Source organism: Melanotaenia boesemani, chromosome 2 (assembly GCF_017639745.1).
Source record: "Melanotaenia boesemani isolate fMelBoe1 chromosome 2, fMelBoe1.pri, whole genome shotgun sequence".
NCBI classification, from domain to species: domain Eukaryota; kingdom Metazoa; phylum Chordata; class Actinopteri; order Atheriniformes; family Melanotaeniidae; genus Melanotaenia; species Melanotaenia boesemani.
In genome coordinates, this window is record NC_055683.1 from 30,369,700 (window position 1) to 30,421,479 (window position 51,780).

Genomic DNA, 51,780 nt, shown 5'->3' on the forward strand with positions numbered 1-51,780 from the left:
TGGAGTTTTATGTGTGGATACATCCTAAAAGGATATCAGTAAGGTGGTAACTTACCTTTGGTACCATAATGCCCACTACATGCTTCCAACTAGAAAACATTTCCTTACTCACTGAGTGTTCACTGAAAACATATTTAGGCTGATTCCTAATTGTAAAATTTCTTATCCTGATCATCAAGAAGTTGTTATTATGATTATAATAATAATAATAATAATAATAATAATAATAATAATAATAATAATAATATATATATATATATATATATATATATATATATATATATATATATATATATATATATATATATATATATATATAACATATCTACTGCTGATAATAATACTCCCAAGCCTCACCATCAGCTGGGCCCTAACTCACCCTGTATTCACCGTTTCCCCTGTTTACTATATCTTTAATCCAGCTACTATATATTGGAGATTTGTTGTATATTGAGAAATAAATTTGACTTGGTATAAAATATTTCATAAATGGTATTAATGTTGCTGCTGTGATAGAAGGTGAATAAATTGTGTATTCTTATTTAGGTAATGAAATTCCAAAAATGCTTAGCCCAGACACTGGAAAATGTGTAATCAGTTTAAGATTACAGATAGGAGTTTATAGCCAGACCCTTACATGGTCTTTGATTAAAAGCTGAGGCAATGCAAACCAACAGAGAAGAAAAAGTTAATCATTCCCAATGTAAAATCTGAAAATGCAAAATGCATTTTCTTCCTAGAAACTTCTTTTGTTTAGATGTTTTAAGAAAATAACTTTCACATGTATAATTCTACAGGATTTCTTCTGATTTTGCAGTAAAATGTACAGTATTCCCAATATTTGAGTTTAACATATTCAGACTAGATTACCTTTATTAAATCTAAAAATAATCTGACCCAACCTTTTAAATAATGTAAATGAAATAAATAGTCTGCAATGTTACTATAAACTTGGTACACACTTGTATTATTGCGTTGTGGGAATCTGTTAAAACACAGTTTTACTTGGATAAGTCTGACAACTGAACATAATACAAAGCCAAGAGCTTCATTGCTGATATTATATATCTGCGTATTTTCACACAATCTTTATTTAGAAAAAAAAAAAAAAAAAAAAAAAAGCGCACCCAGCTGATGGGGACAGGGGCCCCAGGGTTCCTGGCAGATTTTTATCCAGTTTGTAAAATACAATTCTGCATCCATTTTTAAAAACTGTATTAAATGTATTTATTTGTTTCCTGTATAAACACGTTAGTAATAGACTTTTAACTGCGTTTGCATGAATTAACTAAATTCCCATGTGTAGCATTGTTTTGTTGAGTGAAATGTAAACCCACCGCATACTGATCGTTGGCGAAGCGCATAGCCACCACCGCGCACTTCTGTCGGAGTCGAACACAGTCGAGGCGAGAGGAGAAGCTGCTGTGCACAGAAAATGGCCGACAGATTTTCTAGGTTTAACGAAGATCGTGATTTCCAGGTAATGCATGTCGAAAAACTGACCATTTGCACGGCTTCCTGCATGTTTAGATGTTTCAGAACAGTGGCGCGACCTTAAACGCCACGAAAACGGAAACATTCTACAAACAGCTGCCTATATTTCGGTCTACATGTCGCTTGCTAGCACTGCAAGCTAGCTTAGCTAATGCTAGCACACTGCGGCTCTTTTGATATTAACTCAACTAACGTCATCGTTTAGTGCTTGTCACGGGTTTTCAGCTTCATTATCAACTCTTCCTAACTGTTTCAACTATCGTAACTATGCAATGACAGAAAAACCTACTGAAGACCAACTCGCTTGTTAGTGACCTTGGGTATGCTGGATATTTATCGACATATGCTAACGATGTGTAGCTGATTAGCAAATGGCTAGCTTGTAAACGCATTGGGCTGCTGCAAAACATAAATTGCTGTATCATTTTGACAAATGAAATAAAACAGCAGTTTATTGACATGTTCACATTTACCCTTAAATAATATTCTTTCTGACACTATTTAATATTTCTTCCAGTATTTACATGAAAGCGAGCAAAGTGTAAGTTTTGGGTATGGATAACAATGGATTAAAACAACTTGCCTTCAGTGAATCGTATTCTAACTTCAGTGCAGCAGTGGCAAATGTGTTTTTCTTTTTGTAAATTGTTGTAACCTTTTTTCGTAATGACGTTGTTAGGCTGTTTTCCTTTAAGAAAATCTTAATAACTGTTCGTTTCTATAGTGAGATGTGCTTTTCTCCAAAAATCGGATCCACTCTGAAGACACGTTGAGTCTTACAATTTTGTCACAGTGTGAGTTCCTTTTTGAAATGTGTTAAGTTGGCTTTTAATGTCTCTTAATGTCATCTAAACATCACTTTTTCACCTTGCTTGAGCCAAATAAGTGGAAGCATAGTGAAGTTGGTGAATTTTACTACATATGTTTGAGCAGTTTGTCTTTCATAAGGTCTGTGACCACACCCTGGGAAAGCCAAACTCAACATTGACTACAAAATAATCTTGATAATCATGTGCCTTTTTTTTCCTTCAAAGTGCTATGGGCCAGATAAAACCACCAAACTGTTAGTTGACACAGGATGAGTCGCTGCTCATCCTTGCCTGTTATTGTAATTTAGTGTCTAGTTTAGGGATCAGTGAATTGATAGTAGTGTGGTAATTTGAACCCCTGATTTGCTTTGCTATATGCCTTATCCTACATATGATAAAAAATTACATTATTCCAATCAGTAATTTTCACATTTTACATTGTTTTGTTAGAAAACAATGTAAACGTATTAATGTGCAGCTGGTTGTATTGAAGTAATTGAGGAGTTTTGGAGCACAGATATACGTCAGTGACCTCACATGCAACAAATTTTTTTATGATTGGGTGCATATAAGCTTTAACTTGTAAAACTGCTGTCCCCTTTTTTTTTTTTTTTTTTTTTTTTTAAACTGCATTTGCTGTTGTTCTGTGTTTTCAGCTGTTTTGTTAGTAAGAGGTGAATAGCTATGTGGTCTGAATGAGTCTGTTGAGAGTAGCTCTAGCTCAGCACAGTGGAGCTCTGTGTGTGAGATCTGCTGTGAAGGCATTCATATGCTCAGTATTCAGAAAGTTTCTCTGTGACTTCATGGATTAAAGCTTGCTGCCAAGGAACACGGTCTAGGAGACACTAACAGATAGTCTAATATCTCCTGCACAACCAGTCAAGCAGCTTTCTCTTTTTTTTTTTTTTACTGATCTACATTATTATTGGAGTGTTAGCATGCATTACAGGAAATCTTTACTTGCAGAAAAAATGCAAGGCAGTTGATGAGCACCTGCTGACATAGCCAGCAGTAGCCCTCTTGCCTCTTAATGTTTAGCGGTACAGAGAAGCCACAAAACTAATGTCACAAATGGGACTATACTTTTTAGTGCACATTTAAGGTCAGAACAAAGATTATTTCTGCAGTGTTTTTGTTGGAATTTGTGTATCAGAGTCAGGTTGATGAGAAAGCAAGCAGCAATGAGAATAAGAAGTCATCGTGGATAATGTAAGGTGGTACTGATGGTACATTAAGAGGTCTCAGTAGAAAGACAGGAGGAGGCTAAAGCAGGGAGCCATTGATTTGTTCATAAATAAATCCTTTGCTTCTCTCCTGCATCTCCTCTTTTTAATAATCCCTGGTTTCACTCATGCTGATGCAGGGTTCTGTTTCATTGGAATTAATGGCTTCCGGTGTGGCATCCAGTCATCTCTTTATGGTGTGCTCATTCTGCAGATTCCCTAGAGAATGTTCTGGGTAAAGCCTTTGCACAGCCGTGCTCCTTGAGTATTTGAGGACATGTTTTCATCAGTTTCATTGAGTACTATGAAGATTTGCAGTCATCTCCAGTGTGGGAAGCCATTATTTATAAAGTACCTATCCCAATGTGAATGGATAGTATTTCAAGTAGACTTGCTAAGAAATAAAAAATCTAAATGTTGTATACTTTGTGTGAAATTGCATTACACGTATTCATCTACACACATCCTGTTGTTTGTGCAAGTAGCTCATACATCATAAATCACCATGGAATATTTTTGGATTCGCTACATATTCTGCTTTTGCTAAGGTCAAGAAATGAAAAGGAAAAAAAAAGAAGAAGAAAAGAAACACTCTCACAAACATGACCTTCTGCTCTCCTCTGCTGCTAAAGATGAGGAAGGCAGCCATCTGTCTAAGAGCAGAAACTGCTCTATAAACTCTCTCCTTTGGTTTTGGATGGTAAGCCTGTTCCTCATTCACTGTCACAGGCCATGAGCTTAAATATGAACATACAGTTTGTGTATGTAAAGCAGTGCTTCAGTCTCTGGCAACAAGATATCCAGAAGAGGTCTTCCTTCCCTGTTTGTGCTCTAATATATTTACCAAGAAAAAGACACACATTAGCTCTGCCAAGTGAATGTTCTCTTATGGCTTTGGACAAATTAAAACATCTTTGCTTTCCTTAATATTTAGTCATAAAAGATGAATTTCTGGGTACTGTATGTATTAGTTCAAAATGAAATGGAACAACATGTTGTGATAGACCATGGCGTGATCACACATACAAGTAGATACTGCCTTGATTCTGTGTGAATATATTTCTGAATATTAATTTTTATGAGATTGACTCATTCAGGCCAAATGCAGCTTTTCATGCTTTGAAAGTTTCTTCAATTCTTGATTGCTCTCAAGTGGTATGATAGTTATGATTATATTTGTTATACATTGAGCAGCCAGTTGCCAGTTATCTTCTGATTTCACAGATGTTTCAACTTTGTTTTTTAAAATCTGTCTGTTTGTCAGGGTGGAAATCACTTTGACCAGTATGAGGAGGGCCAGTTGGAGCTGGAGCAGGCATCCCTGGACAAGCCCATCGAATCGGTAAGGTTGCATCTATCATCCTGCACCATTGGACCAGCTGTGAGAGTGGATATGATTGGTCCAGAGAGAAATAAGAACCACACCTTTTAGCTCCATACTGTCCGTGTAGATGCATCCAGTTTTTTCCTGAACACATTCGCCACCTAACCTGTAGAATTTGTCTCATGTCCATTGATAATTTTTAAATCCCTCCCACTTCCCTTGTCCTCTACCTACCCCATATTCTGTGTGACAGATAAAATGATAATACATTTCCTAGATGTTCTTGTTTTTATATAGAGCTTACAGATAAATGTTATATTCTTTTGTAACATTCTCACATTAGTTCATTGTTAGCCATCTTAGCACTGTGAGATGAGATGATTCTGTCAGCATGGAGTGGATGAAGCACTGTCATTAATGGTTCTTATCTCAACAATATAGCTTCTCATCAAATTTAAACCAATGCAGGCTTAAAACAGTCCATACTAGCTAATGACCAGATTTTATCCTGTGTACTAGATGGAGCTGTTTTGCGCGAGGTGGATACAGAGGGCTGTACAATTTTAAAATATTTCTATGATACATTAGTGATCAACTGAACAGCACTTTGATAGAAAATTAGACTGATAGTTGTAATTATAGAATTAATTGATTAAATGCATTTTACAAGATTAGATGTTAAATATCTGATTGTTTAGCATCAGATCAAATTTCTGTTGATAACATTATGCAGTGCTTATTCCACCCCATTTAGTGAACAAGAGAGTGATCATTAGATGGTGTGAATGGTTACATTTGTGTTTGAGTGAGTGTGTATCTATGTAGCTTTAGAATTTATGTGTTAGTGTATAGTGTTTTTGTCTATAGGACAGTTATCTTATTGTACACAACTTGGGGTGTTCGACATTTCTCTCCTGCAGCGAATTGGCCCCTATTAGCTAAGCAGCAATGACCCGGTTTGTATTTGCACGCTCTGCTTCCTTACTCCTATCTTTAGGGTCCTTGTAACGCTTCTCTGACTATCTTTCCCTCTCCCTACCTTTCTCTCTCTGTTTCACAACTGTCACACTTTACATCTATTCTCTCTTTCTATCTCTTTCTCTCTCGCTCCCTTCCTACTACACAGTGATTCGGTGTACAGTACCCTCTGTCATTCTGTGCTGGCATGGTGCTTGTGCAACTGGGACTGCATTTTTCGCTGAAGAGGCACATCGATAATAGCGCAGGCAGCTCTATTCTGTCTGTCTTTCTCACTCTCCATCCCCCTTCTGTCTCTGAAGCATTGTGGTGAGCAGGCCCAAACTCCTCTGTCCTTAACAGCATCAGGCAAGCTCTTCTCAGCATTCTGAATGTGCTTTGTGAACCAGGCAAATAGGATTGGTAACTGCTAGTAAACCAGCAAAGTAGTGACTGATTAAATCCTAAATTCTTTGGTTTGTAATACAACAACAATCAGCCAAAAGATAGCACCCTCAAAACATGCAGCTTTTATTGCATTTCACTGTACATGATTTTCTGGAAGTCATAAGTTACAAAGCTTCTTGTATTACTTGATAAAGAGCTGTAGGCAGCAAATAACAGTTGCAGTTGTTTTATCGGCTGTAGCAAGTGTAAGGGCTCGCATACACCAAACCTGTCAACAAAAGGGTCTCCTGGCATATTGAGCATATGGGCAAAAAAGAATTCAGACAGAACACCAAGACCACATTCAGCTGTGCGGTTGCAGACCTGCCATCTACAACTGCTCAGAGCAGAATGGTTTTGAACAAATGAAATCAGACAACCAGATAGGCAACATTCGCTTATTATCACACCAATGAATTTAGTGTTGTTTGAGGATTTCCTTCCTGTTAAAAGGGATTTCATATGAGCAAACTTCCTTTGGATTAGACAAATGCAGGTCTTGTAATGGATTTGTTTTAATTCAATAATAAATGGAGTACAATGAATTGGATTGCTGTGAGATGACTTTGTCGTGACTTGTACAAATTGAATTGAGTGCTGTTCACTTAAGTTTCAGACAATCCTGACAGCCCATTGTTTGTTTGATGTATAAGGGCCCTTTAATCCTTTAAAATATGAAATTAGCATATTTATTAAATAAATTTTGTATAAATTATATGTGTTTATAATTAGAGCCCCGTTAACCTGGAACATCAAAATTATTCTCTTCTATTCTAGCTTTGCTATACCATGCACTTTCCTACAGTTGTACAAAATGCTCATCCACCATGTGTGGGTGGTAGAAAGGGTTAAAATGAAGGAAGAGAGGTGGCCTGCTCACTTGGCTTGAGTGGCTGTTTATCTCCTGCGCTATTATTTGTGGAGAGGGGATGAGGGCTGCGCTGCAGCATCACACAGTTCTTCATACATCTGTGGACACACTACTGTGTTGTATGAGCCACTGATAGTAATATTTACTCTTGACATGCTGTTTTTTATGTATATTTTTTTAGGTTTCAGCTATAAAAAAGAGGCAGTAAAAGAAGAAAGAAAATCCTTTTCAAATAATCCCAAATATCTTGACTGCACTGAAATGCTAGTGTTTTATATTGGAAATGGCAAAGTTTTAGTGTTTATGTAAAATATTACAAAAAAGTGATAACACAATGTCTTGCAGCATCTTAAAATATCACGAAAGAAAGAGAAATTTGTTTACATCTGTCTCACGAGGACTTCCAGGTATGTTTTATGGTTCATCTGAATAGTTATATCATTTAGTTCACAGGTTTATTCCTGCCTCTTTATTGCATAGTATCTGTGGCTGTTGTCCACTAATGTTGCATCTTGGAGCTGTAAGTGAATGCTTCAGCCCAGCTTCTCGGAGCCCCTCCTCTGCCATTTATTGTGTGTGATTTATAGGCAGCTAGAGGTCTGTGGTACTTTATTGGGATCTCTTTTCTCTTCCTGTCTTTCCCCTTTGGTCTTTGATATTTTTCTCTAACACTGTTTTTGCATTGCATGTGTTAACTTGGTAGCATCAGTACTATTTCTTCTCAACACACTGTCTTCACTACTATAATTTTTGTTTTCTCCCCAACTCATCCCTCCCACGTCTCTTGCCCCTCCCAGTCTTTTAAACCTACCATCTTCCTTCCTTCCCTTATTTGACCCAGTACTACAGTGATATGCAGCGGGCAGCCTCAGAGCCACAGAAACCACACATACATAAACTGGAAATGTACGAAACACATGTAGGCTGGAAGAAGATTCTGTTTTCTTTTTCTTTGTAAAAAATCTTCCTGTAACTGTTTCATGCAACTAATTATTCTCATCTCTAAGTAATACAGTTGCTATGGCCCAAAAGTACTTTTGAGCTATAATTTCATCAGCTATTACTGAAATATGGAGCATATGGTTTGTAGGAAATATCTTACACTGTTGTTTGCCTCTGTTAATAGTTAGATATCTTTCACCTAACACAAATGAAAAGCACCACATAAAAAGGTCAAGGCCAACCCTTTTGACCTTTTTTTTACACCGCCACAGGTTGTACATTTAGTGCCAGTTTTAATCCAGTGATCAAAATGGGTGACAGATACTGGGTCTTGGCTGAGTCTGTTTTCCCCCTCACAAAGTGCAAGAGCAAAAATTACAGAAACTAATTAATGAAAAAAAACAAAAGTCTGACCACTGATGTATTGGAGTACATTTTGCTAAATTTCCAGTTTTTGAATTGGAACTTCAGAAAAATGAGGTAAGTGTTATATTTAAAATTATTTAATTAGACATTGCTTTTTCTTTAAATCCTTCACAAATGACACATGTTCACTCTCCTCCATTCATTGTCAATATGAGACTTCTGTTTTAGTCATTTGCTTTTTGGTCCACCTCAGCACTTGTTCTCATTTAGTCACACCTGCCAAAGCCGACAGCAGGAATGTAGAATCCCAAAAACAGAAAAGCTGCAACAGACAGCAGAGCCTGTTCACCAGCAGCTCCTTTTTATGAAACGGATCCACAGTCTGTTTCAGTCTTGTTTCACTATACGTGAAATGCTGTTGAAGAAAACCGAAAATTTAGTTGATTCAGGCTGAAACCCATGTATGTCTGTCCTTATAAAAATATAAGTCAGAATGTTTTTTTTTATTCTCAGACAGTGATGTACAAATACAGGCACACAGACATAAACAATAAGACTAATATTCTGAGGTCTCTAGGTCGGGTCCCCTGCATATCACTTCCCTTTTTCATATCTTTTCCCATGCAGTGTGCAAATGAAAGCACATTGCACACTTTTTAGACCACCCCCCCTTCTTGTAGCTCTCTTTTGTTTAGATAACATTTTCTATTTTTTTCCTTTGTCTTGTATTAACAATCAGTTGGTGGATTTATTGAAATGCCTACCTTTTCTGTTTGTATGCAGTATTATGTCTAAAGGCAGAGAGACATTTGTATTTTTAAGAACTAGAGAAGCTAGCTGAATTGCAGTTGAAAGCGTTTGGCCGGTTTCTTACGTTGTGTCACGTGTGACTGTTTTTTTGACAGCCCAGTATTTTAAAGCCAGGTTCGTATGGAAATGCCTTCACTCCACTTGCACTGCTGTTGGACTCGCCGTCGTTGCTTTCATCCGTCTGTCTGTCTATTCTTTTGGTGCACTCATCTGTTGTCCAACACTCAGTCTGCACCTCATCTCTGCCCTTTAACCTCTGCAGAGTCATTTTAACCCAATCTTCTTATTGTCTGTAATTGCAAACTGTTGTCTCATACGATCAGATTTTTTTTTTTTATATATATCTTTGACAAGAAATGGAAGATTTATAAGTAGAAATTAACTTCAGACAGAATTTGCTAAATTTTACAGTTCATTTTGTGGTCTGCTTTAAAAAGGAACAAATTGTATGAGTACAGGAAAAGCAGCAGGCGAGTAATTCTCAGCTGCTGAATTTTTTCCCCCCTCTCCTCAAAGCCCTTATACTTAAGCTATTTCCCCAACATGCTACCTAGTCAGTGTTGTTGCAGCATTTCTGTGGTAAAAGACATAAGCAGATTAAGTGTTAGAGACAGGACTTCTTTCATTACAGCAAATTGTACAGCTATTCCGTGTGTAGGTCATAGCAAGAAACTGCTAAACGGCACCAAGTCAAACCCAGTCATATGCTCAGTTTAGACGTCAATCTTCTCATTTATGAGATTTGGGCTGGCTGCTCCTAGTTTCCCTAGCATGTGTGGCCCACTAGATTCCTCTCTTATCTTATCCCAGAGTGGAAAGAATCCAGCAGTCACACAGAGTCTGCATGGCTCCTAAATGCATATGACGGGCAAAATAACTAAACTCCCCTATAAACGGGAAGTGAAAAATATCAACATCTCTCTAGAGCATGCAAAAATCAGCCAGATAATTTAGGTACATTTATTGTGATAGTCCTGATAGTAAAGTGCAATTTCCGAGGGTTTATACCCAAACTTTGTTTTTCTTCCCTGCATATATGAAATTATGCAAAGACAGGCAACACTTTGCTCATGAATAAAAAGTGGTTGAAACAGGAAAAAAAGGAATAAATCACATGTATTCTCGTTGAAACCTTGTGGGCAGAGATGCAGTGTGTGTGCTTTGTGTTTGAGACTATCCACTCCCTTCACATGCTCTAACCCATAAAAGCCCAGCCCACCTCCAACACCCTAAAACTCACCCTCATCATGGCTCAGCCTGCTCTGTTCTGCCCATTTTCCTGATCTCTCTTTTCAAAGAGAACTAATTGAGCCCCGTTGAGCCATCACCTTCCTCACTGTGCCTGATCCACCTGAAACTAACACAGTTGGAGTTTTGTTTACCTGCCCTCCATCCCCCGCCCGCCCCTCTGTATGTGTACCACTCACAGTGCTCTACTAACACCGACGACCCTTTTTGTTAAAACACTTTAACAAAAAGCTGCATGCTGTTTTGTTTTTTTGTTTTTTTTTTTGTTTGTTTTTGTTTTTGTTTTTTTTCCAACCCCCTCACTTTCTGTTTGTGAAAGTTGATGTCAGTCTCTTTGTGATTATAAATATCCTTTTTGTTTGGTTTGTATGGTTTTTGATAGAATGCAGCACTCTGGTGAATGATAGACAAGCTTGGAATAGTTATAATCACAACAGAAAACACTGCTTATAAAGAAATCTCATTGTTATTTATTTGTGCTTGAGGATGTACTGTAGTGTGTAGTGGTGGGACGGTCTTGCATTTCACTTAATGTTGTTATCTTGCTGACCCATACTACTGATATAACGGACTTCAGCCTGCACTTTTGGCCCCACTGTGTGCTAGGAATTTCTGATGTCTATGTTCTTGCACACCTCTGTTGCCTCTTTAGTTTACTATTAGTTGTGTGATGTTGCCCACATTGTTGGTTGTGCAGCGTTTCTCATAGGAGTCATTGGTATCAAGAGGAAAAAGTAATACTTGAAACTAGATGACCTCAAAGCAGTTGCACATTTCTGGGTGCTCCACTTTGAAAAATGTTTCCAGGAATTTGTAAAGCCGTCAGTGCATTTTATGCTAACTATAAAAAAAGGTCATCTAGTTTGTGAAGTTATTCAGAATACTAATGATCCCAATGAGAATATCAACATTTGTTCTGACAACGATAACAGATTAAAGATGCCGGAGGTCTTCAAAAACATGCACAACAGCCGTTTTTAGTATAACTGATGGGGCTATATGCACACAGTGTGTCCCTCTCTTCACCTGCACACCCACATATTCCTTCACATGTGCATAGTCTATCCACCCTGGGCCTTGTAATGGTAATCCAAGGCCCACTAGCTTCACTTCTGTCTCTTCCTCTTGCTATATTTTTTTGTGACAGCTGCATATGTTTTCATGGTGCTCCCCTTGTCATGGTTACGGAATCACAGCAAGCTTGGAGTTTCTGGTCTTCATTTTGTTGTTATTGCTAGATTTCCATACCTGTTCTGTGTCACTTTTCTTTGTGTACTAAGATCTTATTCTGTAGTGGATCATATATGTATGCGTGTGATACATATATTGCCCTCTCCTTCCTCCTCTTCCTCCTAACTTTTCACTTAGTGAATGTAACTTATTTTAATCATTACAAATAGAATTGCTCTTGCCCAATTTTTTTGGCCTATGCAAGGTTTTTAAATTGCACTCTTAATGTAGGAGGATATCTTGTAATGTACAGGCTACATATAGCCTCATGTATTTGTCATAGAGAAAAATCTAAACTCTCCCAGCCTTTATCCCTCTTCCCCAATTCCCCTTGCACCTTGTGCTGGAAGACACTGATTGTTACACGCTGTAGGTGATGACAATAATGACAATGGTGATGGTGGTGGTGGTTGTGCTGATGATGATAGTGATTTGAGTGTTTTTATTTTGTTTGTCTGTTTTTTTTTTCACCCATGCCCACAGGGTATAGCTCTTCTTATTATTGGAATATTTTTGGTTTTTTTCTCCTCTTTTTCTCTGCTAGGATAACATTGGGCACCGGCTGCTTCAGAAACATGGCTGGAAGTTGGGGCAAGGCCTTGGCAAAACCATGCAGGGTAAGGACACACTCTGCAGCACACTGATATTCAATACATGCAAGTGGCACTGAGCCAGTACCTCTTGTAATTTTCTTTCCCCTCAAACTTTCAGGCTTTCTTCGTTTTTTATTATTTTGTTTGTTTTCTTTTGTTTGAACTCGCAGATTTTCTTTCCTCTTGACATCCTTTCTCTGACCTTCCTGTCTGAGTAATTATGTAAACAAACATCATTCCAGCTGTTTTTAACGCTGTCGTTCTGCAGTTCCATCGAACTTGAAGAGGGTAGAAAATGTTCCTGTCTTGTTTAGACTGAAGGAGGAAATCCTGTTAGTTGGTAGATGGTATATTTATATGGTGTCCATTTAGTTTACCCCTTTGTTGACATTCAGCTCAGTGGGGATACAAGCTTGATCTAGACACTTCAGTGGGTATGATATGCTTTCTGATAATGTCACTTTGTTTGGCTTTCTTTAGATCTTGTCCTGAGCCATTTGTCAAAAGCATTGATCAACTTACATGTTTGTATTTTTATCTTTGTTACAGGCATTAAAATGTTGATGCTGTTTACATTTAGCCAACTGCTTTCCTTAATGGCCCTTAATGAATCTGCAGCATCTTTACTGGAATGTAAAGCACTCAAAACAGTGAATTGCTCTAAGGTCTTGACTGGTTGGAATGATTGGGATTGTTCCCGAAGGCTCTACCTCACTAGCAGTAGCAGTTTGAGTTTGTGACAGATATATTTTTGCTTTTCTTGAGAATTTAGAAAGTAGCCGTTCTGGTGGTGTTGTCAAAAATAATAATAAAAAAAGGTTGTCTTATTCTTACTGCAGTACAATGTAATATAATCTGGCCTTTGCTAGATAATCACATATCAGTTGCTGTAGATTGTTTTGTTACAAAAACTATATTAGTGAATTCCCACCACTGTAAAAAATCAGCTTGGGAGTAGCTGACTACATTTGAATGTTTTATAAACTTGCATATTGAACAACATATCACATTGATGCTTAAACAGCACACACCAGATGTTTGGTGTTAATACTTTTTAAATCTTGTAAGTAAATTATATCCATTGACAAAACTGACAAAATCTGCAGTAATGAAGTCAGCTTTCTCTGGGCTGTTCTGTGCAGTTCAGTGGCCTAGCTGATACTGACTTGCTGTCAGAGGTAGAGGCCTAAACATAGCTGAGTGTGTGGGTTGCCTTGGTTGACGTTGGCGCCTCATTAGCTAAAACCTGCTGTGCTGATTGGCTTTGAGGAAGTGGTGCAGAGCACTGGCATGTTTTCACAGAGCACTTCCCTGTTTCTTCACTGGCTGTCCTGCTCTTAGTGTCTTTACGTTTTTATTCATGACTTCTTTTTAATCTTTCCTCTTATCCTCACCCATCTCTAATTGCTGCCATTGAGTGATGTTGTCAGCATTGTTCATAAACATCTATGGCAAGCTAAGTTGGTAGTAAGCTAATTGTCCTTGATTTTCAAAAGAATTTCTGGCCTTGAGTCTCATTTCACCATGTATTGTCAATATCATTTCATTAACTTCTGCCTTATTTGTTTCTTTTTGGTGTGAAATTACAGCTCAGGCTCAAGTGCATTGCCTTCCCGTAAACCCACCCCAGTTACTTCTCTTCTCAGTAGAGAACGTGAACTTGCACCACAACAGGGAGTCCGCTCACATTATCTGTGCTTGCCACTGTTGCCTAGTTTACTTCGGTTCATTATGGCCATAAATTTGGTCTAAAAGGTTAAATTTGATTGAACAGCAGAGAGATGGAGACTGGAATGAGGACAAAGGTTATTATCGGGAGAAATTGCACTGCCAAAGAACTAAATGAACAATATAGATTTATGTGCCCGGCTGAATTACAGATCCCAAAGCGCAACCTCTATTGAGATTCCTGAACATTGCAAACTGTGTTTATGGACTGAATCTATGCAGTTTTTGTGCATTTAAGTTACAAATTCAAGGAAGTTCACAAAGGTTTTCTAGTGACTCTGAAATATTCTAATGAAAAAGTACATTAATTACTAAACAACTAATTAAACAGTCAGAGGATAGTTGATATATTGTTAATCAATATGTTTTCTTTTTTGTTTTTTTAGTGTACCAATTATTTGAACAAGCTAAATGAACAAGCTTTTAGAGGCTAGTCTTGGAGTACATGTATGAAAACATGATCCTAGAGTCCTAGTAGTAATAGGACAAATACTACCACATTATTTTATATATTAATCAATCTTAATCATGATGTAGTTTGTATATGCTGTCACTTTAAAAGTAGATTAATAATGGCTGCAACATAAAACCGTGACAATATATAGGTAAACTTTAAAGCAGTTTAGTGCTGTTGTAAGTCTGCTTCATTTTGAACGCGTTTCATATGGAGTGGCAGCTACAAATGGTGAAATAAAGCTTTTCTGTTTGGCTTTGTGTTGCAAAACAGCTCCTGCACCAAGTTGCTCAGGCCTGTTGCCCATTTTCATGCTTTCTTTGTTATTACTGAGACCATTCCTTTTCGAGTGATTAAATAAATTATCTCTGTTTCCCATTTTGCCATTCACCAAAATTTGCACATGGCCCTAATCTATTCTTAATTATTTTTCTGAATCCAAACAAACATATTACTGATTTTAGCTTGAGCTTTTTTGTAAAGTACTTCAACAATTTGGAAAGATAATGTAAGTTCATTTACCGCCTCAACCCCCACTTTTGCGGCTGTCTTTGGCTGTGCTCATCCTCTCCTACATTTCTGCTCAGTGTCCTTCCTCAGCCTGCTGGCAGGTCATTGATTTTCTTCTTTTTTTTATGTCCCTCTACTTGGAGTTTGCTTGAAGTTTAGTAGCCAGTTTAGAGGCGCATTACAATCGGCTACTAGACTTAAGTGTGCTGAGGAATACACAGCTGGCTCCTTGTATTAGGACTTTAAAAAGTGCCTTTTTGTCAGGCATAAAAATATGTCTTTGACTGTATACTTTGTCATATTGTAACCCAAGTGTTTTATCTACTGATTCTTTAAGTAGAGTGTCCATTACTTCAAAGACGGTAAATGTTGTTTTCTCACTAAGGGAGAAAAAGAAGAAAATTAGCCTTGTTTCTACTAATGATAAACATCGGGGCACTGTGATGTCTTCCAGGCATGTGTGTGAGTCATTGTTTCAGATGTGGTATGAACTGGTGATCTTCCGGAGACTTGCAGTTAGAGTGTCTGGTTGAGTGGATGTTGAGCTGCGTTGTTGCTACCCTAGCACCTCTCTTTCATGTACATATATGGCCTTGGTTCCATGTGTCATCTTGAAGGTATTCTCGTCCTGGCCATGGCCACGCAGAGTAAAGTAGACCAGGAAGCTCCTTCATTCCAGGCAAGCTGACAAGTGCATGGAGGCCAACGCCACAGCAGAAACTTCAGAGCTTAGCATGCGCTGTCCATAGTTGTTCATTTCCATCTGGCATTGACAGTTGAATAGCAATCTATTTGATGTGATAAGGATGTGTGCTTTGTGTGGAGGAGAGAACACGTTGCAGGGGCTGACTGTGCTCTTGTTTTTGCCGCTGGCACTACTCATGTAGTTATATAAGCATCCTGTTTTGTGGGCAGATGAGACTGCAGCAAATTCTGTCCAGTTGTTATGCAGAAATTAATGGCCCAGTGTGGCCCACTATTTCTGTTCAGAGGCTCGCAAAATAATTGCACCATCACATCTCATTGCAGTCTGCTGGATAATCATTGTAATCTTCCTCTCCTTTCCTGTCCTCCTTGCCAGAAGAGACGGTTGTTGAAATTTGAAGTTAAAGCATTGTCCCCTCTTAATTTTTTCACTGTATTGACTTTGTTCTTATTCTTCTTTTGTCCCTTTTGCCCCTTTTTAGGTAAGGTTTGTTGGACCCCCTCTGTATGTCAGTATGCTTGTGTGGGTGTGTTTTCTTTCTCCCACTCTGCAGTTGACCTCAGTGTAACACCCCTTTTTACAGTGTATTATAGGCTAATGGCCTCTGTCAGCTTCCTCCTCTTTGCTTCATAATCACTAAACCTTTATGTCAATCTGCTTAAGAGCAAAGTGCTTCGATTTGAACCAAGAATAAAGATCCATTTGAAATCAAGGTAGATCTAGGAAGCCATGATTCATCACATCCCCTAGAATCATCACCTCCACATATTTTAGATTATTTTTCCTCTTTGACTTTCCGTGGCTGCTGTTGGGTAATCTGATTGGCTGTAACCACGGCTCAGACTTTGAATGGCTTGCAGAGTAGACAAGTTTTCTCCCCTCTGCTTGTTTTGCCTGTTTCTACCTCTAAACTTGTGAAACTTGTGTATGTATGGTCATTAAGTGGGACTGAGATGTATGTGTGTGTCTGCTACTTACCGGGCCATAGAGTCAACTTACAGGGAAAACCTCTCCACACTTCTACACCCCAAATATCTCTGTCCCCATGGTTACAGGCTTCCATCCTCCCCCTGTTTCTTTGCCCCTCCTGCACAGCATGTTTGTCCCAGAAGTGCATTCCTGCCTGCCTCAAACTGTCTCTCACCTGGGGCTTTAAGCAGTGTTGGAGGTAGCACTCTGAACAGGCACTTTCATGGGATAAAGTTAATGCACTACTACAGATGGGATGCACAGTGCTCTTTATTTTATGTTTTTAAATGGCTGCTTATTAGCAAGGCAGACCCCACTCACTCACAAGCACTGCTCAAAGCCTTGCTGGCTCTTACCTCAGGTGCATCTTTATGTGTGTCATGTGTTTACTTGTTGTGGGGTTAAGGACATCCCAAACTGAGCTTGCTGGCTCTAGTCTAGCAAGTAAATGAGAGAATCTCGGGGAGATTTGCTAACTGGGCTGACAAGTGTCTGTGAGGCAAAAGGCTCCAAGGGGGAAAATGGTGGTCGTCCCTACAAGCATTAATCATCTCACATTTGATATTTTACAGCATTTTCAAAAAAGAGGCCAACATATACTTTTGATTCAAAACAATTGTAGACAAAAACATCTTGGTTTCCTGTCACTTGTCAGAGTCAATTCAGATGTAGCTGTTACTTTTATCTTTTTGTTTCTTTGGTTGTTTTTATCATTCCCTCTACCAGTATTCTCCCCAGGTTTACAGGTTTAAAGGAGTACATTATGTTTGCTGTACTGTAGCTCCTTTTCAACTACAGGGACTGAACACTTGTAACTCATGAACTGACCCTGATGAAAACTTCTTTTCAATATGCTTTTTTTGTTTACTTTGACAAACTCTGAAGGATCAAATGCAGCAGTAGGTTAGACCTGGATAACACAAATACTTTCCATTGTACTTCAGTGGCAGAAGTCTAAGAGGTTGTTTGTCTTTATGCAAAAAATAATATTGCACTTAATTATTTTAGTTTCTGTTTGAAAAATGTTACACAGCTGACCTCTACCATTATTTACCACCCCCTAAAAATAAACTCTCAGAATTTATTTTTACTATGTTGGGAGACAACCATTATAAAGAGGCAGAAACTGTGAAGGTGGCTATAAAGTTACTGGTTGGAGGACTCTGTAGTGGGAAAAAAATTGTTTTGAGGGATCTGCTTTTTTTATTTATTTATTTTTTAAGGTTGGGGGGGGGGGGCATTCTTGTTCAGAAAGCATGACAACATGGGGACTGGGGCAAGTGGTTTGGAGAGAGTGATGAGAGGAACTCCCTGTAAGCACCTAGCCCTGAATGAAGGGATGGGGTGGGTGGGGGTAGGGGAGGGTGATACTACAGAAGCCTGTCTGGTAATGAACACCCCTAAACCTGACAACCACACTCCCAACCCCACCCTCCCTTCTCTATGTGCCTCAATCTTCCTGCTTAACCAATTGGTGTTTCTTTTTTACAGCGATTTGATCCTGCCCATGTTGTGCTGATGGTAAACTTAGTGGTAAATGTTATTTTATCCCCCAATTGAATTGTTTTGTTTGTTTTAATTTTTCCCATTATTTTTGTTTTCCTCTCATCAGAGCACAAATGCTACATAGGCTTTCAATTCTCTCTGTATTAGTCCTCATTCTGCTGCTTGTATATTACCATGCATCTGTATTACTCTTAGAACATTGTCATTTTGTTTGTTTTCAGTTTTTTTTTTCTTAAACCTTGTGATTCACACCTTGTGATTTAGATGCACATTGTTTTTGTCTGGTTTCTTTGTTCTCCACTGGAATGGGTAATGTGGAAGTATTGTCACTGTGTTTAAAGATTGGTGATAGTTTGGGATGATTGTAATTGTTCATGAATCTTTAATTCTGGGCCTTGCTTGTGACTTCACTCAGACAGATCACTGCAGTGGCTGGCTAACACACTAAACTCTTGTTTTTGGTTTCACTTCTCTTTTAATGTTTGTGAAAGAGTGTGAACCCGTCATCTATGAGTAGACTAGTCTTGTGATCTTGATAGCACACAAACAGTCCTTCCCTCTCACTTCATCGTTTAAATGAGGCCTTTATAGTTATGTGATAATTAGGCTGAAAACTCGCCCAGCTGACAGACACTGCAGTGGGACTGAAAGTCCAGGCAGGCCATTACATGTTACAATGCCCATGGATTAATGATTTCAGAATTAATATGTCATTGGGCTGTGATGAATAAATTACTCAAGCAAAGCACAGGAATGACACAGATACTTGCATCAAATTGTTGCCTTCCTCTGTCCAGGAGAGGAAGACCATTTGAGAAAGCAGCTGCATAAAGTTTAAGTAGGGATGCACCGATACCACGTTTTTTCCAACCGAATACAAGTACTTGTATTTGAGTACTTGTCCATGCTGAGTATACCAGTATAAGTACTAATAAATCTCATTACAGTTTGCTGGTAAGAAGTCTGGACCGGAATGCCAGATGCAGCATCTGCGTGGTTAATTGTGTGATATATTAAATAGGTCATCCTGTGGCCATCCTCTAAATGTAAGGCTTGAAAACTGTCAGAATTGTCATTAAAAAGGGAAGATAAAATTGTTTTTGATTCCCAAATCAGCCCAAAATCAGCTTCTCTCACTGAGATAATGTCAAATTCGGATTTGTAAGACAGTAGGACACAATGATAAAAATGATTAATTAATTTCTTCGCATTAACATGTTAGTTTTGTCAGCCCTATTTTTTCATATTGGCATTGGATTGTGTAGCATTGGAACACTTTATGAATACCAAGTATGAGTACATGTCGAGACCAATGCCTGATACTGGTATCAGTGCTTCCCTAGTTTTAAGCCAAACTAAAAGCCTTTAAAGGCATTTGTGTTTAGTATTTCACATTACACATGCAATTTCTTCTCGATTAAGAGTATATCTTTTTCCAGTTTGAATCTCGTTTAGGCTTTTTATAATGAGAGACAACAGAATGTGTAAATTGGTAAAGAAGGGTATTCCAACATTGGAATTACAGTTAAACATTTCCATTCCCAGTGCTATAGTTTTTCCATATGCCCAATGATGTAAGTAGATTTAAAGTAAAAAAAAAAGTATGTGGGAGGAAAAAAAAAAAAAAAACTGAAACCAAACTGAATTGATAATCACTATCAGTAAGGTCGGTTGTTGTATTTGGCTGGCATCAGGAGCAGCAGACTAGTCCAAATTATTATTCTTTTGTGCCTTTTGTGTTGAGATTCCCCTGTCTGTCTATCTGTCTGTCTGTCCTCCCCTCCCTTCTCCTCCTACTCATACCCATGTTTTACCAGGTAAGTATTCCCATCCCTTGCACTGTCACCATGGCGACACCTGGCCTGTGACATCACTCTGCTGTAGTTCAGTGCTTGTGTCCTTTTTATTTGTTTATTTTCCCATTTAATTTTACTCTATCTATGCTTTGTTTGGCTGATTATGAGTGGATTAAGCAATTCTGTGTCAATCTCCAAAGTAGTTTTGATTTGATATATTTTATATCTTTAATGTTTCTTTCTGTTTTTTGGTCGTCTTTTGGTTTTATTTTTCTACAGTTAATTTTCTTCTGATCCAGCTCTTTTCACAGCTTACATAATACAAAGCTTATCTAGACAGGAAAATGATCTTTAACCTCCAGTCACGATGAGGAAGGGGGCCTGGGACAAGTGAACAGTTCTGGTTTAGGACAGTGAAATGGATTTGCAAGGGTCAGCAAGAAATTATGCAGTAGGCAGTTTAGGTCATTTCTGCTCACTTCATAGAGGATATAGCAGCTTCACAGGCCTGTGGCAGTTCCCCATATACACACAACATATATACACTTTACATAATTCTTGTAGCTGTTGTGTCCTTGATAAACTTGGCATTCTGGTTTAACAGGACTGCAACAATGAATGAAAGGTGTGGGTGGGACAGGTACACTGTGAAGACACAGAAACAAACTGACTCAAACTCTTTTGTTATCACGCTTTTCTCATCTACTTAAAAGTAGCTCAACAATCCTGAAGCCCTCTTCTCCATCTAATCCACTGAGGCAAAAAAAAACAAAACAAAAAAATCTGCAGTTGATGTCATTCAAATTGCAAACTAGCAGCCAGATGAAATGTAACATGAAGGCTAAATTTGTTCTGTTTTTGGTGGCTGCAGTAAGCTGTGAGAATGGCTGGTGTTTGGTTCACTGTAGCTTTCTGGTCTCTTTGCAATTCAAGGCAAAAAAATTCTCTAACCCCAGCACCCTATGCTCTAAAAGCAGGCTGTCTCCGAGTTGGTCCTCTGTCCTAGTGTCAAAAACTCAACTAGTCCTCTCTCTGTCTCTTTTCCCACAGGACGTACAGACCCTGTGCCCATTATCCTTAAATATGATGTCATGGGAATGGGACGGATGGAGATGGAGGTAAAATGATTATTTTATTCCTTCGTTCTGCTGTGTGATTGTTGTTACTGTTCAGTGAAGACAACATCAGCAGCCGCATTATGGGTCACTTGATCAAACTAGGTCACACCCCCCCACCCCCCCCTCTCTCTCTCTTTAATTTTTTTCTTTTAATCTGCCCTCTTTTGTAAAGCTCATTTGCAGACCACCAGAATCATTTGGAGTATTGAAATCCATTTACATTGCAGAGAAAAAACATGCTAAAGCTCCTCAGGTACAATGACAAGTTTCAGCTTGTGTGAAACTCTGCAGCATGGAGTCATGCTGCGGTACAACGTACTGTGATAACATCTGTCAATTAATCACCAACTGGTCGCTGTTTGAAACAGGCACCAGTAGAACACTACCTGAAGAAATGATTTAAACCAAATGTGTACTTTGCCATTGCTGGAAGATTTGAAGTAGGGGTTCATTCCCACTGAAGGCTACATGCTGCAGTGATGCAATACAGGATCTTGTGTGATCTTGAGAACAAAGCAGAATTTATACAAAGAAGGGGAATATTCAGTGTCCAGGACCTGGCCCCTTAATATCTCAAGGAGATGGATTTAAATGCAGTGTATTAGACGGGTGTAGCACTATCTGTCCTTGCTGCAGCTGTTCAAGTAAAATAAAAAACATCAAATTTAGTCCCTCAAAATGTAATCTGACACAGGCACCTCCATAAGATTCAAACGCTTACAATCATTTGCAGCTGTTTTTGGAATCAGTTTTTATCTCCAGTAATGTTTAATCTTTTCTATTTGTTCATCATTCACTCCTAATGTATGATTCACTGTATGCACATTTTTATGTCTTGTCTTAGCACATCCTTTAACTTCTACATGATGCATATTATTATTTTGGACTGCTGTTGTTGACTGAGCGTTTTGTTTTCTGCAAGTGCTGGAACTGCTGTGTTTGTCCTTTTCAGCTGGACTATGCAGAAGATGCCACAGAGAAGAGGAGAGTGCTCGAGGTGGAGAAAGAAGATACAGAGGAACTGCGGCAAAAGTACAAGGTGGGCTCCTTCAGCACAGAAGTAGTGGGTGTGCAGTAGTAGATTTATCAAAAGGTAGAAGATGACATATTACGAGCACTTTTGTTACAGAACAGTTTTTTTTCTCTGTGCATTTTGAACATATTAATGAAGTCATTTCTTCCTGTCTTTTACAAAAAATAGGACCAGATGGAAAAGGAAAAAGCCATTGCAAAGGCTCTGGAAGACCTGAGAGCCAATTTCTACTGCGAGCTTTGTGACAAGCAGTACACTAAACACCAGGAATTTGACAACCACATTAATTCTTATGACCACGCACATAAGCAGGTATTTCTGATTGTCAGCTCCCACATTTGAGGAAATTTTTTTATGAGATCCTGTCCTGTCTTTACCGATCTGTGTTGTGTTTGTCATACAGAGGCTGAAAGAACTGAAGCAAAGAGAATTTGCTCGGAACGTGTCATCTCGTTCTCGGAAGGATGGCAAGAAGCAAGAAAAGATGCTGCGCCGACTGCATGAACTGGCTGAGCAGAGGAAGCAAGACAAACAAGACCGGTAAGAGTTTATTACTGGGGTGCCCTCTGCTGGCTGAATGGGACATGGCGATGGCACAGTGTGATCATATGACCCACGCATTCATTTGTTTTCTTAATCATCTGTAACCATGTCTAATATTGAAGCTGTAAGGGACAATTAGGTGCCAGAATAAGCAATTATCTTGTCATTGTCATCATTTCTGTCATTTACCTCATTAAATTAGTATCCTGTTTTTGTGTTTTAGTACTCCTGGAAGTGGACCCATGTTCAAAACAACCACAGTGGCTGTTGATGGAGAGAAATCAGAAGATGGTGAAAACATGACACTTGAGAACCCTGCTTTGTTAGATGCTACACGAGCAGAATCACCAGCAGAACAAATGGACCAGTCCTCCCCAAAGTCTGGCCCAACTATTAGTTTTTCTCTTGGAAAGAGCACTTCCTCATCCCCGACCCCTAGTAGTGGATCCAAAGTCAGTGTCTCATTCTCTTTTGCTAAGAAAGCCCCAGTAAAGCTAGAGACAGCAGCTGCTGTGTTTGCTGATCATGGTGAGGAGGCTATGGAGGAGGAGGAGGAAAGCCAGGAGGGAGAAAAAGCTGGAGGACAAGAGGAGACATCAGGGTGCAGCTCAGACAGCCCTCAGGCGGGATTTGGAGGAGCAGAGGGAGGTGTTGCAGCTGTGACGGAGGATGTGCAGCAGCCTGATGATGGAGGGTCACTAGCCTCCACTCTCAACAAACTGAAGATGATGATGAAAAAGGAGGAAGGATATGCTGGACAGGAGCCACAATACTACCATTATGTACCCCCAGCTCACTGTCGGGTAAAGCCAAACTTCCAGTTTTTGCTGTTTATGAAGGCTTCTGAACAGGGTCAGAGCAAAGAAGAGGAGGATGAGGAAGAGGGGGAAGACGAGAAAAAGGCTGAAGAAGGTCCAGATCAGACTGAGTCCAATAATCCAGAGTGTAAAACTGAAAAAGAACACGATAATGATAATTCAACTACTGAGCCAGAGCCAACTCCTTCATCACCTAAAGTCAAGACAGAGGAGGAACCTTCTTTATGTGTGATGGACACAGCTTCAACAACTTCCACTGTGCCCACTTCTCCTAATCAGAGAGCAGAGAGCACACCAGAGACTCTGGATTCAAACACTGGACCTAAAATCCCTACCGGTCCGTTTTTCCCAGTTCTAAGCAAAGATGAGAGTACTACCCTACAGTGGCCGACAGAGCTCCTTGAATTTACAAAAGCTCAGCCCTCCCTGTCCTACAGCTGTAATCCACTCTACTTTGACTTCAAGCTGTCTAGAAACAAAGGAGTGCGTGGAGCAAAAGCTGCAAAGTCCCCTAAACCTGGTGAAGAGACCAATGAAAAGGGACAAGAGGTAACTGCATTGACAACTGATGCAGTTGCAGCAACAGAACCTGAAACAAGCACTGACAAAAACAAGCCGGCCATGAAGGGCGGTCATGAGCAGTCAGAAAGTGATGAGCAGAAGCCCTCAACTGGCAGTGGCAGTGCAAAGAAGAAAAAGAAAAAGAAGAAGCATAAGAAGTCTTCAAAGCATTCAAAACGCAAAGGAAAAGAAAAGGGTGAAGCAGAGGATGCAGAGGGAGAGATGGGAGAGGTCACGCAAGAAAAGCCCAAAAAGAAGAAGAAGCACAAACGGAAGAAGAGCAAAAACAAGGCTGCAGATCAGAATGAGGCAAAAGATGAAAAGGAAAAAGTTAAACCAAAGTCAGAAGATAAAGCTGTTGCCTCTTCTGTTCAGGTAACATCTGCAGGGGGAGCATCTACAGGAGCAGAACTGGGAAAGAGGAAACGTGCTGCTAAGGAGGTGCCTTCCAAGTCCAGAGCAGAGGAAGGAGGAACCGGAAAAAGTAATGACAAGGCCAATTCCTCAGAGGATCACAGTGGCAGCAAGAGACCAAAGACTGACTCCAGTGCATCTCAAAGTGCCTCCTGCTCCACCTCCGCCCAAAAGAGTCCTGGTCATGGTAGACCCCCCAGCAGTGAGAGTGAAGAAGAAGGCGGCTCTAGTACTCAGCGCTCACGTCATCACAGGTCAAGCCCACGGGAACAGCGGCGCCACCACAGCGAAGAATCAGGGCGGTCCTGCAGCCACTCATCGAGACGGGGAGAAAGACGAGGCAGCAGTCGCCGCCGTCATCATCGTGGCCAGACGTCCCGTAGTCGCTCTTACTCCAGCAGCTCTGAGCGTTCCTCAGCAGGAAGCAGTGCCTACAGCCACCGCAGTCGCAGCTACTCGGATAGCTACAGTGACTACAGCACAGAAGGTCGGAGACGAAGGCACTCCAAACGTTCGTCCGACTCAGAGTACGAGCGAAGGGGTAGCCGAGGACGCAGACGTTCCAGAAGACATCAGTACTCCTCTTCATCTTCAGAAGAGTCACGCTCACGGTCACGCAGCTACAGTCGAAGGAAGCGGCACCGGCGGCACCACCGGAGCAGTTCAAGAAGCTCCAGCAGCTGGAGCCGCAGCACAAGCGCAAGATCCTGGAGGCGAAGCTACAGTCGAAGCCACAGCTCTGCTAGCCGCTCCTCCAGCTCAAACAAAGGCTCTCCTCACAGACGAAGCACCAGAGGTCGAGGGGACAATGACACACATCGCAGAGACTTCAACCGCTCTCGCATCTACCGCTCTCAGTCTCCACGGTCGTCATCTTCACGAGGCCTTAACCGCAACACCCATTCTTCAAGCTTGCAGACTCTGAGGCCAGGGGGGTCCCGAGATGCAGGGGAGCAGAAAAACACACTTACTGCACGCCAGCTGCTCGAGAAGGTTCAGTCTAAAAGAAGCTCAGATGATTCTGCCACAGGAACAAAAGCTGGGATTAAAATTAAAGATCCACCACTGGGTTATTTTGGTCCTAAACTACCCCCAACCCTGGGAAGCAAAGCCATGTTGCCACTTTTCGGTAAGCTGCAGGCAGGGAAGAAACCTCTGATTCCCCTAACCAGACCTGATGACGGAGAGAAATCAGGAACAGGGAAAGGCTCTGAGGCTGAGCGAGAGATTATCCTGGTAGAGCCCATCAGGGAGTTCCCTCCTCCTCCTCCACCCCCTCCAGCTCCACCAGTCCAGAAGATTGAGGAGGCTCCACAGACCACAGTGATTCAAGAGGAGACACAGCAGCACCCTACTACAGAAGAACAGGTCAATCAAGAGCCCCGACCATTGTTTGAACAGGAACCTTCGATGATGATGCCCCAGTATCAAGGAGAAGCAGCACAGGACCCTTCACAGAACCCCATGATGGAGTCGCTTATGCCTGAAATGCAACAGCAGCCCCCAATTCATGCATACCCTGCTTACCCACCTCCCAACATGGAAGAAGAAGGCATGGAGGCAGAGGAGGATGGCCTGGCCCCTTTAGAGAGTCAGCCAATTACATTCACGCCAGAGGAGATGGAAAAATACAGCAAGCTGCAACAGGCTGCACAACAACACATTCAGCAGCAGCTTTTGGCCAAGCAGGTGAAAGCGTTTCCCTCAGCTGCTGCTGCAGCAGCAGCCGCCGCTGCAGCAGCAGCCGCCAACCTGGCCCCAGCTCCCCCTCCACCTACCCTGCAGCAGATCCACATTCAGCAACCAGCTGTGTCCGTAGCTTCCGGCACATCTATCGCCACAGTGCAGCACGCCATCCTGCAACACCACGCAGCTACTGCTGCAGCAATGGGCATCCACCCAGCACATCCCCATCACCCTCATCCCGCACATGCTCAGTTGGCCCAGGTACATCACATTCCCCAGCACCACCTTACCCCCATCTCCTTGTCTCCTTTAGGCCCTTCTCTTGGTCATTCTTTGGGGCACTCACTGGGACATGCAGGGCTAATTCCTGCCCACCCGACAGCCTTCCTTTCTGGTCAGCCCATACATATTATCCCTGCTTCTGCTCTTCATCACACCCCATTAGCTCTCCACCATGTACCCCATACAGCCCTCTACCCCACACTATTCACGCCTCGGCCCTCTCAAGCTGCTGCTGCAGCAGCTCTCCAGCTCCACCCACTACTGCACCCAATCTTCTCAGGACAGGATCTTCAGCATCCACCTAACCATGGCTCTTGAGCGAGGATGGAAGTAAAATGGGGTATTGACAGCACTCTACCACTGGCAGAAAGACTTCCTATGAGCTGCCGTAGAATAAGGATAAAGTCAACATGATGGCAGTGATAGGGGAAGCTTGTCTGTAAAACCAGTTTTTCTGACCAACACAGATGACAAGTTGTTGCCACAACATGACGCAGACTGTGTTGGGTCCAAAATCGAACACTAACGTTTCCTTGGGGTTGTAAGTTTTTTCTGAATTTTTAAAATCTTTGAGGAAATGTTCTCTTGAAATTGGCATATATTCAAATATAGGGTGTATTAAGAACCTGATAACCCACTGGAGTTTTTCTGTTCTCCACATATTGATCTTTTTGGCTGCCAAAGAGAAAAAATGTCTAAAGCTAAAAACATTCATGTTTGGAAAGTACAAAGAAGCAAACGGCTTCGACTTTGTAAAGCGAGGTGCTCAGAGATGGAGCGTTTAGTTTCTCACACTGTTTATGTTCTAATGTAACTACCTGCTCTTTATTGGAAACTTAGTCTCATAATCATTTGTAATGCAGTAACTTGTACATATATCAGTGTGTAATGTGAATAATCCCACCAGTAATGACCATATGAAATTATGGCTGTGGTGTCTAAAACTATATGACACTGTCACATGGAGGGTCCTCTCTGAATGAGGCAAAATGTGATGTAGGGGTTTTAACATCCCTAATTCTCTGAGGCAAATCTCATGTTCCCTGTTTGAGGGTATGTGTGAATAAATTGCACTGAAATCTGTACATCAAGATGGTGCTTTTTGCATCATTTAACAAGATTGTAGAATACTGCAATAATTGTATTTTTGTTTTTAAATTATTTTCCAAAATGCTCTTCAAAAGAAGGGCTTTGTTTGGCTTTTTTGTGTAATTTTGTAAATAAAAAAGCGCTGTAGATTAACCTATTAACATACTAAAGGTTTGAGGCTGCTATTGGGAAAAAAAAGCAGACAAATAAAAAGTTGGACAGAGGATGGATATGTGCATTTATCAAGGTTGTTTCTAAATCATCCCAGCTCGTCTAAGCTGGGATGGCAAACAAAAATGATCTGTCGAAAAGTAGCAATTCTGTATTTTTTAAAAACATAACTCTGTTTCAGCAAATAAAATTTTGAGTTCATGTGTTTTTTGTTTTTATTTTATTCTCCCCACAGTGATGTTCATGTTAAGGTCTCAAACACAGAAAGCCAAATAATCACAACAGATAGCAGCAGCAAACAGTAGATGGTGCCAGAGTTACACCAAAGAGTTTGTAGTAAGTCAAACCACCTACTCATGGGGACTGTCGCCCTTTCTGGATGCATTTAAGCTAGTTATATTCAGCTAATCCAGATCTGCAGAACCGCTGAATAAAGATGTACAAATGTAATATTGCATGTTTTTCTTTTATTGAAATTAAATCACTCACATAGTGAGACTAAAGTGATGCAGAAAGAAAGCATTTAATAATCAGAAAAGGGCTGCTGCTTTCAAATTCTTCAAAATCAAAACTTGACCAGATTTTGTATTTAGCCTTGTTTTCATAAATACTTTACAGATTATGGTATGCTGTACTCAAACTAACACAGCTGAAGACAACCTGAAACAAATCTCACATGATGTTTTTAATTGAAACAGGAAATGTTCATCTTTGGGATTAATTTTGAAGATGTAGGCTTTGGTTCTGCTAAACTGTTTATTATGCATGTACAAGCTTACATTTGACTGCAAAGTTTGGTTGGCTGTTAGTCTCAAGGTGTACAGAAGATTACATAAAACATCCTCTTCTAGAAATGCCTACATGTCAATTCTATGTGTTCAAAAAAGGCAGTAAACATCAGTGAAAACCTAAAGAACAAGATGGGCTTTTTATTGAAGAAAAAAAAGACAAGTTAGAAGAATAATTTAGTTTTGACAGTGGTTTTGAGAAGAGTGGATGGGAGTAAATCTGTGAAAGCAGCAGACAGGAGTAAAATACTGTCCTCTATTTAAGGTCTCATTCAACCTTAACATTTAGCAAACATCCACAATATAATGGTGGAAACCTGTTTCAGGAAAACAAATGATAATGGCACCATTTATAAAAAATACTTAAATGTTAATAATTCATATCATGTGGGATGATGTCCTCTAGAAATGTCCAAGACTGATAGGTTGTGGGTGGATGGTGGTCAGCCGAGGTATCTGATCACCAGGAACATGAAGATGCAAGTCAACAACATGCCTCCAATCATGATGAATTTATCTTGGGTGGCTCGCCTTTCTATAAGTCTCATTACTGTGTTAGAAAGCCCCAGCATGTTAGCCACATCCAGCATCTTCTTATGGGTTCCCTATGCAGAGATAAAAACACACTCATGTCAACAGTAATGACCACAGCAGCCAGAAATACAACAAATGGTGGCATTACAGGACCTCGTTGTTAATTATCAATACTATATTTAGTATATTTTAGGGAAGTGCCATAATCCTTCCTAGCACTCTGCTGTGCCAAGAGAAGTTTCTCATGGCTGGACAACCATGCAGTGAGTGCTGATCAGCAGTCACACCCTGATAAGAGGAGGCTTTAAGCCAAACCAGGAAGGCCATCTCCTCCCTGGAAACAAGGACTCACCCACTGGCTGAGAATATGCTCACTAACAAAGAGACTATTGTGATTGATGTGAACACCAGAAACTGGGTCAGAAGATAGAATGAAATTTACTCTCATATATCCATCCTTTTCTTTAGAAAGCAACTGTTTAACTGAAAAATCTGTAACTCTTTCACCTATGTCATCCTATGGACAAACCTTCAGAGTAGATCTCTGATCTCTGAGGCCGTTGAGGATGCTGGAGCCGCTGCCCAGCAGGTCATCCATGCCTCTGTGTGCATTGTGCAAGCTGGAGTTTAACTGCAGGGTCTCATCTATGGGAATGGAGGTATCTGCGTCCTTTTGAACAAAATCAACATTTTTTTTTAAATTCACATTTTTCATCTTAGGACAGAAATCTGTAAACTACAATACAACCAGCTGTTAACTGGACACAATTTGCAAATACTAGATTTTTAGACAACTCGTATAGAGGTAGTTACACGTTACAAGACAGCCTGAGTTTGCTTTGAGTCCTTTGCACCATGCGACTTACATTTGTTGTGAAGGTGCGGCTCAGGAGGTCCTCCCTTTCTCTCTCCTGAGCCTCTCTGGCATAGCGTCTGTGTTGGAAGTTTTGTAGGGCAGTTCGCAGGTGTTGAACATCATACTTCAGCTGGTCCACTCGCCTGGGGGGAAGCAAAGAACATAATAATACGTCGTTTTTACACAAAAGTTGGGGTTATATACAGGTCTTACTTTTACAGTGACACAGTGGTATCAATTCTGATATTTTAGTAAGTTCAAGTGTTCATTTAAATCATATAGTGAATTGTGTAGCTTGACGTAAACAGAATTCTTGACATTCATAGCTGTTCTTGCCTATAAGGGAGCTTGACCTTAAATTTTGTGCAGTAGGAATGACTAGTCCTCTCCTTAGCTCCACTCTGGCCCCCCTGGAGACTTGTTAACATCACAGGAAAGCTGTGGGATGGGGTGAACACTGCCTGCCTGAGGCCTGTTTACCCAGCTCAGAAATGAATCTACCCAATGCAGCAGGAATGCTGGTGATGACGGTGCTTCAGATGAAATGTTTTCACAGAGCCACGTCGCCACAGGGCAGGACAGAGTGGCCTGTCTCGTCTTCTAGACCCTCCCTGGCTGTGTATTATGAGATATTGATAGCCCTGCCAGTTCTGGGGTTTTATGATCACCATAATTGACTAAGTCAAAAACGTACAATTTGGCATTCTGGCGGCGGTTTGGTGGTTCCTTGCTGGCCAGGATCTCAAGGCGTTCTAAGTGATTGAAGATCTGGTCGATTCTAGCCTGCAGTTCGTTCTCCAACACTTGTGATGAAAAAGAGTATACATCATTAGAGGAAAATAAAGTGACAGTTAAGTAAATATAATGAGAAGAAACTTACTTTATTCGAACTAATGACTAAAACATTAAATCCTTGCATTATGAAGTTGAAACAAAACATTTTTGGCACCTTTGGGTCCATTACACAGATCCATATTTCATACTCTTAATATTGTGCGCTAATTTATACATGGCCTAAATTACTAACTGTATAGGCTTGGGTGAAAATACAAGATGATGTCATAATTTGTAAAGGGGTAAGGAGGAGAATTGCCTGGCTCCCACCATTATCTGAAAGTAGCCCTCCCAACTTCTGTCACTGTACCCACCCTGCAGCTTCCTGTCCAGGCACCAGCCTGGCCCAGAGCTGAATGGTCAGGCACCATCCACAAAAAAAAACCCCAACCAGTCAGAGAGACACCAGCCCCCTCCTGTCTGTTCATCCGAAAGAGTAACACGCAGCCACAACAAGAAAGAAGTACTGAGTAGGAATTAGATAAACATTTGGTGGGAAATAAGGGGTGGCGATACCTACACTGACAGTTTGTACCATAGTAACTCTCATTCCCAGAGTCAGTGAGGGGCCTTGCATAACTTTCACAGCAATCATGGCAGTTCAGTACTCACAGTGAACTGATTGACGGTCTGTCCTCTCCAGGTTTCCCATTAAGGATTGAACCTCTTGGATTTGTCTAACACGGGATAATAAAATTAGAATGAACAGAAGCCGAAAACAACAACAAAAAAACAACTTAAACATTTAACGTAAATGAAACAGAGAAATAAAATTAATGACCCATTAAGTTATCAATTCATGTTGAAATTCAGTATACTTTCATTTAAAATGCTAGTAATTAGCTGTTTTGTGTAGCAACACTCTTAAGCTAAGGTGGCTAATAAGGTCTGAAAATTTCCACAGAGGACTGATGTACTCACTTGTTTGTTTGGTGGTAAAGCGTCTCCATTTTTATCGATATAGTGATACACTTTGCTTTCCTTTTACCTATATCACCACTTTCCCGAACCACCTTTGATCTGACAGGTGGCTAAGCTAGTTTACTAGCTAACGGTGGAGGAGTGTACACGTCATCAGCCGAGTTTTTTGTGTACGGAAGTGTGAAAGCGGAAGCTGCTTGGCGCTACCCAAGATAGGGAAAATTAAAAGAAGAGTGCTCACTCCATCCGGAATTTTGGACACCGAGGATGTCGTTTTACACATGTGCACTGCACAGCGTCTTGCTTTGGTCACGACTGTTTCTAATTTTTGTGTGACAAAGGTCATAATGTTTGTTACTTATTGCTGATAACATGTTATTTTAATTCATGTTAAAAAAACAAACAACAACAAAAAAAAAACAGTCAATATACTATCTTTATATTGAGTGATTTTGCTGTGTGTCATTCAGACAAAAAAAAAACACACACACAAAAAAAATAAGCCTCCTGAAATGTCTGTCACGTGAATCACTTGATGCATCACTTTCCGATTTTAAATAGTCTATTTTTTCCATTACACTTTATATCCTCCTAAAAGTGTCTGACAGAGACCCCTTTGACCCACAAGCTTTGAGTGCAAATGCATAATCTGTTGACATGTAGACATGTGACAGGAAAGACTCTAAGAAGCATGTCCTGAGGCTAGCTTTTGTCAGCCCTCCCTGACTGGGTCTAATTAGGCTATTCTGTTTTTCCACAGATAGATGTCAGAATGTTCCTGTTTGTCCACTCAGAGACCTCCATCTTGCCTGAAGTCAGAGACACTAAAGCTTACAATATCAAACTTTTCATTCTTAGGTAAGAGTCACAGATCATGGCAGAGAAGATGTCAGAGAAAGAAGACCAGGTGTTTGTGAATTTGCCTGTCACAGTCTGATTCTGATACAGATCACTGTGTGAAAGTGGCAGGATTATTTTCCCAGCACAAGCTGTGAAAATTTCACAATAGTTCTTTGCTGATTTAATGGGAGGAAAATCATCCTCGGGCGCTGCCTGGCACTTGAACAAAACCACATTTCAATCACCTTTCCCCGGACCTCCATCACTGTGGTGTCTGGTGCGAAAGGGAAGAACCAATGAATGCATGGGGAGCAAGTAAAGTCAGTTCAAGCATCCTTTAACGTAATTATCTGCATGAGTTGATACAAGCTCCCATTTGCAAGTGATAGCTGTATTTGTTTTCCTCATTTGGTACAGCAAACATCAGTTGGCCCAGACAGTTTTCCTTGGCGGCCTGGTGGTACATGAGTTGATAGTTGTATCTTCAGGCTAGACACTTCTCAACAGAGGTCCTTTTCACCCACCCACACCCACCCATCAGAAACCCTGAGATCTGTTCATGCCACTTCTTGCTCATGCTGTTCACCGTTTTCAGTTGTCATAACATATCCCAGAGGCAGCGGTGGGATGTGCACAGCTTTAACCTGCTCCTCAGAACAGAGAGGAAGCAAAGAAATCAAACCTTTTCCAAGCTATACATGAGGTGCATTTAGGTCGTGGGGTTCTCTCTGTCTATCCTTTATGTTTCTGCCCTGAGGAAAGGATGAGATAAGCTTACTGGTTTTCTTACACACCTGAGCACCACGGGCTCAAACTGGAATCCAGATTCCAGGTGTGGAGCTCGATCACGCCCCTTTGACTGACACATGTCACATGTGCTTAAAGCAAATAAATGTTGCTATCACAGCTAAACATACGTTAAAACTAAAAATCACAGTTCAGTCAAATCTTTAGGATTCATAATTTTATATGCTGGTTTCTTTCTTCTGTAGTGTTTACCAGTTAAATGTTAGAAAACAAGGCATGTAAAAAAAAATTCCATAACAGCTAACAAAATACAACATAGCAGCAAAATTATTGTTCAGTAGAAGAAAGCACTCAGTGTACTTGAAGACTCAAACCCTCAATAAAACTGTTTTGTTCACTGAGGGAAAATGATATGTTATTGAATCACTTCTACACAACATACTTAATGATGTTTTCCAGGCAGTATAATGCATCATAACTCTGCAATGATTGCCCAAGACAGACAGAGTGGGGAAGCCAATTATCAGGAGCAAAATTGCCTTGGGTTAACAATTTTTGGATACCAGTCATTTTTTGAAGGCAGACTGATCTTCTCACTCCCCCCCCCAAGGGAGATGAGCCACTCGTCTTTGAAGCCATGATGAGATGCTGAATGAAAGCAAATGAGAGCCTGTCAGAGATGACAGGAGAAACTCATAAGCTCCCAACATCCTAGTGGGTTTTGGTGGGAACAGGTATTCAGGAATGAGCTCCTCCAGGAATCTGATTGACCACCCCTGTTGCCAGGTCAGACGGTGATGGATAATTGGATTTATTATGCCAGCAATGCAGTGACCATAAAGTGAAGCAAAATGGACACAAAGAGGAACAAAACTAGGAACATATTATAATCTTTCTATTACTTCATCAACCAACCACGCACTGAGTTACCACAGTGCATTTAGCATCCATTAAAATGTTAGCTTATTTTTCCAGGGCTTTTAAATTTTAACACATTTTAATTTAATTCCAGATGTACCCCACTTATGGCTTCCAATTAAAAATATCAAAGCCTGCTCCCGATGAGGTTCTCAGACCCTCATTTGCTTCTCTCTGAAGTAAGAAATCGGTGCTTTCCCACTTGCCGAAGGTGATCAGCGATTACCTTGCCACCTGTGACACCCAAACCTCTGGATGAGAGATGCTTTTCACCTTCATTGTTGGATGACAGCTGAGCAGAGATGGGAACATAAGCAGCAACGGTACGAAATGCTGTGTCGGGCTTCCCCTCCCTGCAGCTTCCTACTCATCGTCATGCTCTAAACCACACACTAATGAATAAGTCATATGTCTTACATAACTTAGTGTTTGTTTAGCAAAACTTAAAAGAGTTTGATTTACCTTATTGTGTGCTTAAACTGTAATGGCAGTGATGATTTAATTGTGAACTCTCTGTGAAATCTTCTCAGACAACATACCAGACTTATTTTTCAGAGATGTTGCTGGTTGAGAGGAACACATAGCTCTGGCCTTTATCTGTGTTTTTCTTTCTTGGACATTGTTGATGTGGGAAAGTTTTGTTTTTCCTCATGATGGAGGTCAGAGTGTGTGTTTTTGTGCATGGTTGTGTGTGTTTGTGAGAGAAAAGTAAGAGGAGTGGCATACATTTAGCAGGGGAGAGGGGGTGTCAGTTATGAACTTGCATGAGGTCTTATCATGTCCTATCACAGTGGCTGCCTTGTAAACTAGACAGTTAGAGCTGCAGGTGTTTCTGTTGAGCAGCATGGGAAAAGCCTCCCCCAGAAGCTTCCCAACCAATGAAGGAGGTTTGGATGGGTGAGGGGGTGAACTGTTCAATCATAATCCAGTAAACATTTGCAGGTGTTTTTGCTGTGTGGAGCTACTTCGCTACTGTATGTATATTTTATTAAAATAATCTCTTTGATATAAAGATAATCGGATCAGATCATTCTATTAATTGATGGACTAGTTATTTCAACTCAAAAACATCCTTACTTCTCCTGGTTCGGTGTTTATTCTCTTGAAAACCCTATATTAAGGCTCATTGAGCCTGTAGACACTGGACTTTAATCTCCAATCAATCTTTCGTTTGCATTCAGTTTTGATCTCTCCTCCAGATGAGGATCCATTAGTTTATTTGTGTCATTTGCTAAATTAAATATACATGCATGCATCTTAGTACCCACTGCAGGTAGCTTAGCCACTATTCCATCCCCCATAAACTCTGAATTAGCCCCCCCATCCACCTTATACAGGTATGCACTCAGCCTTGTCGTAGCTCTAGGCAGTGTGTGTTCTTGTTGTGGGTTGAGCAATTGCATTAGTCATTTCACATTCCAAATTCCTACCCCATGCCATATTAACAACTCTCTGTCTCTTTCTCTCTCATTTATGTTTTTTTTTGACCAAATCACTCTTTCTCCTTTTCATCTTTATCATTTATTATTCTCCTTGTGATATTGGGGTGCAGGGATGAGGGGCAGCACTGATGCTATCTAAGTGCCGTCTCCTTAGAGGTGGAAGTCTTGCAGGTTTTAGATGTTTAACCTCAGGCTCATAGGTTCCTATTACAGGACAGGATTTTGTTTTGTGTCCTTGAGCAAAGCATCTACCAAACCTTCCACGGTCCAGTTAATGTCTACTGTTCTTACACAAATGAGTGATGTATAAACCTGAAAGCTATGTAAGTTGCTATGGATAATATCTTTCCGCTGAGCACCTCATATATGTATATCTGAAAAAAAATCCCAAGCGCTGAATGGCCAATTCATCTTCATCCATCAGAGGTGGATGCACGGCTGCAGCCCAGCACACCATGGTAACCTTTACCTGAACCAAGCCAATGCAGACACAAGAGATAGTATTACCCCTAGTGCAACCTACATAATCTATGTTGGAGAGAAGTTCCAATGTACAGCAGCCCACACCCGCACAGGAAAACCTCACTACAAACACACACTCCCTTATCAGCCCTGCTGAAGTGACCACAGGTGTGCACATGGCAGGAATGCTCACACTCATATGCAAAAACCTCTCTCCCCTCACCTGTCTCCTGTCAGGACTGTTTCAAACACAGACACAGGAGCTTGCATATTGCGCCCCTGCTTGGTCCAACCCCCCACCTCGCTCAAAAGCAGCCACCCTCGGGGCTTGTGCGTGCAAATCTGGCTTTGGACTCAGCAGGCCCCATCGCTGCACCCCCTCCACTGAGGGTAGTGAGGGAAATGAAGGCTTTAAGAGTTCATTATAAAACAACAACAGAAGCAGCAGGGGATAGGCCTCCTGGGGCCACAAAGTATCCCCTCTCATCCATCCATCCATCCTCATCTCTTTCCTTTATGTCTTTCAATATCTCAACCCCAGTCCTCCCTGCTGTCCGTGACACACTTCTCTGTCTCATTTTTTATCCCACAGCTCTGCTGGGAAGATTGTGGCTTTTTATATGGCATTCATACTAGATAGAGTTAAATATCCATCCACAATATTATATTATGATGAGATATCATGGTGTACTGTTGTGCGAGTATGAATTTGTTTGACTTCAGCCATTGAACAGAGGCTGACGCATTTCATAACTTACTGAACTGAAGTTCTCAACTTTATTGCCTGAGAGGGGAAATTAGTTTTGTAGTGAATAATACAATGCTGTTATTAGATGGACCAAAATCTATTGTTGCGCTGAAAGCCATTTCATTGCTTCATGAAAGAAAAAAAAAAAAAAAGAATGATTTTCATTCAAATCAGGTAGGTATAAAATGTTGAATTCAGCTTCAAAAAGTAAAAGAAAAAGAAGTGCGAATGTGAAGCTTTTATAATTTCTGCAGCAGAGCATCATCCAGCTAGAGTGAGTAAGGCTGTAGCATCGACACCTAAGGTCCCCCCAATTGGGCGCCATTGGGAATAAATGATGCCAAAATGTCCAGTTTGGAGACTTTGCCTAAATTGTCTGTAATAAAACTTCTTTATTTTTTGTTCTGCTTCACTTTATCAGAGTTTGTGTTTGCAGAGATAATGCTCACATGTTGTGCTGTGATTTGATTCAGGTCCAGAACTACAGCTGTATCAATTCAAAAGGATGTTTACATTTAACCTGAGTGTTTTTTTCTTTTTGTAAGCAAGCCTGAAACTTTTTTCATTTGTGCTTTGTGCCATTTTCTTTTATTCCTCACCAGTAACACCCAAAAACTGATATTTACAAATCTTAACAAACAAATAATTTTTATGACTCCAAATAGACTTTGTAGTTACAGAAATATATGATTTCATTATGGCTGTGCAGCAGTGGCCCAACAATTTGACACAGGGTTCTAAGAGTTAATGTGCATTCTGTTGCTTTTGAAATTAAGCATCTTTAAAAGTTACATATTTTCAAATGAAGCTTCAAAAGAAAGATATTTGAAGGTATTCGGGTTGGGTTTCCAATGCAAGACAAGTGTACTTATTGAATGGAGAGATAATTTGCTCTAACAATGCCTCGTTGCACGTCTATGATGAGATTCTTTAAGGTGATTAAACTTGTGAAATTGTTTTATAATTAACTCCAATATTTTGGGTCTCAAGTTGATGTTCTAATAAGGAATAATAATGTGTAATCATGGTAATAAGAGGGCAACATCAAAGCAGCTGAGTACACTGTAAATACCTCATACAAAAGCCCTTTGTGGGTTCACTGATGCCTTGCAAATGGGTGGAAAGTTATGATTCAGGGATAATGGCACGTAAACTGCTCTCATCATGGTTCTGGGTTGGCTCATTGTAAAATTCTAACAGTGATTTGGAGGTCAGATTTTCTGCAAGGGCGGCACTCCACTGAGTCATCACCTTTGTCATCATCTTCGTCATTATAATTGTCATCGTAGTTGGTGTGCTGGCCAGAGGCACAACACCTGTACGCATGTCCTCCACCTACCCCACCCCCTTCACCTCGCCGTTTTACTGGGCGGTTGACGGTGATGCATTGAGACCGCAGTATTTTCAGATGAAAAGAAGGGCAGGGCGTCATCATCAGGAAGTGGTTTTCAGTAGATGCAGGGTTTCAGGCAGGTGGACTGCTCTTGCTTCTCTGTTGCGTGTGGATTATGTGTGTGTGTGTATATGCATAAGTGATGGCTTTGTAAAATGTGAGCACCTGCAGCAACTGAGCAAGACACAACAAACACATAGTTCTAAGAAATGTTTGTCTATTTATTCATCTTATTTGTTTTAAATAAAATGTGAAGCAACAAGATAAAAAAAAAACATTTTGTTTTGATTAATGATTATAACTATTACCACATTTAAACTACCTTTACAGATATCTAAAATATGATATTTCAAATGCAGAGGGAAAGACGTGTATCTATAGAGAGGCTCTGCATAGCTCATAAATCTTACTGATATTTGCCAAAAGTTAAAGTGAGGTAGAAATAATGATTCCACATTGTTAGACGCCTGCAGCCCCGATGTGAGTTATTATCATGTCACATGTACGGGTCAGAGTCATTGAAATAAAACATAAACTGCCCAATAAAAACAGATGTTTTGGGTCCTGCATGCACTTTCGACCTGCACACATGGATTTAAGAGTTGGATGTAAGGGGAGTAAACATGGTGATTTTCTTTGATTAGCAATTAGGGAAAATAGGGAGCATGACTGACCTACTTCAAAGGCACAGAGAACAAATATGTGGCTAATTTAGACTATGAAGACCAAATAATTCAGTCTGGCAATTTTACACTTGGTAATAAAAAAAGGGGAATGTGTGGGCTTCTATTAATGGAAATAGAAGAAGAGGGCTGGTATGTTCCCAGATTTTCAGTGTTTCCCTCACTGTTATTCTCGCCCTTTGTTCTGCTCTGCACACATTACTCAACATGTAGAGATTTCCATAGACATTTCCATAAGAGCAACTGAAACCCGGCTTCTTTCTTTCCATGATGACCCTGTCAATGCATGTACTTGCAATGTATATCAGTGGTGCCAGCCGCTCCTTAAAGCTTCCAGTGATTCTATCTAAGCATATATTTAGACCTTAACGGTTACAATACACTTTGTAAAATATGTAGCAAGAGCAACTTAAGTGCTTTCACTCAGAAAAGAACTTTAAAAGTTCTCCACAGCAGAAAATACCAACACAGCAATCAGAAAGACAGACAGGTAGATTCCTCTGAAGTCCATTTCAGCCTTATTGGCAACACTTAATTAGAAGATTTAAAGTACAAAGCAGCAGTTTATCAGACATAAAAGACTGGCACAATAAATAGTCAAATGTAGGAGGACACTTATGAAACAACAAAGTCACTGTCAGAGCTCCCGTGCAGTAGTACTGCTGGTTTTTCTTCCAGTCCAGCACCTGTTTTAAGAGCTTGTTTCCCTCCTTCCCAGAAAAGTGGGATTTCAGTGCATCCAGCGAGAGAAAAGCAGGGTAGTTTAAAAACATCCTCACCTACAGTAAGCTGCTGCATATCAAATCAGTGGTGATTAGTAAGTAATCAGCAATATCATAACATTACATTAGTATTTTCCTCCCAAAATAACATGCAAGTCAGGAAAGAGCTCTTTAAACACACTTAGATGAGATCCCTCAGTGGTTTGTCTGTAAGAGTTTACAGTTCAGTCTTGTAGAAGATCAATCTTTGTCACATTTTTTCACTGTTTCATCCATCATCCTCTCTTCTGTTTCAAGTCTTTTCAAACTGCCTTTATGTATATTTTTCTCATTGTTTATGCATTTTTGCAGGTGTACACCTCCTCCTCCCTCACACATGTCTGACACTCCACATGGCAGCACCAGCGTACCTGGCAGTGGCAGGACAGGCTGGTGAGGCGCATGGCTGTGTTATAACCTCGTCCACAGCATAGACTCTGACAGCTGGTGTCTTTGGCGCATGACCGGCCACCCGTGCCTGGTGAGTAACGGGAAGGCCTGCAGAAGCTGGGGGAGTCTTCCAGGTAGACCAGGTCGGTGGTGCGGAGGCTCTGGCCATGGCGACGGGGGCCTGCGAGCTCAGTCTCCCCTGTGGCCGCATTGGTGACGCTCTGCACTCTCACTGCAGTGTCGTACCGATACTTCAGCAGCCGCCCGGTGTCGTGAAAAGGTGACAGCTGCTTCCAGCAAGTCCGTACGGCACAAGAGCCGGAGACACCATGACACTTGCAGGTTGTTTTCAGTCCACTCTTTACTGCCTAAGATTGGAGAGGTAAAACAAAAAGGAGGGAAAAAAGAAATGTCAGATATTTCAGTTTGATTCATTACCTGGCCTCTTATCTGTGGGGTCTATCTGGACAGAGTGAGACAGTTTCCTGCAGGGTGGGTACAAGCTTAGGGATGGTGGTCTGCAGATATGTGCCTGTAGCTCACTCCAGTCAAAATTTTTTGACATAATGGATTGAGGGGCACTGCTCACCTTGTCGTATTTCATCCACTTCACATTTCTCATTTGGACAGCTCTTGCTATTTTACCCGTAAATGTGTTGAAACTAGCTCTGTCTGCCTCTCTTCTATCTGTTTTTTCCTAAAGCCTCAGGCAGAGGTGACAAGCAGCGTAGAAGGAATCTCTCCACCCAGTTTCTAGTGCATGCCTGCTCATGGAAAACATTGATAAGAATATCTGTTTAAGGAAAGAAACAACGTATATAGCCACTGTTTGTGATGTTGCCTCTCGGTTAGGTTAATAGTTCACTGAGCTTGATGGTCAGTGATGAGAGCACAATCAGTCAGGCTGAGAGCTGCTGTCTTGGCAGGGGCCAGAGACAGGTCAAACAGAGAGAGCCAGAGGGGATTGCTGGGTTGAAAAGTTCTGCTCAGTTCCTCCCTGTGCAGGTATGAACCCCTCAGGTGTCTACAGAGGACCATTACTGCAAGCTGAGGGGAACTCAACCACTTCATTTTTTTTAACACCACTCCTGGTTTCTTTTCAGCCACATTGGTGTAAAACTTTTAACTCAATGGAGATGAGATAAGATAGAGTTCTTCCTGTTGTGTTTTTCCTTTTCGTCCCCACCAGGCCCGTTTAGGTGTGAGCTACCGGAGCTGCACCCTGGGGCTTGCTATTTTAGAGCTCGAGAGTGGTGGTTATGAACATTAGGTGGATTTATGAAGCGCACAGTGATCCAGTAAGTGGAAAAAAATGCTTGCTCGTATATTAAAAAGAGGCCACAGTTATAATCGTTCCCTCCAACATGAGACCTTTAATTTTCTGTTGGCCCGCACAGCAAGCTTTATCATGCCTGAGAACACCTGGCTCTGAAGATCCAACAGCCAACTTGTCTCCTTGCTGCACTGCTACTATATTGGCAACACAGGCCAAACACGGCAGCAAACAGGAGACAGGGAGGGGGTGTTTGTCTAAATGCCACCCTGAAAATATTCTGCATCTTTATCCTCTCATGAACTGTTTTGTGACTGAAGTGCAAATGCAGAAAGAAAAAGTAATGCAGCCCTGCTAACTGAGTAAATTATGGCTTATTTTAAGGTGTTTTGTTGCCTTTGGCATCATAAAAGATTGAAAGGCATGTTGTTTTGGCTGAAAAACATTTGATGTCATATTGCTGCACTCACTCGAATTCCAACATTAATGTTGTGTGCGTCGATCTGAGCCCTCAGGTCCTTGCTGACCCTCTTTTGGCCGAGGAATTTCTTGAGAAACTTGGTGCTGTATTTCAGGTTGTCACCGCAGACCCCCCACTGCCACGCTTCTCGATGTTGAATACCAGGGGAGTCATCACACGTACACCTCTCCATTCGTCCGGAGCTGCATGCTTTAGCTAGCGCATGGGTCAGTGCTGCAGAGGACACTGCCAGCAGGAAGGCGGTCTCCTTGAATGCTGGAATGGAAGGAAAAGTCATCAACAGAGGAGAAATAACTTTATATATAAAAAAAAAAAAAAATGCAATCAGCAATTTTTTTATCTGAGTCGAATTGTTAAATATGATGGATCTCAGAGCAAACTGTGTAATTTATAATGTCTTTTTATACCAGTAACTAAGCCTTAGAGCTAAGATGTTTACAAATGGTGCACTATGTTGTCATGGTTTGCAACAACCTCAGCAATTCTGCAAGTTTTCTTGTGTCATAACTCTGCTTCTGACATTTCTTTGTGGTTGAACTCTGTTATTTGCTTCACCCAAAGTCATCACCAGGGTATATTTTGATCCAATTAATTATTATTTTGACTAGGAAGGATTTTCCCAGATGAAAGTGGGTAATCACGCCACCCTTTTCCTCTGGGAATGGGCACTTTCCCGAGATAAAAATAACCACAGGGCTCGAGCGTTTTCCACAACACCACATTTTCTTGGCTTTCTACTCCCTCATTACCTCTGTGCTGACCTGTTCATGTTCTCCCACACGCTGATATCCATATGCATAAAGCCTGGATGATCCTACAGCATTTTGTGTGCCTGGCAGACCTGCTGGAATTTTGATTTGTATCCAATATGGAGATCCAAGTATATCTAATCAATTTTTTTGCATCAAACCATACAAAGGCTACTAAAGCAAATTCAGACAACTTTTAAAGTAAAGAGATTTAAAGGAGTCTGCTATTTTCACATAATAGTTGGTTTTTAGTTGGTTTTACAGATGTTAGAAGAGTGTTAGTGAAAAAAAAACCCACACCATTCCATCTTCTAAATAAAAACGAGGCCATGAGTTAAATAAAACTGCAGCTGCAGTAACAGTAACTGTAAGAGTTTGAACTCATTTGTGTTGCAGTGCCAGCTAGACAGTAAGGTCTTATCCTCATAAAAGAGAGAAAAGCAAATATAAATAAAACAGCCCTTTATATTTGATACAGTTTTTTAAAGATACCATGGAATTAAAGAATTAATATATTTTAAAAAAAGACTTGTGTGGCATGTGAACGAATTTATAAATATATATTATAAGTTTGTGTAATGGTTCAGCCGGTGGTAAACGGTTTTCTCATTGTAGTTTTTTTTTACACGAATATTTTTCTAGATTACTTCTTGTATAGACAAATTAGCCAATTTCACGAACATCACAGCCTTAAGCGCTTGACTTTGCGTCTTTTTTTTTAAAACAGACGTCTTTAATGTTATTAATTTTAAAAAATATATGTTATTTTAGTGCATGATAATAAATAATAATAAAAAAATATATAGCAGGTACGTGTCTCACTTTGGGTAAGAGACATAAATATTACATTTCGCATATAGGCCAGATCACGGCAGCAACAACCCACACCTGCCCACTGTGGTCAAATTAAATGAAACCATGTGGGTGAAGATTAAAGGCTGAGAAAGATGGCTAACCTCTTTTCAGGAGGCTTCCCCGGCCATCCAGACTGCAGTTCCAGCGCTCGTTCCTAAACTGATAGCGACACTCCAGCAGGCTGAGGCGCACCGACTCCCGAAGCGTCTCGGCCAAACCAGGCTCCCTGCGGCACAATCTCTTCTGCCGCCTGGTCAGAGTCATCTGCTCGCACTGCTTCAGGTGGGCCTTTCCTGTTGGAGCGTCATTGGAAAACGGCCCTGGTAAGAACACCAAGGGCTCCCGACCTGTCAGCCTGTACGAATGAAAATGGGGAAAAACGCACACTCTAAATTGTAAAATCTGGAACAATATCGCCCACAATAATTTAACATTTCTGAATACTTCTCTCTCTTTTTTTAAATAGCCATAATCATTTGCATACATAAATGATTGAAAATATGCTACAAATGTGGACATTTAAAGTAACTTCCAAACAACAACAGTTTTTTTCTGATAGAAATAAAAAACAGCATACCAACAAATCCAATAAAATACATAAGAATTACCGGATAATGAATGTTTATTTGGTAGAGATGCAAACTAAAAGTGCTGATACATTACATTTCAGCACACATTTAAAAACTAGATTTTATTTAAAATATAAATTATACAATTTGAAAATGTTTGCGCACAATTGCGCGTGCGTAATTTGGTTAAAGCTCCTGCCCAAGGACAAAAACAACAATGTTTGTCAATAAAAGTGATGTGCTGTAGAAAAAAAAAAGGTTAAAAGTCTGACCCAAAATAAGCTGCAGTGTGCGACAGAAGGATGCAGAGTGCAATGATTCGCAATAGGCAGGCGGTCCTTGGGAGCCTGGAGCGCATGGTGCCGGGTTGGCGCTGTTCCTCATTTCGCTGATTCTTCAATGGAGAAAGTCTGTGCCGTCTGTTCGGCGCTTCTCTTTAAGGGGCCCCACATGCACACACAGAACTTCCAGCCCGATGCGCATGGCTCTGTGGTCCGCGGGGAGGCAGGGCTTTTTGGAGGAGGAAGCAGCATCCCGCCGCGCCCTCATTGGATTAAGTAGGATTGTTACTGTATATTGTATCCCTCCTACTGCAACCCCACTCAAGTGAGGGAGCTAAAACTACTGCAGCCTATTTGCTGTGACATAGCAACCTGAAATGCACCTGAGTGCCGCAAACGCGTCTCCTTCCATTAACATGCGTAAAAGAAACAACCTCAAACAATTAAGTGAGAAGACACTTCGCACCAAGAATTTACGTTTATTCCAATGAAAATCTACACGTTAACATTTCAAATGTATATTGAATTCCTAAACTCATATCTTAATTTCTGTTTGTTAAGATTGTTTGGTATTTATTGAATGTTCTGTGTCTGAAACGTCTCTATGAAAGCTAAACAAAGTTTACCACCTTTTACTGCATTAGAATAAAGTAACAACCTGCATGACAATAATTATAATTAAAAGGAGGTAAACAAAACAAACAACAACAACAAAAGGAAGAAGTATTGATTTAGAATCTTGTGAACAAATAAAAAGAATGGCAGACAAAGAAGTATCCATGACATGAAATTAAGACACTGCTTAAGGCTTGTTCCTCCAATCAAACTCTCCCGGTCATGGATAGACCCCCATCTAGTGGGGAGAAAATGTATAGAAACGAGAAAGATCCTACAGATACTCAGCTCTATAAAAGAGCATGATGCAACATCACGGTTTTATAATTTCATTAGAAAGTACAAATAAATAAATTTTTAGCTTCTTCCCAACTTAAACATTTGTTTCACATTGTAAAAGATTGAAAAAAAAATCATTGGTTTACTGTTATGTGTCCTCACTTGAAAATGGCAACATTGCTACACTATTTATTTGCTAATAAACCAGGTTAAAGCTTGTTTCTGGTGAAAGTGTTTAATTTTCTCCATTATCATTTACAACACAGTTAAAAAGTCTTTTAGAAAAAACACCCTACTGTCAGGAAAATGGGGAAATGAGTGCAGTGATTTACTGAAATATGTGCAAACATGAATGGATATAGAGCATGTGTTTGAACATTTGAGCAAACTTGAAAAGTTTTCTTTAATTTCTTCACCTGACCTGTTGCCACTGATTTTAAGTTCAGTTCCTTTACAATTTTCTCCCTGAGTTTCTTCTCATGAATGACTTCTTGATAGCCACCTTTCTATGGAGAGCGTTTCAGAGCGCTTCAGTGAGAAAACTGATCTGAAGGGTTAGATAATCTATCCATCTTTGCTACACTTTTTTCTTATTTCAAAAGGACAGAATATACTAATATGCATTCTGATAGGTTATGTGACCTGTCATATTTTCTTTTACCCTCCACTTGTCTAGTTTCTTCAAAATTTTCAAGGAATCACTGGAGATATGCTAGGTTAATAGCTCATTTGGCAAGAATACGGTTGGTGCAAAAATACAACTTTATGTCTGTCGAATGATGTTTAGTTTAGGTGTAGCTAAAGACATGAGAAAAAGTCTTTGTGGCAGGCTGATAGATAAAGTGCCTTGTCTATTATCTATTTATTTATTTAACTGTGTGTGAACAAATAACTGGTATATAAGTAAGGTGTTTTTCATGCATCATAGGTCAACATCAAAATGGCTTAGCAAAAATAAAATTAACATTTTAAAATATTTCAAGACTTTTGCATAGACTATTTTTTTCTTTTTTACAGAGGGTTGTTTTCTTTTAAATGGTCCAAAAACCTTACATTACTTAAAAAAAAATATTTAATGGGTGGTGTTAGATATAGAAACAGTTTAGTTAAAATTCTCTTTAAAGCTTTGAGTACTAATTTTTATTCATTATTGCCTATTCCTATCATTTTAGTGGTGAGTTGCTTCCTAAATTAGATTACCTTGTAGCTAGAGCGATTGTAATGGATTTAAATGATTATTTTAAATAATGTTGTCAATAAATTTATTAGCTAAGTATTTTATATTTTGTTTGAAGTGAGAGACTAAAATCACAAGGTCTATTGTTTTTAACCAAGATTGATTAATCTCTACTCCATACCACTTGGTGGCGCTAAGGTTTTGATATGTGGTAAAATATTCAGAGCGGAAAACGAGGCGTAGGAGGATGATGATGAGGAAGAAGAGGCCGGTGTTGTGCTATAACGCCATTTTATTGTTGAATAGCACCAGCGAAGAAGGATCGAGAAAACGTCAGCAAAGGTAAAATTGTCAGCTGGGAAATTATGAGCTTCGTAGACGTAATTTAATTAATACAAATGTTAAAAAAAACAAAATTAAACTTGGGATTTACTAACATTTTCTATTCTGTGGCTGGTTTTGTATTTTATATTGTTAAAAGTTCGCCTATCCTCTCCGTAGCTGTTTAACTTCACGACTTGACTAGCAAAGAAAAAAAAATCTTTCATTGGATAACGATAAAAATACAAAACAAAACACATTTTATAATAAATAGTTCTTTTATTGGTTACTGTTTTTCTGGTGCATTTGGAGTTTGTCTTGTTAATTTAATCGTAAAAATATTTGCCAGTGTTGAATCGTGGAAAGCTAACAGGCTAGCCTCTAAGAGCTGTCACCAGTGTTAATGGTTAGCTCCTCCTGATGCCTGCTTACCAACTCTTTTTAAGTTAAATGTAATTTGGAGTAGCAGTGAGTGGCTAACGTAAAGCGGCATTTTAACAAGGTGAAGAGCTTTAACAGCACTGACTTGTTGGATGACATTATGAGAGGCAACACAGGACGTAAGGCTAGCATTAGGTTGCATGGGCGTCAGCTGACGAAGCTTAAGGTATTAATGAATGGAAGCTAAACGGAAAAATGGGGGAAAATATATTTCAGCGTTTATTAATCACATTTGAAGAAATAATAAACCTTTTGCTTAAGAACACAACAATATAAAAATTTAAATACTCTAAATGCTTAGAGAATGTATGTATTTTTTCTTATATTTTTATTTTTTTGTCCTTAATGTAGCTGATAACTAAAGTTACCAAGTAGATGTTGTAAAATTTACAGTCCAGTATTTGCTTCCAAAGTTTAAGAATATAGTAATGTAGCTCTCTAAGTAGTACAGAATAAAACTAATTAAATATAAGCATTTCTGCATTATTTGGCCCCTTTAGCAGTATCACAAATGAAGGTCCCATTGATTATTGGAATGGCTGCTATTAGATTCAGTATACAGCAGTTTTACTATCTTCCACCCCCCTCCTTTTGTTAATAGTTCTTATAAAATGTGCCATTTCAGCTATAATTCAGATGTCTGCACTCCCCACTCTGCAGTCTATAGCAGCATTCTGCCAACAGCACTGTCTAAAAAGGTCATGAAAGCCTAAAAGCACTGAGGGAGATTGTGCCCACCCAGTTTTTTTTAACATGCATTTATTTGCAGAAAAATCTTTAAAATACATTTGAAAAAAAAATCTGTTGCACAGTTTAGTTTCAAGATACAAAAGTTCCCATTTATTAAATTATAAATGAAGCACAAGAAAATAAATGTGGATCTTTAATAGGATCTTGAAAGTTTTTAAAGTCCAGGAAATAGTTATTTGAATAAGGAAGTTTTTCACGGATCAGAAGTGGTCATCAATGAGTGAAAATGTCATTAATTTACCATTATTTTCCAAGTGGGAGTATAATGATGTAAAACTTCCAATGTGGGGGTAAATGCAGACTGTAAAAACCTGAAACCATAAAAAACCTGAAAAACCATCAATGAAATATTAAACTCAAAATCTTGATGAGCAGGAAGTCAGTGAAAAGTGGTGCTATGTGACTGGTACGAGTGGGGGGGGGGGGGGGGGCAACAATGATTAAAAAAAAGTAGTTGGCCTTCTCTGATTGACTAATGGGTTTCTACATGAGTGCACCCAAGTGGACCTACTGCACAGATAGCTGGATGATGTCCCTGTCAGCAGCTGTCCTAATAGTTAATCTTGTGTGTCTTGGTGGATTTACGGGAAATTGTACGCCTTGCACTTTATTCGTCAGCTGCAAAATTACTAACTACACCAAGTATTAAAGTGCCTGTCTTGTATGAAAGCTCAAGTCATTCTTTTCTTCGCATTTCAGTGAGCTACACTCTTCATCCCTGTCATTGTGCTCTTTATTTTTCTTTGTCTTGAATGATAACACGCCTGAAGCTGCTCCCGGCTTGATCATGGTGTTAAATAGATGAGTCAGTTCCTTTTGTTGTGTGCATGTTGTATTTTACAATTTTCATCTTACATTAATAGTTTACATGACAGGATTGTAGCTCTTACTTTGAGTTTTTTTGTGTAACTGATAAAAAAATCCTATATTTTTGGTGTTTTTTGTTTGTTTTTTTTTACCCTTTTTAAACGATTTTCTGCTTTAGTTCTTCACTGTCTTCACACAGGTGTCTTAATGTCTTAATGCTTACTTCTGGGTATATTTTAGATATCCAAAAGAAAGAGAAATAGAAATGAAGCAGAAATGTGACCAGGATTTGTTGTGAAACACCCAGATATGCTTTTTTTATTTGCTTTTTAAATTTTTTTTATTTATAATATACCTTTCTCAAGACAGTAGTGGTAACAAACCACATACTCACTTCTGTACAACACAACCTTATGTAATGCATACTGAAAGTCTGAAAACACCACAAAGTCTACTTATTATTTCTAAACCAGGTATCAGAAACGTTCGCAATGTACTGTCCTATTTATCGACATTTGTGAAGTTCTTGACAGTCTGATGTGATCAGAGCTTATGATGATGAACAGTTGAGGAGGAGTTTGGGAAGCTGTTGTTGTAACGCTGGTGGATTGTCGTCTGTTCAGTTTGTTGGGTTTCTATCTCAGCTGCTGGTCACAGGGACACCTTTTAACTAATAGTTTTTTATCAAATACTCGATTTTCATTGATTGAATGTCGACATAAAACAGTTTTTTTTCAGTCAGTTCTGTTGCAGAACTTGCAGAACAAAGATGCTGATATTTTAAGTTATCCAGTTGCTGACATTGGCTAATATTTTACCTGTTACATGCCTACAGCTGTGGGACTAAACATTCCTTTACACCTAAATTCTTCTTCACTACATTTTTCGTGCATAATTACCTACAGAGATTGTGTTTTGGCCTTTGGGCTTTTCCAGAATGCTGCTGACCTACAACTCCATTCTGTGCCTGAAGGCACTCAGGGAAGAATATGATGCAGCACCGCCACATCCGATTCCACCATCTGCAGTCATTTCTGTCTGTAAAACCATTTCCAAAGAACCGCCTGTACAAGTCGCCGGTGTAAAACCTTGATTCTCTCTTGAGCTTCGAGAGTGTGGTTGACATCAGCTGCATGTTAAAATAACAAAAATGTACATATTTCGTCAGAAAGGTGACTAGATTACTTAAAGAAAAAAAAACTATATATTTTGATCTCAGAAAATCTAGGTTCCCAGCATTTTAATGTAGTATTTAGAAGTAATCGGCAGTGTCATCAATAATTAAAGTATTTTTTTAAGTTGGAACAGTAATGGTGCAATATCACACTGGTCATCCCTACCTGGTTTCTAGTTACAGCACTTAAAGAATTTTCTCTCTCATGCTTATAAGTCTTAATGTTGATGCAGTGTAAAACACATAGCTGAGATTAAATCAAGCTGAGACAAGTGGCCCTTTAGTGGTCATCAAACTGTGGATGAAAACTTTAAGTAACTGACTAAGAAACTGATAAATAAAGGGATATAAGCATAACTGTTCATTTTTAATTAGTCACTTGGAAGAAAATGAATTGTCTGCTGCTTTACTCTATTTTTAAAGTGAAATACAAACTATATTTCCCAGGTTTGGAAATATGAGAAATTATTTTTTGTGGTGAACAGCCAATGAAAAGAAAACAAGTGTCCTCTGTTTTAAAGGGAATTGTTATCTGCATTTTTTACGTTACTGTGGAATGATGTACAGATAATGATTCAATTCATGCCTGTAGCACAGAATGTGTTTATTCAGTAAAAACAGACGATCTGTGTTCTGTTTTTTTTTTTGAGTTTGTCAGGTTTTGTCACATTAAGGCAGTTTTTGACCTAAAACGTTTTTTTTGGGTAAATGTTAAATCACCTGTTTTGTTGCTGTGAATTTTGCTGCCAAGAAAGAAAAAAACAAAGCAGGAAAAGATGTTTGAGTTTACACTAGTTGCTGAACTATGTAGATAAACTTGACAGGTCACTTCAGTCAGATGTAGTAACACAAGTTAAATTTAAGACTGTCACTCACTCAGCTTTGTGTTATCTAACTTTGATCTGCCATCAGTGTTTTTGTTGTAGATGGAAATATGTATTGTTTGATAATGGTTTTTAGTTTGAATTGTGAGGTGTATAGTTGACCCATTGGTAATAAAAACTTGACAGGATAAGCCGAAGTATTCTTTATGACAAGAAAAGAAATTAGTCTTTACCAGAGTTCCTTTCAAGACAGTAGGGTTGCTCATGTTTATACTGCATGAAATGTCTCAGGGTGCTTTTTATGGTCCAGCTACAGCTGTAGGTTTACCACAGCAGCTTAATTGTGTGTTTAATTTCTTTTTGCAGCATTGTTGCATCATACACTCCTGTTCTGTTTGTCAAACAGGATGAGATGAGACAAATTTGTGGAAGTAACACCTTTTTTTGCAGCTATTATTTAAATACACCAAATTATAACAGGAAATAACACTCATCAGACTTCTCCAGCCATTTCTTAAAAAAGTGAAATATGAGTTTGTATTTTACTGCCTTGTATTAAACCTTTTGGGCCATCGGTTATTTAGCACTGAAGATTACAACATTGTGGACAGACATATTGTCAGGTTTTAGTTCAGGTTGCTGCTTTTCAGACCTGAGCTCAATACTGTTTATCCCTCTGCAGGTGAGACAGGATGGGGAATTTTCTAGGCCTCTTTAAAGGACTGCTTGGTAAAAAAGAGATGAGGATCCTGATGGTAGGACTGGATGCTGCTGGAAAGACCACCATCTTGTACAAGCTCAAACTGGGAGAAATTGTTACCACAATCCCCACCATAGGTGAGTCGGCTCCTCCATCATTGTTTCGTACTAAAACACCTACTTTGACAGATATCTTGGCATAGATTAAAAACATTACTATCCCCCTTCTGTACAGGCTTTAATGTTGAGACTGTAGAATTCAAGAACATCAGTTTTACAGTGTGGGATGTTGGTGGTCAGGACAAGATCAGGCCACTCTGGAGGCATTATTTCCAAAACACACAAGGTGAGAGGCGCGATCCAAGCATTTGTTCGTGATCTATGTCATCCAAGCATTCGTCCTCTGTCGATGAGTCCTTAACATTTGAAGCCCTTTCTCCACCATACACATCTTTGCCTTTTTATTTTTC

At 39.8% G+C, this 51,780-nt stretch overlaps 4 protein-coding genes across 7 annotated transcripts in view; 2 read left to right on the forward strand and 2 right to left on the reverse strand.

Moving 5' to 3' along the window:
- The first annotated feature begins 1,373 nt into the window (after positions 1-1,373).
- gpatch8 (G patch domain containing 8) lies at positions 1,374-27,899 on the forward strand. Of its 4 annotated transcripts, XM_042010831.1 has the most exons (10): positions 4,815-4,868; positions 5,771-5,806; positions 9,339-9,357; positions 12,266-12,338; positions 18,173-18,214; positions 21,034-21,101; positions 22,054-22,140; positions 22,303-22,446; positions 22,538-22,674; positions 22,901-27,899. In XM_042010831.1, the coding sequence occupies exons 6-10, from the start codon at positions 21,075-21,077 to the stop codon at positions 26,754-26,756; spliced, it is 4,251 nt and encodes a 1,416-aa protein (XP_041866765.1). In that variant the 5' UTR covers positions 4,815-4,868; positions 5,771-5,806; positions 9,339-9,357; positions 12,266-12,338; positions 18,173-18,214; positions 21,034-21,074; the 3' UTR covers positions 26,757-27,899. The 4 variants fall into 4 exon arrangements, with proteins under 4 accessions (XP_041866752.1, XP_041866765.1, XP_041866758.1 ...); XM_042010824.1 differs by lacking the exon at positions 18,173-18,214; XM_042010818.1 differs by lacking the exons at positions 5,771-5,806; positions 9,339-9,357; positions 18,173-18,214 and adding an exon at positions 1,374-1,480 and having other exon boundaries at positions 4,791-4,868.
- A 708-nt stretch (positions 27,900-28,607) lies between these two features.
- On the reverse strand, positions 28,608-31,802 carry gosr2 (golgi SNAP receptor complex member 2). Its single transcript, XM_042010889.1, has 6 exons — positions 31,632-31,802; positions 31,323-31,387; positions 30,571-30,679; positions 29,887-30,019; positions 29,550-29,690; positions 28,608-29,091 (listed from the first exon to the last, which is right to left on the reverse strand). The coding sequence occupies exons 1-6, from the start codon at positions 31,658-31,660 to the stop codon at positions 28,930-28,932; spliced, it is 639 nt and encodes a 212-aa protein (XP_041866823.1). The 5' UTR covers positions 31,661-31,802; the 3' UTR covers positions 28,608-28,929.
- A 6,582-nt stretch (positions 31,803-38,384) lies between these two features.
- wnt9b (wingless-type MMTV integration site family, member 9B) lies at positions 38,385-44,426 on the reverse strand. Its single transcript, XM_041996612.1, has 4 exons — positions 44,215-44,426; positions 43,475-43,728; positions 41,759-42,024; positions 38,385-40,383 (listed from the first exon to the last, which is right to left on the reverse strand). The coding sequence occupies exons 1-4, from the start codon at positions 44,298-44,300 to the stop codon at positions 39,922-39,924; spliced, it is 1,068 nt and encodes a 355-aa protein (XP_041852546.1). The 5' UTR covers positions 44,301-44,426; the 3' UTR covers positions 38,385-39,921.
- A 2,108-nt stretch (positions 44,427-46,534) lies between these two features.
- arf2a (ADP-ribosylation factor 2a) overlaps positions 46,535-51,780 on the forward strand; it is an 8,141-nt gene continuing 2,895 nt past the window's right edge. The window contains exons 1-3 of the mRNA XM_041969893.1: positions 46,535-46,636; positions 51,294-51,448; positions 51,546-51,656. Coding sequence (XP_041825827.1) covers positions 51,304-51,448; positions 51,546-51,656 — 256 coding nt within the window. The 5' untranslated portion in view covers positions 46,535-46,636; positions 51,294-51,303. The remainder of the gene's footprint in view (positions 46,637-51,293; positions 51,449-51,545; positions 51,657-51,780) is intronic.

Excerpts from the sequence above, each read along its gene's own strand:
- gosr2 (XM_042010889.1), bottom strand. The coding sequence starts at position 31,660 with ATGGAGACGCTTTACCACCAAACAAACAA. Across the intron at positions 31,388-31,631 it reads CTTTACCACCAAACAAACAA|ACAAATCCAAGAGGTTCAAT; the intron begins GTGAGTACATCA and ends ATCCCGTGTTAG. Across the intron at positions 30,020-30,570 it reads CGCCGCCAGAATGCCAAATT|GCGAGTGGACCAGCTGAAGT; the intron begins GTACGTTTTTGA and ends GCTTCCCCCCAG.
- wnt9b (XM_041996612.1), bottom strand. The coding sequence starts at position 44,300 with ATGCGCTCCAGGCTCCCAAGGACCGCCTGCCTATTGCGAATCATTGCA. Across the intron at positions 43,729-44,214 it reads CACACTGCAGCTTATTTTGG|GCTGACAGGTCGGGAGCCCT; the intron begins GTCAGACTTTTA and ends TCATTCGTACAG. Across the intron at positions 42,025-43,474 it reads GGGAAGCCTCCTGAAAAGAG|CATTCAAGGAGACCGCCTTC; the intron begins GTTAGCCATCTT and ends CTTCCATTCCAG.
- gpatch8 (XM_042010818.1), top strand. The coding sequence starts at position 1,436 with ATGGCCGACAGATTTTCTAGGTTTAACGAAGATCGTGATTTCCAG. Across the intron at positions 12,339-21,033 it reads CCTTGGCAAAACCATGCAGG|GACGTACAGACCCTGTGCCC; the intron begins GTAAGGACACAC and ends CTTTTCCCACAG. Across the intron at positions 22,447-22,537 it reads ATGACCACGCACATAAGCAG|AGGCTGAAAGAACTGAAGCA; the intron begins GTATTTCTGATT and ends TTTGTCATACAG.